The sequence below is a fragment of the Vulpes lagopus genome, chromosome 1 (genome assembly GCF_018345385.1).
Source record: "Vulpes lagopus strain Blue_001 chromosome 1, ASM1834538v1, whole genome shotgun sequence".
Taxonomy (NCBI): domain Eukaryota; kingdom Metazoa; phylum Chordata; class Mammalia; order Carnivora; family Canidae; genus Vulpes; species Vulpes lagopus.
Window position 1 is genome coordinate 127,928,486 of NC_054824.1, and position 62,727 is coordinate 127,991,212.

Below are 62,727 nucleotides of genomic sequence, written 5' to 3' on the forward strand. Positions count from 1 at the left end.
GAGATCTGCAGAAACTCAATCAGGGTTTTTATGTTGCAGTTTTGACAAGAATTCTTCTGCTTTAGGAAAACACTGTCTGCTCATAAGGCCTTCAGTTGATTGGATGAGGCCCACCCATATTATGAAGAACAATCTGTTTTACTTAAAGTCTACTGACTAAAAATAAATCTAAAAAGCATCTAAAAAATGCCTTCATAGCAACATCTAGACTGGCTTTTTAACCAAACAAATGACACCATAGCCTACCAAGTTGACGTAGAAGATTAGGCATCACAAATCTCAACATAGCCTTCTGGGGACATAAAATCTCTGTTCTGGAGAAAAATAGCTTATACACCAAAGGAACTGAAAGAGTTGGTCCATTTGGACTGGAATGAATTCTGAGATCACACATGGAAGTTTGCGTGGGACTACAGAAGACAGAATATAAAACTGGATAAGGAAGAAGTTTCTGATTTGAGAGCATTCTTCTTTGACCAAAGATTTAATGTCCAGGAAGTGTCCTTGGAGCTGATCCTAATATGCTGCTGAGAATATTCCTTGAAATTTGGACATGGAAATGGTCTATAGTAAATGAAGTGGAGATGTTGAAAGTTGGAGGCTGGAAGGTTGGGGAAGTGGGAATATTTTAATGAACTTATTACTTGAGATGTTAGAACCGATCATCTGATTATGTTTCTTGAGAAGCCCAAGAGTGTAGTACTTAAACTAAGGAAATGAGCTATGTCCTGGTGCAGGTACACTTGCACTTCAAGGAGATTTATAGCAATCATCCTCTATAGGTTGGAGTTAATAGTAAACAATGATGCCACAACTTCCTACAGGTGATGGGGATAATGAGATTTGGGGATGGCAGAGGCCAGATGTAAGTTTGACATAGTTATTATAATGAGTAGCAAGGCTGGAGTAGCAATTAAGGTGCCTGGACCCAGTAATATCTGCGGTGATAGATAATAGTTTATGGTGTTCTAAGAGTAGAGATATATGATCTCCCATCAGGGTACTATTTTATCAAAAGGTGACGAGAAAAAGGCTAATAGCCATCATAACAGAAGATTTATGGTTCCTTGTCCAGTTTCTAGATGCAAGTAAGCTTACAGATGCAGAATCCATTGATTGAAGGGTAAATTGGCTCTCCCTGAGGAAGGGCCCCATAATGCAGCAGTTTTTCCCTTATGTTCTGGATATTATAAAATATGCCAAGACATAAGATCTTTGTCTCACTTGTGAGAGCATGAAAAATTTCATTAGATGATAAATGTTGTATATTTGGAATTGGGTCCAAGAAGGCCCGGAAGATATAAGTAAACTATATCACCAGACGGTGCAGATTCCTGTGGCACTTATTTCTTTTGTATTCATGTCTCTTCCCCAACTAACCCATGTTACCTCACAGGGGCAATTATGATAGATTGATGAGGTAGGGAAGAACAAAATAGAAACTAAACCTGTCCCTGGCTCCCAAATGGGTCAACACAATATGTTGAGGTTAATTGTAAGTGGATTGCTGCCATATTATAGCCCCACTCAGTGGTGGTGCTGATAGAAAAGGGAAATTTCTCCCAATGGGAAAATCCAAGAACAATATATTGGTTTTTTAAATGTTGTACGAAGGAAGAAGTGGCCTGAATTATGGTGATTTATAACTCATGGCAGTGATGAATGGGGTTGACTGGTCAAAGTCCTCAAAAAAAAAAAAAAAAGAGTAAAAGATTGGGGAAATTCAAGATGGAAATTCAAGATATTGGGGAATATCACCATGGGGATGGTGATAGTTGTGGTAAAAATAAATAGTGTTACTTAGATACACTTGCTAATGTTAGTTCTGTCTTATTTTCTGAATAGTAACAATCTATTTGTAATAAATGCCTAGCCTTTCAGTTTTCTTCCCTCTTTCTTTATTGCATGTAAGAGCTCTCCACTGGGGGAGGACATGGGTGGCTCAGTTAGTTAAGTGTCTGAGTTTGCTCAGGTCATGATCTCGAGGTCCTGAGATCAGCCTGCGACCAGCACCCTGCTCAGCAGAAAGTCTGCTTCTCCCTCTCTGTCTGATCCTCCCTCTTTTTATGCTTTCTCTCTCTCAAATAAATAGATTAAAAATTTTTTAAACATAAATAAGATTTCTCCATCAGGGAGCCAGTGTTGTTTATACAAACTTGGAAAGCTGAAGAGGACATACATTTCTGTGGGGTTGTGGCACGTTCAGGAATGAGTTTTCTAAGAAACACCCCTGGATTCCCCACCTTGACTTTGCCACAGAACACAGTATTTTCCAAACACAAAAGTTTCCAAAGACTGTAAATATTTGTACAGATAGTTGATGTCTTTATAATATTCGATATTTACAAGCTATGACTCTTAATTATCTTGTATTTATCAGTAAATATTGGCAATTTTCTATGCATGTATCTTACTCAGGTCATTCATAACAGTACGATATGATATGATACAATATGATACGATATGATATTGTTGCTGCTAATAAGTTTTTTTCCAAAAATTTACCACATATGCTTATTTGAGTTGTGTCCTGAGTAAAGGCCGCTAGGGAAAGGTGAGCAAACAGTGAAAGCTGGGCATAGCCTACTCACATCAGCTGTGTGTGCCCTGGTACGAAGCTGTGTGTGGGTTAAAAGAAAGAGCTTCTTTTTCTATTTCATGGAAAGTTACCTCATAGTCTCTATGTCTTGTGTGTGCGTGTGTGTGTATGTGTGTGAGAGAGAGATAGAGAAAGAGAGAGGTGGGGGGGGGGGAAGAAGGGTTTTAATAAGGTCGTCTTTATATTTTAAAATATTGATTTTTACAGATTTCTTTACATTTTCACCACTTCGATAAGCAATATTTTACATTTTCTACCGAGACCTAGCACATTTGCTCTGAACAAAGGTCCACCAGGACAGAAATACTAGTTGGTGCTGCTTAGTTTCTGGGCATTGGTACTTTGACTTGTCCAGACCTTGTGTGTATAGTTAACAATACCTTAAGGGTTAAACTCAAAAACATCTAAAGATGGCAAAAGAATTCATAAGAGTGACTCAGGTGAGAGCTGACTAACAACACTATATTCTATAATGGGAACCGTAGTCAGCTTACCATAAATGTTTCTGTAAAATAAATTATAAGGATGTGTTTCACAAAGTTTCCTGGAAGCACCAATAAACAACCCTCTGTTAGTTGTTTACTAATTTCAAGCCCAGTAAGGCTTTGATTAAAATGTTATGTACAAACAGCAACCGTTCTTCTCTACTCTCTTCTAATCCTTTCCAATTTTCTTTTTCTATTATATCACACTTGTAAGCATAATGTTGAGTCATAGTGAGATACAGCGTTTTTCTTTCCTTTCTGAATTAAATGGAAAAGCCATGTTTCACTGTGAGGTATTTTCTACTCTATGAAAACATGCTTTAAATGGAACAGGGCTTTGAACACATCGTTCTACGTGGAGCAGCAAAATCCAAGTCGGGAGCCAAGGTTCTGTCTCTGGCACTCGCATAGTTGTTGTCTTAGCTTTCTCCCACTACCACCAGCTCTCAGTGCCCAGCGAGGCCCTCTTGTTTACAACTGTTACTTGGGTTTCCACTCGCAGGTCATCAAATTGAACTCTCGACTTTGCTGCTCTCAGGATAACCCAGCTATCAACCTTCCATCTCTAAAGTCAATCAAAGTGTTCCTGCATCATGGTTAAGAGGGCTCTGCTCTAGATCTGGCATTTTTTACAACCTGGCTCTGCTGGTGACTAGCTGAGGGATCTTGGGCAGGTAAACTAGCCTGTCTCTGCCTCAGTTTTCTTGTCTGCACAAAAGGCACAGTAGTCTCACCTGAGAGGTTCATGTGAGGTTTCTGCAATAATATGAGTTGAGTACATAATTAGTGCACAGCATGTAGTATATGCTCAATATATAATAACATTTAACAAATTGGGAAGGGAAAAGGTGACCCTGCCCTCCGCCCAGTCAGGACAAGGCATAAGCATACTGGGCTTCACTGGAGGTTTATAGAGATGAGCAAATGGGTGATAGAAACTAGGAAGCAAAAACAATAAAATAAAACAAAGCATTGTAATATTAGAAACACCTCCTCTTAAAACCGCACAGTAATCTACCCAACCAAGTGATGAGAATATTTTAGCAGCCTCTGATGCTCAGGCCCTGGCCCATGCTGTGCCGTCTGAGTTACCTCACTTCTCCCATTCTGTCCTGCCTTCTTCTCTCTTCTCCTCTAAATTCATCTTTATTTCTGGGATGCCTGGGTGGCTCAGTGGTTGAGCGTCTGCTTTCAGACCAGGGCATGATCCTGGGGTCCTGGGATCGAGTCCCACATCGGACCCCCATAGGGAGCCTGCTTCTCCCACTGCCTGTGTGTCTGCCTCTCTCTGTGTCTCTAATGAATAAATAAATAAAATATTTTTTTAAAATTCATCTTTATTTCTAATGTAATTTGATCTCTCCATTTCTCTGTTTCCTCATCTCCTTCCAGTCTTTGCTTCTAAGTCCTCAGGCTTTATCACCAACCATACCATGGTATTTCCCTAAACAATGACAGTTTTCTCTTTAAGCAAAGCTCTGGTGCCAGGTACTCAGGTAATATCATCACACCTGTCAAACACCTGTAGGGACCCTGATTAGGGCAATAAGACAGATAGGAGCTTGTTGGGTAGGCTGCAGAACTTGTTAATGTTAGCACAATGTGCTTCTCTGCCTAGATCAAAGAAAATAATAATGGCAATAATGTTATTAGGGAGAGATGCCAAATTGTCAACTGGCTTTTTGAGTATCTTCGAAAACAGTTTTTTATTACTGATGCATGCATCAATACGAGAGATTCAGTTTCATTCACGGAAGTCCCATTTCTGGTTTTCACAGTTCTCTCATGCTTAACTTGGCTATTATGACTGCTTATGTATTTATGTTTGTATGAAGAAGCCAATGGTTCCTGAAGACTAGTGAAAGAATGTTCTTGTTTCCTTTAAACCCGGGACTCGAGACTCCTGGGTGGCTCAGTGGTTGAGCATCTGCCTTTGGCTCAGGGTGTGATCCTGTGGTCCTGGGATTGAGTCCCGCACTGGGCTCACCGTGGGGAGCCTGCTTCTCCCTCTGCCTGTTTCTCTGCCTCTCTATGTGTCTCTCATGAATAAATGAATAAAATCTTAAAAAAAAACCCAAGACTCAAACCTTACTCAAGTTTTATAATATTTATATAGCTTTAACATTTTCCTCATGCTATTTTATATCTGTTAGTTTATTTACTCCTCACCAATCCTATGACCTAGATAGTATTATTCCCTTTTGAAGGTTAGCACAACCTAAAGCATTAAGTGACTGTCTAACAGCACATAGTGACTACATGATAGAGGTGAACTTTAATCCAGGTAGCCTGGCTGTAACCACTACATGAAATTTCTTCTCTCACAGAGAGAGGAGCAGTTAGTGAAAAATATATTTCACAAGTATACTATTGCAGGGAAACCATTCCTTTTGAAAAGCAACTCACTGTAAATTCATTATTAGTTATCCTCCAAGAAAGATTCAGAGAAATAAGGTCTAGTCTGAAGGATGGATGGGGTAGAGAGAGTAGATTTGGGGGAAAAATTGATAAGAAAGTGAAATGGTGGAAAATGCGATTTGATAGTTTGGCTTCTATCCATGCCTCACTATGTCCCCAGACCAGGCTACCAGAAACATTCTACGACTACCTTTACCACGCCTGTCTCCACTTTTCCAGCCGTTGTTCTGGTGCCCGATAATCTGGGTAAGTGTTCTTAAAGTGGCGTCTGGATTACCAGCATTGGGAAACAACCGCCCAAGTGTTTGGCAAACCTGAAATTCCTGATCTCGTTCCAGTCTAGATGAATCTGTCCCAGGATGGAGGAAGGAAAGAATCAAGGAAAATGCACGTTTAGCGAGAACTGCAGTTAATATTTGTTCACACCAAAATTTGCAAACTACTGCTTTATAACTTTTCTGCATGTGCAGTTTTGGTGTTGGTCTGCAGTACTGAAATGACTACAAACGATTCTCTTTACCTAGATTTTGCAGTCCTGAGGACCAGATACCAGGATGAGCTTGTTTACCTGATAGTTCCATTTTTCCTTTGATGTGGTTAACAGATTGCAAAATGAAAAATCTCTTTTCCTGGGAAAGAGAGCCAAAGTTAAACCTTAAAAAGATTGGTATAACTAACCTAACACTAATAAATCTATAAGCAGACATCTTTACAAAATAAAAAAATCATTAGTCTACTCTTACAATAGCTTCTGCTAGTATTTCTAGATGCCCTATGTGTATCCCTTCTTTCATTTGAGAAATGTTTGTGTACGTATCTCACTGTACATCCTTGTAATAAGTATTTTGTTTTTGAAATAGGCATTGTGGCTTAAAATATATTTTCATATGCCAAGCTATGAAAAATATTTGTAAGCATAATTATCTGTTGCTAAGCTAATATAATTCTACTACTTACAGTACCAGGACACTTCAGATCATCCAAAATATATTTGAACCAAAAACCTGATGTCCCAAATCTGTAAATTGATGCGAATTAAGAAAAAGAGGCAAACTGAGTAATCAAATCATTTTCCACCTTGAATTTTATGTCTTTAAACTGCATGGTAATTAATTTATGTAATAGAGTATAGTCAGCTTCAATTGCCTTGTTCTTTCTTTATTTTTTTTAGATGTTATTTATTTATTTGAGAGAGAGAAAGAGAAAGAATGTGTATGTGTGTGAGAGAGAGAGAGGGAGGGATGGAGAGCAGGAGCTGAGGGAGAAGCAGTCCCTCCTCTGAGCATTGAGCCCTATGTGGGGCTTGACCCCAGGACCCTGGGATCATGACCTGACCTAAAGGCAGATTCCCAACCAACTGAGCCACACAGGCACCTCTGATTTTTAGTTTAACATAAAGTGACAATTAGCATTCCTCTTACAAATTGCAGATTTTGAGAGAGTAAACTAAAACTGGACAGGATTCCATTAATTTGGCTTTATACAATCTTGAATCATTTTGGATAATGCTGACAAATTTATTTTCTTCTGTTTGGTAGTTGGCTCTTCCAAGGCATATAATTGAACAAGTTTCTACCTGTAGTGCTTATCCCAACTCAAAACATGAGTCAGTCTATCTGTGCATGTAGAACAAGTTTAAGTTTCTTGTTAAGTAACAACCACACACATTTCTCACCGTGTATTGAGAAGACATTTGCTGATTCAAAGTAATGGAAATTATTAAAAGATGCTACCAAGTGGATGTTTGAAGTTCATCTCTTCTCAGGTTCATGTTGAGAGAGTATCATTTCTAACCTCAAGGACACAATCCTGGGGTCCGTTTACCATAATAATATCTTATACTGTCAAAACATCTTTTTATCAAGGATCTCAAAAGGGATTCTACATCACTAATTTCACCTTCTCCTGTGATATGTAGGTATAGCAATCGCACAGTACTGAGCAAAGAGTTGAAAAGCAGCTCCAACCTGTTCAAGCCTTGAGAAATTACGTGGATGGGAGGCCCCAAGTGAGCCCATATCCTACCAGTAGCAGGCACAAGGCTATGCAAGACAGTGCACTGACTCAATTTTTGTCCTGGAAGAGTTAGAGTAAGTCCTCCTTTGTTTGGAATTTTGTCAAGAACTCAACTGAATTTAGCTGAAAATATAACCCTTATAAAAGCAGAAAACTTTTTGAGTGGATGTTGATATAGGAAGATACTTTCTCAATACTGTGCATAGATACAGGGTCCTAAAGATGCAATGACTATTATCAAGACCCTAAGCTAAGTTAGAGTGTTCCAAGCCAAGACCTCCTGGTGGCTGAGGAGTGATGTTAAGTTACAGTGACCAAAGGTCAAGATTTGCCCAGACAATCCCAGTTTATACTTTTGGTTGGAATGTAATTATAACATTGATCCCTGTCAATCTCAAAAGTGTTTTAGTTTGGATGAGAATCTATAGATGATCATTAAGATCACCTTAGGTGCATTGTTCTATAGTTAAAGACCTCTCCTGAAAAGAAAGAAATGGAAAAACCACAGTGTGTAAAGAGAGAATGCTCAGTTCTGCTCCTTCTCCCTAAACCTCAATTTCTCATACAGCATTTGGATAATAATACCCACTTCGCAGTGTTGTTCTGAGGACGACATGTAATTTAATAAAGTACCCCTTGCCCATTACACACACATCCTCGAAGAGCCATGGTAAATTCTCAAGAAGTTCAAGTCTCAGTCCATTCATTTCCCTTTGTCCTTTATCACACCAAGAGAGAAGTCTAGGGTAGATTCTAGTCAAAGACATGTGGGAAAGTGAGAGCATCTTTTTCACCTTATAGAGTCATCAGTGGCACAGAAATGTTAATGATTCTGGAAGCCTCAAGGTCTCTAACACTCCTCTTTTGGAGGAATATAAGATGAGAAGATAGGGGGTCAGTTCCTCCTGACATGGGATCAGAATGTGTGAGCAGTCTGCAGGTGGTTGCAAGCCAGCTACCATGTGAGGCCAAAGCTGTCAGATCAGATTAAACTCAAGTAAACATAAGAAACTTCTGATTAAACTGAAATGGGATTAGTATCCCCACAAGGTACAGTATGTCTTGCCAATAAGGAGGACAAATATAGGTGGGTTAATCATCTGATTGGGATGTTATGCAGGAGGCTTCCACCTCAGAAAGGGTTAGCTCAGTACTGGGAATGTCTCCTTTGTTTCTCTCTATGCACATCACTCATTTTAGTACTGTACAGTTCCTATATTTTCCAAGAGATATAGAATTTAGTCCTTGGCCTTTTCAAGTAAATTAATTCAAAGGGACCATGCCCTCCACTCATTTTGACTCTTCTACAATTTTTATCTCAAATGCCGAGCACTGAACGAGTCAACAAGTACTGGGCAACTAGTACTTCCTGACTAGAAATGCAGACACATTTCCACAAAGATTTCCCCATACTCACCATAAATAAAGATTGATACTATAGTCAGCACCACCTGTGGCCACACATTGTATTTTTCATGTCTTCACAGGAGGCAAGAAACATGGCATTCAGCAAACTCTAGAAATGCAATGACCCTTTGAAAATGACTCAAACATTTGACTCTGGAGACTGAAACTACTACGAAAGGCTGTGTCAACCGGCTGATGATGAATATAAACGAAATATACATTAACATTATGGTAATACTACAAGGGAAGCCTGACCAGCTAATAAAAAATATAAGTACGTGAAAAATAATTATAATTGTTATTCAGAACATACAACATCTTGGAATAGTTTGTTGTTTGAAAGCCTGAAAATGTTTATTTAATATGTTAGGCCAAAAAATAAAAATAAAAATAAATAAAAATAAAAAAATATGTTAGGCCAAATATAAACCACAACTACAATTATAGTTAAGGTGAGATGAACTTAACAGTTTCCCACAAGAACATTGATCATTTCAAGTCACCTAGATTTTGTTATAATAATATACTAGCCAATGGATAAAATCTATTAAAACTGGAGAAAAATATATCTAATATACTATCAGAACAAATGTTCATACAAATGTATGAACAGTAAATTTACCTTATTTGGGAAGCTTTTTCCAAAATCACTAGTATTTTGGGGCAGCTGGCTGGCTCAGTCCACAGCACATGTGACTCTCAATCTCAGGATTGTGAATTCGAGTTCCATGTTACACGTGGAACATACTTAAAAAATTAAAAAACAACACATAGACTCAAAATCACTGGTATTTTGAACTTAAAATACACTACTAAATTGAGCCTACACTAAAATACACTATAAATTGAGATGTGCAAGTATTTGCATTTATTTAAAATAATACATATAAAATATATTTAATAATAATTATTGAAATCTGCTCTCATATCTGTTTTTTTCCCTCTCTTGGCTTAATCCTAAGTTTTTCTAAGAAGCTATTGTTATTTTAGCTCTCTGTTTTCCAGAGAGTATCCAGCAATAAAGTTGCCTCTACTATCCCCTCTCCTCAATAAGTACATTATATAAGAGAGTCAAATAATGTATAGTTTTCCTAAATGGCATATGAAACCTAAGAGATCTTGAATTTTTATTGAATTAAAACTTTTGGTTGCAAGTTATAGAAACCCAGGTCAAACTGGGTTTTGAGGCCAAGAAGAAAAGCTTATTGATTCACAAAAACAAAGAATTAGATGCAGGGAGGAGGGGTCGGAGGCTCATGGGATTATAAGACAGGGACTCCAGCACTGCCAGGACTCTCCACCTTGCCCTGTGGTTTGTCCCTCCATTCACCTTCTCTCTCTTCTACAGAACATTGTCTTGTGCCTTTACCAGCAGAGATAAGAGGCTTTTTTTTTTTTGCCTTTTAACTGACACTTGAATTAATCCCAAGAAGACCCTGTATAGTTGTTCTTGAGTCATGTAGACACCTGTGAGGCCGGGTTCAAGGGATATCATGATTAAGATATCCCTCTGAAAATATAGGCACAAAAGGAAAGGGAGATGGATTCCCAAAGGAATGGGAGTGCTGCTCCCTGGAGAATGGGGAGTGCTAAGGAGAGCATGCTAGAGTTGTCCTCTATAACTAATAATTGCCTTAATATAAGTGAAGGTGTCTGACTTTGGCCTATTCGGAATATCAAAATATGACACCATCAGAAACATTTTTCTTGGTCCTTTCATTATATAGCTTGTTGAAGTGATGATCAGGGTACAATTAAAAAAAGAATGAATGAAAAGGTTTGGCAATATTGTGGTTTATAAAATCCTATATGAAATGTATACTCTGCATATGAAACTTGGCCTGATTTTGCCCAACACCCATAATGCCATTTGATCTATAACATGGCCTAAGATGCCATGGCTTCTGGTATTTTTTTTTCCTTTTTTTTATACTATTCTTGGATACCAATCAGCTACAGACATCTTTCTATAACAACTACTATTATATTTTTATTAATAATAAAAAGTATGTAGCCTTCATTAATTCTTATTGGGTATTTGTTCAGTATTTAATCAAGACACTGAGCTCTCATTTTTAAATCATCCAACACTTACTTTGATCATGGAGTCAATTGTTTCTAGATAAAAATTAAGTGGTCATGCCTTTTAATGAAACTCAGAGGTTCTCTTAAATATGCCATAAATGAAATAGTGACAACAAAATCTTGGAAAGAAACAGCTTGAAATTGAAAATTATTGGGATTTCCTCAAATTAAAATTTTACAGTTGCTTTCTTTCAAATGGCTGGATACTTAACTACTCTAGCTAAATATTATAGCCTACTCTCTATTGAACCCTACTGGAAAGGAACCACATTTAACATCCACTATTTCTCTAACATTGATCTACACTTACAACTTGAGAAACATCTATAAAGACTTTTTAAATATATTAATGCCAACCTTATCAGATTCTGAGCCAGTAGATCTGTTTTTTGGTCTCTTGAGTACTTTATGTTGTTGGTTTTTCTTTTTAATTATCCAAGTGATTCAGAAGCACTGTCATTTTTGGAAACCATGAATTTAAACACAAATGCCTAATCTTCCTGAAGATTCCATTAGCAATAATTTATAAAGTGTATTCATTTTATGTAACTCATGAAATAGATCTGTTTTTAAAAATCAGAGTACTAAAAAAAATTAAAAATAAATTTAAAAAAATCAGAGTACTTTGGGCAGGCCGCGTGGCTCAGAGGTTTAGCGCTGCCTTGAGCACAGGGCATGATCCTGGAAACCTGGGTCAAGTCCCACCTCAGCCTCCCTGCATGGAGCCTCTGCCTGTGTTTCTGCCTCTCTCTCTCTCTCTCTCTTTCTCTCTCTCTCTCTGTGAGTCTCTTGTGAATCAATAAATAAAATCTTTTTTAAAAAAATAAAAATCAGAGTATTTTTAAAAACATTTTATTTATTAAAAAAAAATTATTGATTGATTCAAGAGAGACACGGAGAAAGGCAGAAACATAAACAGAGGGAGAAGCCGGCTGAAGTAGGACTTAATCCCAGTACCTCAGGATCACAAACTGAGCCAAAGGCAGATGCTCAACCACTGAGCCACCCAGGCCAACCCAAAAATCAGAGTATTTCTTTCTTTTCTTTTCTTTTTAATCAGAGTATTTCTAATACTGCTTTAAAGACTAGATTTTTGTCCCCGCAAAAACCCAATCCTATGTGACAGTAGAAAAGGCCTCTGTTTTGCTCGTCTATAAAATGAGGATTTTAGATGAGAAAAAGAAACATGAATAGAAATACTTATTACAATTTTTCTCAAAAATATATGGGTTATGTAAAAATACTGGAAAGTGTAGAACAAATCAAAAAGCCATAAATAGATTAGTTCTTGAATCAAAAAAATATGCATACTCATAGCTGAGTCCAAGAGGCCGGAATTAGTCATATAATGATTTAATCTGCCTTGGTCAGTATTTTCATATAATTTCCTTGCTGATCCAGAATAAGCATAGTGACATGTCTAGAAAGTAGTTGTCAATACGCTAAGCTTTGGGCAAAGAAGTTTCCAAGGTGGGTGTGGTGGTGAGCCTTTTTTTCCTTTTCTTTTCTTTTCTTTTCTTTTTTTTTTTTTTTTTAGTGAGGTGTTACGCCTATCTGATTAGGACGCTGTGAGTCACTGTATTTGGCATACTCTCAACTGAAACATACATTTGCTTTTCTTTCTTTGGTCTCTCCCTCGGTTATCATCATGAGAAAAGATAAAACTCACAAACTATAAATTAAGGTATTCTCAAAAGAAAGATCTTATTTTGGAAACACATGTAATTTCCCAGAACCTTGTATTGGTTGGACTGTCTTCAACCTGAAAATATTATCTGTGATAAAAGGCACTAAACTTTTGTATTGCTCTCTGATGTCTTAAATTGTACCATATGTATATTTACTTTGTGTCCCATTGGGAAATGGCTTTAAATTAAATATCAAATTGTGATTGCTGTTTCAGGTGGTAATATTACAAATCATTTTTTAAACAACTTTTAGATTATTTTTGTGTTTACTCTTTCTTGCACCCTTAATAACACACAGCAGTACCATACTGTCATTTTATGCTAATTAATGTTATTGTACAGATATCAATCCCATAATGGGGAAGAAAGGAGAGAAATAGCATGTGTTTTATTTAGGGTAAATTAACTTTACCAAAGTAAATTCTACAAGATGTTGGTTATGTTGCCTTTAATTTTCATTTACTTTGAATGAGAGTCAAAGTCACATCTTTTGAAGCATGCAACAAGAATCACACTCCCCTCTGAAAATTAAACTTTGGACTTTGGCAATAAATTGCCTTCAATAAGATAATCACATAGGATTGTTCTTTCTTGCCTGTTGATCCTTCTGTACAGGTCTGATTCCCTCTGGTGACATCAGAGCAACTCTAATATCACTATCTCTCTTCTTCATCTCTTGGGTCTTTATTCTTCAAGTCCAAATATCCCTCTGTTCTGAAGAACTCAGAAATCTAACACTGACTTTTAGATTTATACAAGCAGATAAAACCTGATTTTCATCCAAGACTCCAGCTGACTTCTAGTGTTCCTTTCATCAATGATTAACTTCATTATGAGGCTTAAGAAGTGGTGACAAATCCAGGGTTGCCAGGTCAGCAAAATAGGTCACATCTCTCACCTAGCAAAAAAATATTCTGTTGGCACATTAAAACCCACTTTGAAGTTTAAAGCTAGTAGTCTGGTCAGAATCAAAATGCACTTTTACTAAATATACCCCACGTTGTAAAGATCCTTCCAGAAGCATAGCACTTAGATTCTACAAAAGTTAAAATATCTTACACATGCATATAGCACATGCATATGTGCAAGCTTTGGGCATGTGATTAATACTTAAGAAGAGAAACACAGGTTATATTTCTGGCTTGCTGCCAGTAGCCATTGTCTAAAGAGCAAAGCAACAATCACTTCTACTTGCACGTCTCTCCAGGTGTCCTGTTAGGGGTGGTTTCTGTGCAGCCGTCCATTGAAAATTCTCCACCCTTGTACCCAATCCACAGCTCCTCCCTGTTGAGGCTTGCCCCATTAGTCTTCTGAGGTCAGACTAAACCCAGGTGAAAGTTCTGATTGCTAGCTGAGATAATCTGGAATAACTGGATTAATCTGGAATAACTGGATTGCATTTTGCAAGCTCTCAGCTGGGTGGTGGTGGTTTAATCATTATTATTGAGGGATCCCAGAATGGCTTCCTAGAGATTGGTATCCATATCAAAAGCCTTGAAGTTTACCTTGACACTACTGGATTTGTCTTGAAAGTTTTAAACTCTGAGAACTTCCGGAAGTCTCTTATCATGAGACTTTGATAGTTCTATTTACACTAGCTTTCATCAACAGTGTAGCAGAGAAAATTTCCTTCTTTGTCTCCTGGAGGAAACAGACCCTATATGAGAATGCTTGATAGTGAAGTTGAAGATACACACAGCAAGCAAAGCTCACATGGAAGCGACCTCCATTTGTGACTCTTCCACCACCTGAAGAAACTTTGGACCTTTATGTTATGAGTACTCTGTGTGCTACAAGTCCATGGCCTATTGAAGGAGTACACATCTATAAACTTTTATCAGTTCAAAATGAAAATTAAAAGGAAAACCAGGCCTTTACATCATTTTTATTTCAGCTATTTTTGTTGCTGTTCTCAATTTAAATTCGTGGATTTGTCCTAGCTTATGAATATATCTGAGCTGCCTTCATTCAGATAGTTGTTATGAAATACGGTGAAAGCTTGAATGAAAACTCTAGCAGTGGCTAGACTTCCCCCAGGTGGAAAAGTGAGGCAAATGGACTAGGCATCAATACTCAGTGTCTTACTAGCATCAGATTCAAACCATTTTAGGATCTGAGAATAGGTTATAGAAAGAAAATTTAATTTATAAGTGAATAACAAGTTCACCCAGCCCTCTTTCTACCTTATTTGTGACAAAACGAGGTATTGAACTACAGAAGTTTACTTCTCTTAAAAATGAAACTAGATTATCTGGTTATTTAAAATCTCTGACTTTACATTTTCAGAATAAACTCAATTTTGCAGATGCCATTGGAAGAAGTATTTCTTAACTATGCTTATCTGCCTTCAGTTATGTGTTGAGCCATAAAATAAGATTTTTTTAAATTTATTTATTCATGAAAGACTCAGAGAGAAAGGCAGAGCTTCTCCTGCATGGAGCCTGACATGGGACTTGATCCCAGGTCTCCAGGATCACACCCTGGGCCAAAGGCAGTGCTAAACTGCTGAGCCACCCAGACTGCCGGTAAAATAAGATTTCTTTGAGTGGATCTAAGTCACCTGTTATGAGATTATATATAAAATTCAATAGAGAGGAATAAAAAAGTCCTTTTTTACTTTACCTCTCCTAATACACAGCATCTCATAGAAAGAGGTTCTTGATGAGTATGCAAACTCTGAGAAGTAGAACCATCCATAGGAATTACTATGATTTAGGCTTAAGTTAATAGCTGTGTATTGTGGTCACAGAATTAAAATTGTCAAAGCATGCACAGTTAAAAGAAAAAGTAGCTCAAGAAAGATAAGATAACATTTATTTTTGTTTGTTTCCATTAGAAAATAGGAAGGAAAGATGAAAGGTATACAAGAAAATACTATCGTGGCACCTCGGTGTCTCAGTTGGTTAAGCATCTGCCTTCTACTCAGGTCATGATCTCAAACTCCTGGGATGGAGCTACCTGCTCAGGGGAGAGTCAGCTTCTCCCTTTGTCCCTCCCTCTCTAGGCTCCCTCAAGTGCTCTCTCTCTCTTAAATAAATAAAATATTTAACAAAAGATATTATAAATAGAATATCATTGTCTTAAACAGTATATTAATCTTCCTATCCCTCACATGAATATTCTTCTAAACTGTAAAGATGCAAATGTATTTATATGCAATTTTGCAGCTTCTAAAGTATCAGTAACCAATCAATGATTCTGAATCAAGAGCCCACAGTTTCCATTTCATGCTATGTAACTTAATAAGTCAACTGCATGTACAAATCTGTTATTTTTTATTTCTTCAGTAAAATATTATTTGAATGCAATTATAATAAACTACAAATGATGGATAAATAAAACATGTGATCAAGCTTTACATGAAAAATACCTGATTTTGAGGTGCATTTACTATGTGCTCAATACAGGGTTTAACAATTTCCATACATTATGATGTTTAATCCCCAGAAGAACCCAATGAGTTAGTGAACACCTATATCATGGTGAAGAACGTGAAGTGCAGGGAGAGGTTATATCACTTGCTTGACTTACACAGTTAATAAAAGATGGAACCAGAATTTGGACAGAGAATTTTGCTTTTAGAAATATACCATTTTGAAAAAATGTTGCTGGTAGCCAAACTGTAGTTATGTGAATAAAGCAGACACAGTCTGTTGTGTTGAAAAATAAGGTGGGGCTCAGGAATCTGGGCTCAGCCCACAGAGAGGCAACTGCTATATCCTTGATGTGTTGGAAAGACTGAAAGTGCTTACACCAACCTGACTTTTGTAAACTCACACTGTGGTCTTGAGTATGCTGCTCATCTGTTCTGTGTGTCAGTGTTCTTTTCCATAAAATAAAAAATGGACATGGCACTCTCTGCAAGGTTGTCAAGAAGATAAATTAGATATGAAATTCCTCCAACATAGTCATTCTGTCAATGCATACTGGTATCCCTCCATCCTCTATTCTAAAGGACTCAGGTAGATGATTTGTGAGACAGATATGACACTTGCTTAACTGATTTTCATCTCAGACATTGCAAGAATGTAATATTTCAGCCACCTTGACTTAAAATACACTCTTCTGAAGCAAAATTATCTTAGAAGACAAATTATGAGCATTTTGGGAAAAAAAATCCGTTTTATAACCAGAAAACGTGCATTCCCTAAGTTTACCTAGCTGGCATTTTATCAATTTCTCAATAATATGTCTTACAATTATTTCTAAATGTAATCATCTATGACCCAAACAGAATGTTCATTAAATTTATACTTAGAAGATGAACCTAACTCTTTATTTTTAAGGTAAAATAATTCCTTGCTTGTTCCACATTATATTATTTTTAAAACAGAAGTCCCCACTTAAGCCCTCTAATTCTAGAATGTTACTGTCATAACTTTTAAACAGTAACCATCTACTATCATGCTTAAATTAATATTGCTCATTTCCACATATTGGAGCAAAAATAATTATCATTCAAAATCGAGAAATGTAGAGATAATAATATGCATGTTTGTAGTATTATGACTGAATACAATTTGCTGGAAAACTATGCCCATAAACCCCATTTTCTTCCTGAGAAGCTGGTCTCACAAACTGTAGAAATATACTTCTATGCATACTGTCATTCATTCAACGAATACCTAATGGAAAGCCTGCTCTGCCGTGTGCCAGAGTTCAATTCTGCAGATACAGTGATGAACAGGAGAGCTGTGAGCTCTGCTCTTGGGATTGGGGGTCTCATGGAAGTGGGCAGTTAAATAAACAACACCACTATAAGTGTGAAGGAGGCCAGGGCAGGGAAAGGGGAGTGGGCCCTGGGAGCACACACCAGGGACCCCAACACAGACTTCATGGAGAAGGTTGGGAAGGCTAGCTACTGGGAATGACTTTCAAGCTACTCTCTGGAGGATAAGAATTACCAACTAAAGGAGAAGAGTGGAGGAAACAGTGTGTGTGTGAAGGTCTCCAAGAGAGACATTGAGAGACATATAAGAACCTGGGAGAAGTTTGATCTGGCCTGAGCATAAAGTGTGAGGTGGAGAGTACCTAGAGCTGAGGATGAAAAGCTAAGGAAGAGTCAGGATTGCAGGGTTTTTTCTAGCAATATTAAAAAATTTGGACTTTCTTCTAAGGGCAAGATAACAACACATGGTAGAGGTGGAAGAGATATTTAGAAACCATCATCGCCCACTTTGATGTCCAACTTCTTAGGACAGATTATGCTTCCATATATGCAGAGGCCTCACAGAATTGCCTGGCACCCTTCTGGATGTCTTTGTTAGAATACACGGATTATGGTCAATGCTGTCATTTCATAGAGGAAAATGAAAAGCATACTTGTAGGCAGCCATCTGCTTTCAAACTAATTATTGACTGCCACCCCAACCCACCCATACTTCCTCCCACCATTGTTTGTCTTCAGCCATTTCTATTGTATGCCTGTCTGCTGAGGCACCCTTCTGTTTGTGTGTGAAGTGGGAGAATCATTCTGGACCTTCAGCGCTCCAGGGTTAAGAGGATCTATAAAAAGCTTCTCAAGCCAAAATGACCACTGCCTAACACAACTTCTATTGCTTCTTTTCATAGACATAGAATACGTGGGCACTTTTCACCATGCACTGTGAAATAAAGCACTGGGCTGAGCAAATGCTGACCACTGGCCTTAATTCTGACTTCATAGTGTCTATATGTCATTTTTGTAAAAGGCATTGAGCTTGAAGTTCAAAGACTTGAACTTTAATGCTAGCTTTGGTACCTAGTATTCTATGGTTCCAGCAAATAGCTTAACTGGTATAGCCTCATTCCCTTCCTCTGTGAAACTGGAATCTCACTCCTGCCTCGCAATGACTTTGGAAGTCTGTGTGTGAGATAACTATTAAAAAAAAAAAAACTAAACAAACAACAACCTGCCTAACATAAAACATAATAAGTAGTAACAGCTATCATTTGTTGAGTATGCACTATGTCTGGCTACACTGTACATTTAATTTAATCCCCATAACACCCCTTTGACTGGTATACTTTTCACTCTCTACAAGTAAGGAAAATAGAGCCTAAAGAGATTAGTTAAGCAATCTGTGGAAAGCCACACAGCTAAGTGGCAGAGCTGGGATTTGAACCAGTTCTAGCATATACCAAAGCCATGTTCTTCACTGCCAATAACCCTGTCTTCTCTTTCTTCCTATTTGCTATATCAACCACACAGTGTTAGAGATTACTATTTAAAATACTGAATAAAAAATATTTTAAATCCTAAAAAATCTAAATATATATTTAGGTATGTATCATGCGCATAATTTCATGAGCAACACATTTTTGCAATATAATTAATTCAAGTAATAATTCGGTCCCACCCTAATATTATGCTTATCCCATTTCTGATACCATCTTCCATGTTCCAGAGATGTGCAATCCTGCTTCTGCTTGCTCAAGTGAAACAGACTCTACTGCTTGGTGCCTCTCACTCCCCAGGTGGCATGAAGCCTTCAAGCTGTCCCGGGTGAGTAATGGAGTGACTAAAGCCAAAGCAGAAAGAGGAGCATTGCCCTTTTAGTAGAACTGCAATACAAAGGAAGACACCCAAGCCAGTTCCAACAACTGCAAATGATTTATTGGGAGACACCCACCCCAGTAGGCCCAGCAATTTCCCATTTGTCCCTTCCCAGTCCTGCCCCTCCCAGTGTCCACCCTCCTGCCCTTCCCAGGCACCTCCCTCTTTTTATGGTGATTGCACCTCTTCAGCCAACAGCTCACTTACCACACCCTGTCTAGTGTATTAGGTCTGGCATAAGCAATCCTCTCTCTTTCAACCCTGAACTCCCCAGCTTCTACCTTAATGAATCCTCTCATTCATGTGCCTTTCCTGACTCCTCCGCAGACAGCTCCCAACTAGGTTGCTGAACACGTCTTCCTGCATTTCCCTTCTCCTTTTATGGATCCTTTCCAAATTACTTCGAATCACAATCCAGATTGCCTGAGTAAACCTCCTGGAAGTCTCTTCCCAAAGACAGATCATCTTACATGAATGGATTGCTAGATTCTTAATTAGTTAGGTCAGCTCCTCTTAATTAGTCAGGCAATGTCTCATGTAAATGCTGTATGATGTCCATTCTAGTGCAGACAGAGGATCACTAACTACTGGCTAGCAATTAGGATGGCACTTATTTCCTTACAGTAATTACAATTATAATGAGAACAATAACTTCTATTTATTGGTCCAAAACTCATTGTGTGGCAGGTGACCTTCATGTAGTTGCTTGCTCAATCCTCATAAGCATCCTCTTTAGGTAGATATTTTTACACCAATGATGTATAATTGCTCAAACCAAGGCAGAAAGAAAGGAAGATACCTGTTTGCTATCATATGGGATTAAGTACCAGGAATCGATCCAAAGCCAATCTCTCTAAGTGTAAAGCCTGCTTCCTGATACCTCCAACATCCACTCTTTCCTCCATCTATTACCAGCTCTTCCATCCTCTTCATCACAAAGACTAGAAACCTCATAGTCATCGGTGGTCCCTCCTAATTCATCATTCCCCTTAAACAAGTCCTTGCTAGCATCTTGTAGATTTTTATCTATTTAACATTTTTTCAGTCTGCTGGGGGTTCCCCCCGCCCCTTTCCACTGTCACCACCCTAGTTCAGGGCTTCACTACCTTTTTCTTCAGCTATCATAATGTCCTTCTGATTGGTAATTCTCTCTCTTTCTGTCTCTGTCCAAATCCAGCCATCATCCTTCTGCATATCCTTCCTACTTAAAGCAAACAAAACACCAATATCCTTTTACTGCCACTTAAGTAAGGGAAACCTCTCACTCTAGCATTAAAATAAACTCTAGAAAATGAGATCCAGTTTTTATGTTGTCATATTTATCTGAAGTGGTCATAGAATAAAGTCAGTAAAGCCACTGAGGACTATGAGGTTTCTAGTCTTTGTCATGAAGAGGATGGAAGTGCCAGTAATAGATGGAGGAAAGAGTGGATGTTGGAGGCATCAGGAAGCAGGCTTTACATGTAGAGAGATTAGCTTTATGCTAATATTACAAGGGGAGGTTTGGAAACGGAGAGCAATCACACGAACAGATTTAAGATCAGAACTAAGATGAAGAACTAAGAACGAAGCAAGCCCTTGATTCCAGAAGAAGACACACTTGGTTTGCAAGAAACCAAGGCAAAGCTTAATGCAGAGAAGTGAGAAGCACTGTAAGCCAGATATTATAGTGTCAGGAGGAGCATCCAGAAGGAATGTGTTCATTGAGGAGATACTGCAGATACAGAAGTAGTACAAATTAATAACAAACAGGGGCAGTGGTGAAGGAACTAGGGAAAAGAGAGTCAAAGACAGGATGACTTTAAGCCTAAGTGAATTAGAAGGCAACTGTAACACAAAGAGAAAACAGTAAAGAGAACATTTGATCTAGAAAGATAGAAATTCTGCGTTGGACATACAGCTTTAACCTAATTTATCCTTACTGTTTATGTGACAAGTTTTTAGTACTACTGGTATGTCCGTTTATGCCTACTGAATGAGCTAAGCAACTATAAATTTGCTTTAATCATCCAAGAATCATCTCAATTTTTAAAAGTGTATGTCTATTATAAGTATTATACACTTTTTATACACTGTATTAAAAAGAGAACCATATTATGGTCCAATCAGTCAGAAACTCATTGGCACATTGGAAACCCTTTTCTAGTGATTTCTATGATTTCCTTTGGCTTCAAATATTAGCTAGAGGGGTTTTCTCTCAAAGCTTATTGGTAACAATAGTATGTTATGAATTGGGAAAGAAAGAGTCCCACCTCAGGTCCCTGTCATTAACTTCCTCCATACTTTGCCTTGAACACTTACATTAATGTCTTTGGTGAACTTAGGTTAGTGACTAAAATAATTTCAAGGCTATTGATCAGTGATAGTAGGGTAACTCTATTTATGAGTAGTGAATCCTAAAATGAGCACTTGTTGAAAAATAGGTCCCACAGTGCTTCAAGTTTTCATCACGTTATTAATTCTTTTGTCTGTATATACAATTATTATAGTAACTGAGGAAGCATTTCAAAAGATTTTTAGAACTGTAAGTAAAGCTGCTTATAATTACAAATTACCATCATTATTCCTTTGGAGAACATGACAATATAAATTGAATAGCTAAACCATGAGATTTATGCAAATTATTTAGCAGAAGATAGTCCTAACAACATACCTGTGTAAGGGCGATATGTCTCCAACATACCTCACAGTTTTTTAACACACCTACAAGCATTCTTTAGTGAATGAACAATCTGATGCCTCCTTAAGATGATGTGGAGAGAGTGAGATGGATATTTGTAAAGAAGAAAAAAAAATTAATCAAAATGTTAAGTAGCTAAGAAACAATTATTTTTTAAATTAGTAAACTTTAAAATGCACATTATGTTGAATCTGACTGAGTCACAGGCAAGAGAGAAGCTTATTTAAATTCTAATTCAATGTTCTTTGTAAGGGAGAACTGTTTGAGAAAAGTGCAATCTTGAGATTTCACCCTGAAATCATTCAGACATTTAAAGAAATAAGAATAGGGCAGCCCAGGTGGCTCAGCGGTTTAGCGTCGCCTTCAGCCCAGGGTGTCATCCTGGAGACCCGGAATCGAGTCCCAGGTCGGGCTCCCTGCATGGAGCCTGCTTCTCCCTCTGCCTGTGTCTCTGCCTCTCTCTGTGTTTCTCATGAATAAATAAATAAAATATTTTAAAAAATAAAGAAATAAGAACAAATTTGAATTATATTTATGTTTGATAAACATCGCTAGCTGTAAAAACTACTCCACCTGCAAAAGCTGGGTGCAGAAACAAATAATTCACCTCTTTTTAGAAATTTTAGTTTTAAACTTACACACAGTAAAATGTACTCTCTGTGGTGTTGAGTTCTGAGCATTTTGAACAAGACATTAAGTTCTATATCCATCATCAAAATTATCATAGAGAATAGTTCCATCACCCCCCAAAATTTGCTCATGTTGTCCTGATAAAGTCCTTCTCTCCTTTCCATCCCTTAGCAACCACTGATGAGTTCTCCAACTCTGTAGGTTTGCCTTTTTCAGAATGTCATATAAATGGAATCCTATGGTATGTAATTTTTTGGATTTGGCTTTTTTCACTTACCAAGTGCTTTCAAAATTCAATCATGTTTGTGTGTATCAGGTCTATGCCTTTTTATGGTGGAATATTATTGCATTGTATGGATGGATCATAGTTTGTTTATCCAATCATCCATGGAAAGACAGTTGAGTTTTGTCCAATTTTGAACAATAATAAACAAAGTCATTATAAATATTTAGGTGCAGATTTTTGTCTGAACATACATTTTTATTTCTCCTGGGTAAATGCTCAGAGTGGGATTCTTGGATCATATGGTAAGTATATGCTTAGTTAGCTTTGTAAGAAATGATCAAACTGTTTGCCAAAGTGTTTGTTCCATTTTGCGTTTTTCACTAGCAATAAATGAGAAGTACAGTTGGATCTCTTTGTGCTTCATTTTGGGTAATGCCTATTGACCTAATGCCAGTTAGCCTATTGACCATTTCCTCAGTGTATCAAATTCCCTAATGAGCCTTATAATGTAATTCTTCTTCTTTGTTACTATACTTTTCATTTCTAACAATTCTATTTTATTCCATTTATAGTTTCCATCTCTCTGCTTTAATTGCCTATCTGTTCTTATATGTTGTCAATCTTTTCCTTTAGAGCCTTCAATATATTAATCATAGTTATTTTAAATTCTTTTTCTGACAGTTCTATCATCTCTGTCATACTTGAATTTGGTTGTATTGATTGCCTTTCTCTTGGTAATTTGCTGTTTTTTCTTGCCTCTCTGTATGCCTTGCCTTTTTTCTTTTTTTTTTCTTGCCTCTCTGTATGCCTCTGTATGCCTTTTTTGTTCAAAGTTGTACATTTTTTATAGGAACATAAACTGAGGCAAACAGCTTCTTTGTCTGCATATGCCTTTCATTATGCTAGACATTTATTTTGGAGAATGAAGTCAGTCTAGGAAGGAACTGAGTTGGGTCTGGGTTTTTTTGTTGTTATTGCTATTATTAAAATCAGTATACCACAGCATTAAAATTCTTCTAGAGAGGGGCACCTGGGTGGCTCAGTCACCTGACTAAGATGGTACCTTTGGTTCAGGTCAGGATTCCAGGGTCCTGGGATCAAGCCTCATGTCAGGTTCTGCTTTGCAAAGAGCCTGCTTCTCCCTCTCCCTCTGCCTGCTGTTCCCCCTGTTGGTGCATACTCTCTCTCTCTTTCTCTCTCTCTCTGTCAAATAAAGAAATAAAATCTTAAAAAAATTCTTTTGGAGATATCTTGTATTTAGGTACCTTGTGTTTGCAAAGGGTTTTTTTTCCCTTAATATCTGCTTTACCTTTAGCTTGAGGTCATTCCTTTCTGCTATGCCTCAGAGAGGGTCTGTCTCTCCATACTCTCGCAGCTCTCCCAGCATGATCTCACAGTTATCCATAGCTCAATGCTATTAGCTTGGGGGAAAGTCTCTTTTATTCTGGTTAAATGCAAGCACTCAGTTGTATGCAAGTACTCTGTCCCTGGATCTTGAAGATGTGGCCTTCTTGGTGCTCGTGCCACAGTACAAGCTCTAGTTCCTGGGCTCCACACATATACCTGCCTATTCCCCAAGGCTGGAGAGTTTTTCTGTTCCCTATACAAAGCTAGAATAGTTTTTCCCAGTGCCATGAGTGCCATAGTGTTTGCTGTGTCTCAGCCTGCAGTTTCAAACTCTTATTCCACAAGCTAGATAAGCAAGAAGGATCTACACGTGGCTTCATATGTTCTCTGGAGACTGCTATTCCCCTCCCCACAGCCATCAGGCTGCTTTCTCAAGATTTCATCAATATTTTTTGTGAGAATTGAGTGAGGTTCCTGGAGAAAAACCTGCAAGAGGATGCAAAATTTCCTTATATCCATAGACCCTGGAAGCTCTACAATTTATCAGCTCACTGAGTTTCCATCAGTTGCTTAATTGAACTTCTTAGCTAGATTTTTCTCAATGTGAGGTTGCATCTGGCCCAAGTAAACAAATGCTCACATCCCTCTCTCCCTGAAGTTGTTGATCTTTACTTCTCTTATAAGTAATTTAGGTGCCCTAAGACGTTAGCCCTCTCATGGATTCACAGTAAAGTTATGAATTTATAGTTTGACTTTTTGTGTCACTGTTGTAAGAGTGAAAGTGATGCTCTTTCTCACTGTTGGCATCCCATGAGAAAACATGAAATTTTCATATCTTTTTTGAGCCATCACACGCATATTGGCCTTAAACATCTGCTTTATTCATTAACATGTCGACCAAACTTGATTTATACAATCAAAAGTTCTTCATTAGGTGCATCCATTTATCCCTATGGAACACTGATTACCTTGTACATATCTAAGTTGCTAGGTTGAAACAGTATTAAGTATTACTTTGTGTTAGTATTATCCTAATGAAACTACATTAGGATCAGGAGAACTGGCTTATCTAGTCTTGTACTAATAGTATGATTTTGAGCTTTATTTTAACACATCTTGATCTCAGCTTTCTCAAATTAGGAAGTTAGGGTAGATAGCCTTTCTAATCTTTTCTAGCATAATAATGTTTGAAATACTGTTTTTTTTTAATCTTTTTTGTTATTGTTTAGAGCCCAATTGTATCCCATTATGTTTAGTTATTACCATGAAGTTTCCCCAGACTAATGAGTCTATGGCACAGTGGTTAAGCCAGCAAGATGAAGGGTGAAATTAAGTCCAAATTCTTCATCACTCTGGTATTCTATAAACCTTGGGCAAATTACCTTTTTCTAAGTCTCAGTTTTTTCACATATAAAGTGAAAATGATAAAATAATATACAGTTATTTTAAAATAAAGATATAAATTATCTGGATCAGAGTCTATAGAAACTGAATAAACATTACTTAAGTTTTCCAAAACAGTGGCTGAAAATCAAACTGAGCAAGCCCATGACTACTCTCTAATATCGAGGATAGCAATGGAGAAAGAATGACTGACATTTACATATGTCCTAGTCTGAGCTTAACAGCTTAACTTCTTAAGAATTTACCTAAATTTAAAAACAAAAACAAAATAAAAGACTACATCCATGGTACCAGAGTTTTGTAAAAGGAGGATCCTCAGCAATAAAAAGTATGCCAACCCAAGTATTCTCCAATCAATAATTACTGATTCTCCAATCAATAATTTAAAGTTGCTGGCCTGAAGGAAATTGGCCACAAGTACTAAATGACAGTCTATATTGTCCTCTTTTCATGTTTCATTAAAAAAACAAAAAGTCTTGGGGGCCTGGGTGTCAGTTAAGTGTCCAACTCTTGATTTCATCTCAGGTCAGGATCTCAGATTTACAGGATCAAGTCCCAATTTAGGCTGGGACTGGAGTCTGGGTGTAGAGTCTGCTTGGGATTCTCTATCTCCCTCTCCTTCTACCCCTCCCCACCCCTCTCTCTTTGTCTCTTTATCTTTAAAATTTTAAAAAATAAATAAATAAAGTAAGTAAGTAAGTAAATAGGGGCACCTGGCTGGCTCAGTGGTTGAACATCTGTCTTTGGCTCAGGGCATGATCCTGGGGTCCTGGGATTGAATCCCATACCTGGCTCTCCGCAGAGAGCCTGCTTCTCCCTTTTCCTATGTCTCTGCCTCTCTGTGTGTCTCTCATGAATGAATGAATAAAATCTTTTTAAAAAAGTAAGTAAATAATTTTTTCTGAATAAAATATTTCATTCTGTTTGACAAAGTGTGCTTAATTCTGATTTTAAGAGAGTAATATAATTGAGAAAAGTAAAAAGGAATGACATTGGTAAATTTGGGCCAATTTAAGGAGAAAGAAAATGATTGGAGAACATTAACAACAGCAACAACAACAACAACAATGAAAGCCTTGATTAATTTATCATTTTTAATCACATTAGAATAACTGCTCTCAATTTTGTGGTTGTTTCATTCCTCTTGTGGAATCCATAAAAAATCCAGATTCCAGATTCCTACCTTATCAGATATATTTTCATTCATTTCATCAGCTAGGCCCAAGAAGTCTATTCTAGCACACTCCCTGTTACTCTGGTGTGTTTTCAAGTTTGGAAACTGCTGCTAGATTAAGGTCATTAAGGAAGCTTGAAAGACTAATTAAAGTGTAGTCTTGAAAATATCCATAGTCAAACATTAGTCAATTGAGCTTAACATGAGTAAGACATTCACAAAAGCCAGCAAAAATTCTCCAAAGGTCAGGATAAAGAAGTATGGACAAAGCTATAAAATTAATCTTAATGCAGCCTGAAGTTCCCTGTGTTGGGTGCTGGATGATTCCTAGGCTCTCCTACCTTCTCCACTTGAACGCTCATCAGTCTCCTAATTCTTATGCTTTACCCTGACAACTTCTAACCTAACTGACACTCCAAGGTTAAAAACACTTCCCTCAGCTGCAATTCTGGTCCTGATCTCAAATTGAGGTTCTGATAATAGCCTTTACCTTTCCTCTCATGACTAAGCCCCACTTTAATGCTATGGTCCCTTTAGAATTGATAATCCTATTGGATGCATGCCAATTCCTCTTATCCCCTATTAGGACCTCATATTAACCCCAAAGCCAGTGACAGGGTCTTGTTGCCAGAAGAGAGATTTCATGGATATTGGCAACCAACCTGCCTACATGCTGTCCATATTATCACCTGCTCTTGGATTCCATGACTTAGAGTTCCAATCCAACAACTTGATTCAAATTCCATTCTCCACATTTGCAAACTCCTAATTCTGGCCCAGCCATTTTATTCTTTCTAAGCTCTAGGTTCCTCATCTTTGAAATGTTACTAGCAACAATTTCCTCACACACAATAGAGACTAAATATGATTATGCATTAACTGAAATGCTAAGACTGGTGGCAGGTGCTCAATTGCTGGCAGTTCATTGTCTAATAGGATTCATGCATTGAGACATTCTGTTTCCTTAATTAATACTCCCCCTATTTTCCTGTGTTTCTTCTCTCCTCAAAACTACTTGATTAAAATATGATTATTTTTACCCTTTACTGCTGTGTTTCTCAATCTTTTTCACATCACAGCACACATCTAAAGTGGTTATATTTGAACAGAAAAATAGGGCTAGTGGCTAATGAAATGACTAATGAACAGATACACTCAGCCCAGAAGCTCCAGCCTCTTCGTGCTTGACCTGAAAGCTAGGTATGCTAAGTTAATCATCTATAGCTCATCACTTCTACCAATTAAGAAACTTGCTTCAGTGGACATGTTCTGCCACTAAACTAGACTCTCTTCCAGAACTTACAGCTGTGTCTGTTCCCTAATATCTACCACACCCAAGCAGGTGGCTCTTTCTCCAGACTCTGCTAATTCCAGGTAGCCCATTACAGATGAAGATGGTCTGAGATTTGGGAAGACATCAATTCACCACCACTCACCTATCTGTGTCACAGATAAAGAGCATTTTTAAAAACTTACCTTTAGAAAGGAAAATGACCGACAATATGGCTTGTAGGTTAGTACCCTATAGGAGTAAGCAAATAGAGGCAAAGGGGTTCGTTGTGTGTTTGTAATCTCTTTTAAGGAATATGTACACATCAGAATGGGTGACATTATGCTATAGTAAGAAGTAATCCCCAAATATCAGTAATTTAAAAAAATAGGATTTATTTCTTGCTCATGCTTCATATTGGTTGCAGATGAGCTGGGACTTTGTTCCATGATCGGTCTTAATCTAAGACCAAGGTTAACAGAGCAGCCCCTGACTATTGTCTAGTCGCTGAGGCAGAAGAAAAAGTGACATGACAAATCAGATGATGATTTTTAAACTTCTACCTGGAAGAGCCACACATCACTTCAGCCACCAGTCCCCCCATGATCTCTTTACTGTCCTATTTTCCCTCTATTTTTAAATAGATCTACTGAGGTATAATTTACATACTGTAACATTTGGCCATTGCAAGTATAGAATTCAATGGTTCTTTTAGTAAATTTCTGAGGTCATGCAACCATCACCCCAATCCAATTGTAAAGCATTTCCATCACTCTGAAAAATTCCCTCATTCCTATTTGCAGTCAACCCCCTTACAATCCCAGTTCCAGGCAGCTACTGCTTCTCTTTCTGTCCCTGGAGATATTAATTTTCTGGATGTTCATATAAATGGAATTACAGAGTACATTGTCTTTGTGTCTGGCTTTTCTCACTTGGCATACTTGTTAAGGTCCATCTTTGTTGTAGTGGGTTTCAGAAGTTTACTCCTTTTTATTGCTGAATAATAATCAATTGTATGGATATATCACATTTTGTTTAGACATTCACCAGTTGCTGGATAATTAGATTGCTTCCAGTTTTTTTTTTTTTTTTTTTTTTTTTTTGCCTAGTATAAAAAACATTCCCGAGGATATTTGCATAGTTTTCAACTCCAGATTTTCCATTCAGTTCTTTCTTCAGCAATTTCTATTCTTTTTCTTTATTCTCCATTTTTGAACCACTGTCAACATATTTTCCTTTCATTTTTAACTATATGCTCTGACACCTTCAATTCTTCAAACATATTTATAATAACTAATTTAAAAGTCTCTGCTAAACCCAACCTGTGAGCCAAGGCAGAGGAAGTTTCTTATTGATTACTTCTTACCTAAGCATGGTTCACACTTTCCTGGTTTTATTTTGTTTTGTTTGTAGAAAACTAAACATTTTAGATAATATATTCTAGCAACTCTGGTTTATGACTTTCTTTTCTTTATTTTCTCTGAAGGTTTTTTTCCTTGATATTTTTTGTTGTTAGACTGTTGATGTTGTTGTTGTTTTAAATAATTTACCTGGACTTAATCCAAGGAATTTATCACCTATGTGGTGTGAGACTGCTCACATCTGTTCATTTATATTTGAGAAGGTTCAGAACAAGCTCCCCCAAAATGTGTCATTTTGACATGTGGATTACTTTGAGATGAAGTCAATCAAGGCCTAAAAGACTCAGAAAAGGTTTTACCTCCCCCTTAACTGCTTGAGGAATTTAGAAGAAAACCTGGCCCAGGAAGAGAACTATCACCAGAGATAACTACAAAAAAAATACGAGCTAGTTGTGGTAAACTGGGGGGAAGCTCCGGTAGGGCATGGAGATAAAATTCCTGTGTCCCATTGTCTCTGCATGGCATGGCAAACATTTGTTTACCAAACATTTGCTCTTCCCATATTTCTGTAAATTGTGCTCCTTCCCTTTGAAGCTCCAGACACTGGTCCCTTCTCCTTAGCTCAAGATGACATATAAGCCTCAATTACCTGAATGCCTGTGGGTCTCATAGTCTAATAAGGCTCCCATATATGTGCAATTAAATTTGTTTTTTTCTCCTGTAAAACAGATTTGTCTTAAATCAATTTAATTAATAGACCAGCTAAAAAGGTAGAGGAAAAATTCTTCCTCCTATACACATTTTTTAAAACCAGACTTCCTTGAAGTGAACCCTACGTTTGCAAAACTTAATAGTCAGTCAATAATTAAACAAAGATGTGGTCAAACACCTCCGGCCCATAATGCTTCCCCTCCCCCTCTGCTGGTGAATCTGTTTGGTGTGAGGCACATAGCAAAGTTTGGGCAGTTTTTAGGTCAGCCTTGTTTTCACTTTTTGTGGGGCCTTCTCAGGTCCCAAACACACATGCACACAGGCCCCGGGACAGTTAGGGACGAGTTGAATGTTTATCAACTACTTCAATTACTGTCTCATTGTTAAATATCTTCTTTGTCTTCTGGTGCTACTTGTCCCTACAGGAATTGCAACCTTAGACCAGTAGAGCTGTAGGCTTTTCCTGTTTGCTAGCGGGTGAGATTTTTCCAGTCTCCACTTCAAATAAATTCCACCCTCTCCCCCAGTGAAAGTGCTGGTTTTCATGGCTAGCCAGCCCTGATAGCAGAACTACCGTATCATCTGAACTGGTACCAGGCAAGTGGATACCCAGGCAAGAATATTATAGACTCCCACTGTTTTTCCCAAAGTTCAGTACTTTTTTTTCCTCAATATATGTCAGTTGTGATTTGTATTTGGCAGATTTCCAGAGTCCTGAAATGACCTCCCCCACCCCCAGCCCCACCCCCACTTTTGTAGTTTTCTAGTTGTTTTGGGAAGACAGGATTTGTCAAATCCCTTCAGTCCTGTATAGCTGGAAGCCCTGCCTCATTTGCCTTTATCACGTGATCAATTCAACTTTCTACAACACTAGGATGCAAATATATATAGCCAAAGTCTTCAGGATACACAGCAGAATACAAGGTACTTTATGTAATAGGATCAAACCTTCATAAAAGGCATTTGGGGAATTATAATGAATATTATTTTTTTGATTTTCTAACAATACCCTAGAAATATTTCTGGCATGCACCTAGCTATGTGAGTCATATTTTTTTCTTTTTTCTTCTTACAAATAATAAAAGAGCAACAGGCATACAGCCATCCAGATAAACAATAGCACTTAATAAGTCTCTCCTATCATTCCAAAAATTCTTTCTTTACTTAATTTCTAGAATACTTCCTCTTTGTTACTTCACTAGTTTTTCTCTCCCTACTCCTGACCTCTGAATTTTGTGTGCCCCTGTATCAAGTTTTCAACTTTCTTCTGTCAACACACTGACGTACTTGGTGATCTCATTCAATCTTGCAGGCAGATGTACAGAAACTTATTCAGATATTGAGTAGATAGTTAAAATCGAACATACCTAAAGCAAAACTTGGTTTCTGACTACATCCCAAACCTACTCCTCCACAATTTCTTCAACCATCTAATTTTTCTGGCCCTAAAATTGGGACTCTCTCTCTCTCTAAAATAATAAATAAATAAATATTTTTAAAAAGCCAAAAAATATATATACAGCTATACAGAGCTTTTTGTCAATGTGGTATCATACTGTGCGCATATTATATCGTGTTTTTTGTCATATAATACATCTTGAACAAGCATTTAATATAAATATATTAAATCAGTATGCTAAATAGCTAGATTATATTCCATAATATATATATATATAATCTTTTCTTTTTTCATACTAGCAAAATGTTTTTATTAGTTTTTAATGATAAAAGAAGGAAAATAAGATTTCTTTTTGCTGTATACCAGAGTTAAGGGATAGAAGAATAAGGAGATTAATAGGAATTTTATGTACTTTGATGACAATAAAAAGTTAACAATATCAACTGTTTGCCATAAAATTTATCATACTTCCATCAAAACACACATATAAAAGATTATATATAAAAGTAAAAAATATACAATCAGAAACTCTAATGTTTATTTCCTCTTTAATATAAAATTATAAACATTTATTTAGACAAAGCAAATGTGTATAGCAAAGTCCAAGGACTCTCTTCTTTAGAGTCATGGCTCTCAGAAGAGGGGTTTTGCACTGAAGTGGAGACCTCCCCTCCCCTGACTACCCAAAAACTAGATTAATAAATAAAGCTCCCTGCGAGGACCCCAAACATCACATTTTATTGCTCCAACACTACAGTGAGTGAGACACCTGCTGTTTGGCTGGTTGCTCTAGGACTAAGGCAGGAGCAGCCTCTCCAGTAGGAGACAGGTAAGCAGCCAGAGGGAGACCAGGAAAGGAACAAGGACCCATCACTAGCCTTTACCCTGCTATTTTTGGTGGAAAACCTGCTGAAGAGACCTTCTTCCTTTTCAGATTGGGGAACTCACTTAGAGGATGGAGTCTTCACTAGCTTTATAAAATCATTTCTTTTTCAATGCATATTCAGATTGTTACTGGTTTTTTTGTGATTAAAAACAACATTGTGATACATTGTACTTACATCCTTATATATTGGCGCCTTTTCTTTCTATAGAATAGGTTTCTACAGTATTATCATAAATGTTCTCTTCTTCTAGGCACATAGTAGCATTGACCATTCTGAATCTTTTATGGGTAGGGATAGCCATGTGGAATGCTTTGGCTGATGAAATGTGAGTGGAAGTCATGGCGTCACTTCTTAGAGCTTTTTAAAGGTCTGATGCAGGACTTGCCACATCCTGTTCCCCCTTTATCGTGATTGTAGGAGATACTGTGTATATAGGTCCTTTTTCAGCCTGACTCCTTAAATAATTACAATGAGCTGTGTCCCCAGTGAGCCTGTGTTGTTATGTTCCACAAATATTGCCGTAAGCTATTGAAATTTCAGATTGCTTGTATATGCAATGTAACTTACTCTTTCCTAACAAATACACCTTTGAGAAGTTAGACTCCTGTGTCAAATGATGATGCGTTTCAGAAATTTTCATAGGTATTGCCAAGATATTTTCCAAAGAGAAGGCAGCATTCCATAAATCTACCAGTTTTCTAAAAAGCTGCCAAGACACGAAATTACTATTCTTTAAAATTTTTGCCCATCTGATAGATTGTTGCTTTAATATTTTTTCTCATTGCTTTTAAAAAAAAATTTAACTTAAATTTTTAATTTTTAGTTTCCTTAACTACTATGGAGGTTGAGATATTGCCCACATATTTATTGGTAATTTGTATTTCTTCTTTGATGAGTTTTTTATTCATATCATTTAATTTAAATTAATTGTGGATGAGCTTTCTTTATTCTATTAATAATTCATATCTTATATACATTGCAAATATCTCACTAGGTTTACTATTGACCTTTTTGTTGTATCTTTGCTAACTTTGTAAATTCTGTTTTGATTTTGTTTTTGATTCAGGGGGATTTTTAAAGAGAATGTCTTAAGAGATGTAATTAAGTGTTATGAGTTTTTAAATCTCAGTTATATTATTTTCAGTTATTGGATTGTGATTATATAATTTGGGAGAGAACTTTTAAAAGATTTTATTCATAGCCAAGTAAGTGACTGGTTTTTCTAAATGTTCCAGGGACATGAGAATTGAATGCACATTCTCTGTTTGTAAGTTACTGGACTGTTGGACTATTGACCTATTTGACTATTAAAACATGTTTGTTGTTCAACTGCAGATAGTCTTCCACTTATGATGGGGTTACATCTTAATAAACCCATCATAAATTGAAAATAACATTAATTCAAAAATGAATTTAATACACTAGCCTACTCAACACATATCTTAGTCTAGCCTACCTTAAATGTGCTCAGAACTGAAGGTTAGCCTACAACTGGGCAAAATCATCTAACACTAGACTTATTTTATGATAAAGTTTTGCATTATCTTGTATAATTTAGTAAGTACTGTCCTTTAAGTGAAAAATAGAATGGCTGTCTGGGTACAGAATAGTTGTGAGTGTATGGGTTATTTATTCTCTTGATCATGTGACTGCCTAGGGTCTGTAGCTTGATGTCACTGCCCACAATCCTACTACTTACCTTGGGAAGAATCAAAAGATTGAAGTAGAGTTTCTACTAAATGTGTATTGTTCTCACACCATTATAAAGCTGAAAAATCATAAGTTGAACCATTGTAAGTCAGGACTATCTGTAGTCATGGCTTCTATTTTTCCTTATTTTTTGTTTATTAATTCTGACAATTTTGAAGAATATGGAAATTTTATTTAGTATGCTAAACCCCTTTCCTAATTTTGGTTTTATCCTAATCTCCTAATGTCCATAAATTTTAGCTTGTTATGCTATATATGTTGCTGTATTTTTTCATGAGTTGTCTTTTTCCATTACATTTACTACCTTGGATCTTGAATTCTCCTTTGTCTAGTATTAATACTGCCATTCGTCCTCTTCAATTGCATTTGCCTGTATTGTTGGCTATCCTTCATGTTTCCACCCTTCTTTGTCCCCTTTTTAATACATGCTATTTTTGAGCAAGAAGTAATTAGATTTTGTTGTTTTTTTGTTACTGTTTTAGATTTTCTTGTTTAATTAATATCTGGCTACTTCTGCTTTTTTCCAGTTGAATCCAATACTTTCACATTTAGTGAAATAATTAATATCTTTGATTCTGTCCAAGAAATGTGATGTTATTACTTATTATGTTTTTTGTTATTACTGCTTCCTTCTTGTCCTTTAATTTACCTTTGCTACTTTGCCTTGAATATCCACTTATATTAGTTAGAGTAAAGGTTAAGCTGCCATCACAAAGAGACCTGAAAAATACAGTAGCTTAGAGATGGAAGTTTCTCTCTGTATTGCTTAATAGTACTGGGAAGAGAGATCCAGACTCATGTGGGTATCTCTGCTCTTTGTGGTCTTTGAGATAGACAAATTTCTTCTTCTACCCTCTAGTGCAATGTTTTCTCCTACACAGTTGAAACTGGGTCATGAGCACATCTGTATTCCAGCTCATGGGAGTAGAGAAAAAAGACAGGAAATCAGTGTAATTACTTATCTTTAGGCAGTGAGAAATTGTCCTTACTAATTTTACTCAGATGGCATTGGAAAGAATACAGTCGCATCACATTATTATCTGTGAAGACTCTGAAAAGCAGAATCTTGGCCAAAGAAACCATATGCTCAATTTTCAGTGCATTACTATAGGAAGGGAGAATGGAATTTGGTGGACAATTAATAGCCACTGACATAATACATATATCTCTAGCCACTTATTTAGATGTAAATTTCTTTCCACAAATACTGGTCCCCTTTCCAAGGGAGATAATCCAAAATTCAATTTAATCATTTCATCCAGCTCAAAGTTCAGAATCTCTGGTTGAAGCATAGTCTTCTTCATCAAATCAATATGCTGTTTCCTTCCCACATTACCTTTCTAAATAAATAACAGTGGGAGCTATGTAATATTGTGATTTATATCATACAACGACAATAGTTTATGTATTTGGTATTTGTCCATGGTTCCTGGCTCATAGCTCCCAAAGCCCTTGGAATTTCCTGAGCAATAAGAGCAATGGGAACATCCTTTGTCATAGCATTAAATCTCTTGTACTCAGTTCCTGGAATCATTTCAGAGCCATAAAGGTGAGATGAATATGTTGTTAATCATAACCAGCCCCTTTCCTGAGGAAGGTGGGTGGGGGATGGGTTAAGTGGGTGAGGGGTATTAAGGTGGGCACTTGTGATGAGTGCTGAGTGTTGTATGTAAGTGATGAATCACTGAATTCTACTCCAGAAACAAATATTGCACTGTATGTTAACTAATAAAATTCAAGTAAAATAAACAACAACAGCCCCTTCCACAACTGGGTTTATGTTAATAAGGTTAGTTTTGGAAAGCATCTAAGGACCTGGCTTATTGTCAGGGGAACCTTGTTTAGTTCCACCCCTGAACTTTGAGGAGCAAGGAGGGGCTGGAGGTTAAATTCATTGTCAGTGGTTAATGATTTAATCAATCCGCCTCTGGAAGATTGCCTAAGGAAGCCTCCGTAAAAACTCAAAAGGACAAGATCCAGAAAGCTTCTGGGATAATGAACACATGGAGATTTGGGGAGAGTGGCATGCTTGGATAGAATATGGTAGCTCAGTGTCTCTTTCCACATTGCTTGCCCTATGCATTTCTTCCATCTGGCTCTTCCGGACTTATATCCTTTTATAATAAATGGACGATTTAATAAGTAAAATATTTCTCTGAGTCCTGGGAGCCACTCTAACAAATTAATCAAACCCAAGGAATTGGATCATTGGAAAATCTGATCTCCAGCTGCTTGGTCAGAAGCACAGGTGATAACCTTGGCATGAGACTGGCATCTGAAGGGAGAGGAAGCATTCCTGTAGGACTGAGACCTTAACCTGTGGAATCTGATGGTATCCTCATGTAGTCTCAGAATTGGGTTGAATTGTAGGACATCCAGCTAGTGTCCTGAACATTGCTTGGTGGTGTGGAGAAAATCCCCATGCCCATGCACTGAAATTGGTTCCAGATCCTTTTAAGTAGGACCATTGTAACTGCAATAGAAACTCCAATTTGGGAAAGGAAAGCATGAGAAACATATTGAAGAGAATGATCTAGAGCAATTTCATTCTGCTAGGCAGGAGTTTTTATCAGTTTGTGCTAGTAGTAGAGTAGGTGCTTGGTTGGTCCATTTGGCTGTCTCTGGTTCAGTTCTTTGAGAGGAACTCCATTGTCCATGATCCTTGTGGCCTTCCAGGAACTCTTTCTTATCTTTTATACTCCATGACAACTCTTCAGTTTATATTAGTATGCATTCCTTGAGGACTGCTTTAGGTCACACAATTTTGCTATTGTAGACTATGCTGATGGCTAATTTGGTAACATGATCCCTTAAAAACATTAATCTACAGGTTTATTTGCTTATAGTCTGTTGACTATTTCAATAACTACACCCAAATATATATGCATACATATATATGTTAGTGTTGAGCATATCTCTCTTAAGACTTCTAACCATTCTTCTCACTTTATCTGTCTGAAAATTCCCAACTACCTCAGCTAAAGGCACAAGCTCAGTGGGAAAATTGTGTCTTGCAAATCATCACAACTAGTATTTTTACCAAATGTTTCCAACACATGAACAAGGGTAACCTTCTTTTGGTCTACTATATCTTCATCTTCACTGTATATTACTTGATCTTCAAGCCAACATCACATCTTTTCTGGTTTTGTGATGGCTGCATCCCACTTCCCATACTAATTTCTCTAATGTTATGGCAAAATCTAAGCTATTCATAACAGAGATCCAAAAATACAGCAACTTTATTAAAATATACATTTATTTCTTGCATACATAGTAGCCCCAAAATGAGCAATTCAGGTTTCCAAGGTAACTCTGCTCCACATAACTCCCCAGGACTCAGGTTCCTTCCATTTTGTTTTGCCAAAGCTGATTTTATTCACTTTATAGCCAAAGCTGGTAGGTTGAACATGTTTCTATTCAGCTTGTAGGAATAGGAAAATCAAGGCAGGCATTTTTTCTTTAAATTATGGCAGAAATTTTGCACATTGCTTCTATTCACAGTCTATTGGTGAAATCTTAGTCACATGACCACAACCAGGCAGTTTCTAATTTTATGTGTGCTGCCCATCTTAGGTTTCAGAAAAAGTTGAGAATGTTTATTCCTTTTTCCCCTTGATTTTAAATTGCAAAGTCTATGATACTTTTCTAATATCCTCTCTGGTTATCTATTTTTAAAAGGCGTACATAATAGGTCTCTATTATCATTTTAAATTAAATAATTCTTATACCTGCCCTAAAAATTAGTACATTTATCAATTACACCAAAAAGCAAACCTTTAAAATGTTTTTATTTCCCCCACTTTCTTTCCTAACCCATTCTGCACACAACTCCTAAATTAGCTCATAAAAAATTAGTTTGAAATTATTATTTTTTCCCTTGCATCATGTTTCTTCTGATTAAAAAACTTAATCTAAGGACAAGAATTGTGTTGGTCCTAGACCATTTCTTGGCATCCATTATACATTCAATATATTTTTGTAGGTTAAATGAAAAATTCCTTATTTTCCCCCTGATTTATTATGTCATATAAATTATGCATATATGTATATATATATGCGTGTGTGTACATATGTATTTAATTCTAAATATTACTAGGAGTGAGGCACAACACAGTGAAATTATATGGTATTTTATTGATATCAAAAAAATTAAAAATAATATATGTTATATCAGGTAATTACTAATACTTTACTAGTATATGGCCAAGTGTTTCTTTCTTGCATTAATTCCGAGTAACACTTTGTATGCTATTGAAAAAAGTTCCATAAATTGACTTCTTCTATGGTCTTTGATTATTGCTTTATTGTGATGATTTATTTTATTTTTTATTATTGACCACAATACATTTGAAGCTTGAACAATGAGAAGGTTAGGGGCACCAATGCAGTTGAAAAATCAGCATAATGGGATGCCTGGGTGCTCAGCAGTTGAGCATCTGTCTTTGGCTCAGGTCATGATCCCAAAGTTCTGGGATGGAGTCCTACATTGGACTCCTGCATGGAGCTTAGTTTTCCATCTGCCTATGTCTCTGCCTTTCTCTCTGTGTCTCTCATGAATAAATACATAAAATCTTTAAAAAAAAAAAATATGCATATGGCTTTTAAGTCTCCAAAACTTGACTATAATAGCCAATTGTTGACTAAAAGCCTAACCAATACTATAAAGGTCATTAACACACAGTTCAGATGTTATATGTATCATATGCTGTGTTCTCACAATAAAGTAAGCTAGAAAAAAGAAATTATTATTAATAAAATTATAAGGAAGAGAAAATATGTTTACAGCACTGTACTGTATTTATCAAAACAAAATCCACATAAAAATGGGCCTGTGGAATTCAAACCCATGTGATCTGTTCAACTGCAATACCGCAAGGCAGATCATGTTGCAGTTATAGAAATAAATATTTCTTATACATCAAATAACTAGACAAGTCAGTGGTAACTCTGCTATGACTTATCAGTTTCTTTGTTTTGTTTACAATAGAGTCTACCTATTGGTTTGTTTGGCTAGTCCCCACATATGAGGAATTTATGGTCCTCTTTCTAAGAATTTCCTGGAACAAGACAAACAAATATTACAGTATCTCCATCTGTTCAAAGAGAAAAGTAAAACATGGAGATGTATTAAAGCATAATGATAACAAAGATATTCTAAATTAAAATGCCTCGGGCAGCCCGGGTGGCTCAGCAGTTTAGTGCCCCCTCTGGCTCAGGGTGTGATCCTGGAGACCCAAGATTGAGTCCCATGTCGGGCTTCCTGCATGGAGCCTGCTTCTCCTTCTGTCTGTGTCTCTGCCTCTCTTTCTCTCTATGTCTCTCATGAATACATAAATAAAATCTTAAAAAATAAATAAATAAATAAATAAAAATAAATTCAAATACCTCAACGAAAATCTACAGTTTGATTATGAAACAAAACTACCTCCAAGACTCACTTAACTTACTTGCTGAACATTACAGAACACTGTACTGTTCATTTCATAAGCTTATGAGAATTAAAATACCTTTGCAGTACATCCCATAATGAATAATAATGGATTGCTTAAAATATTATATATTTTAACGTTATAAATTATTTCCCACTTCTATTTATTTATACATTATTGATTGTATAAGCATGAAAGCATAGCAAAAACAAAAAACAAAACAAAACAAAACAAAATAAAAAATAAGCATAAGAGTCATCCAGGTAGTCTCCTGTTTCAACCAAATATGATTAACAGTGCTCTGTTTAAACAAGTTTTGTTTTGTTTTTTTTTTTTAGTAGTGAATGATGGCCTTTTCTGTTTGTGAGTTAAATCCAACCAAAGACATGCCAGAACTACATGCAGGAATAATATAGGCTTTGTCTTCTCTGAGAAAGGAAAAGACAAGCTATATTTATTAGTTAAATGGGTTTTGGATTAAGTGAGACATTTAATTGCCAAATGATGGAAAGTTCTTCAAAATACATTTAGTAGGTTATTTTCTAACTACATAAATGGTCTCATTCTGGTGAGGCCAATTTAATACAATGTCAAATTTACAGTGATTCACAGATTTATAGTTATTATCTAATGTCAGTCTATAAGTAAAATTGTTTTGAAAATCAGGGAAAGACTTTTTTTTAAAGAATTGGGCACTATCTTCCAAAGAGATTCATTCATTATATTACCATTTAATATTTTTTTTCCTATCAGATTCCTTACTTAACAAGAATTGGTGAGAAGAAATAAGGAGGGTATTGAATGGATATCATAAAATCAATGAACTTACAGTTCATGCATTATATGCAGGGAAGATTCCCTTGAATCCTGTCAGAAATTGCTTATTTTTACTTTACACACTTATAAGTAAGCTTTATTAATTTGATTTTCAAATCTAGTGATGATTAGAAACAGCCAAGTAGAAGAGTCAAGTATATATAAATAGAACAATGGTTGTTCATAATATTGATTTTGAATCACTAACAAAAGGAGAAATAATGTTATGAAGAGAGGGAGAGTGCAATGTACCTTACCCAAGATTTTCATATAAATTCATTTAAGTTTGAATCTCTGATTTCTATAGGGAAATTGAATCTGACCAAAACATGTTTTTTTTTCATATATATCCTTGTTAAATAATTCTCGCTTGCAAATAATCAAATTGTCAAAATTATACAAAGAAAACATAAAATGCTTTCCCACTATATTCACACAATGATTTAAAAAGCTGAAACCTAAAATGTCAGCTGTGGATCTAAAGTTCTACAATTAAGCTGTCACCATAGAGAACAGAAATAGATGTACAAGTAAAGTATTTAACAATGAATGCTAGTGGTATATAACTGAAACCAGTCAGGTCATTCAATTTTCATTGCTGTTTTCACAAGATGTTGTTAGCTGATTTATCCTCATTCTTCTGTTTGTTTGTTTTTTTAATATATTTATTTATTTTAGAGAGAGAGTGCACAAGTTGGGGGGAGTGAGCAGTAGGAAGAAAGAATCCCAAGCAGGCTCCATGCTCAGCTTGGAGCCTGAGATCATGACTTGAACTAAAATCAAGAGTTGGACACTCAACCAATTGTGCCATCCAGGAGCCCTTAACTTATCCCCATCCTAGCTAGAAAAAGAAAATCACTGGAGGTTAAAAGATAGAACAATGGTCCTATACAAACTCCCTGCTTCCCAAGCCCCCTAATCCCTTAGGTTGAATTATAAAAGTAAAGGAAGTAGAGGAGATTCTTAATTACAGGAAACAGACTGAAGGTTCTTAGAGAGGAAGGGGTAGGGGGGTAACTGGGTGATGAACATTAAAGAAGGTACATGATGTAATGAGTACTGGGTATTATATAAAACTGATGATCACTGACCCCTACCACTGAAACTAATAATATATTATATCTTAATTAATTGAATTTAAATGAAAAAATATGTAAAAAAAGAACAAAATAAAAGCACTAGGATTTGTTTTAAAAAGAGAGAAAGAAACCACATAGAAAAAAATAGGCTTTAAACTACAAATGGTAACAAGAGACAAAGAAAGTCAGCATATAGTGGTAAAGGAGTAATTAATCTAGCAGAAATAACAGTAGTAAATATATATGCAACCCAACATTGGGGCATCTAAATTTATTAAGCAATGACTAACAGATTTGAAGGGAGAAATAGACAACAATACAGTAATAGTTGAGGATTTCAATATCCCATTTTCAACAATGGATAGATTGTGCAGAAAGAAAATCAATACATTATACATTATAATATATGGATTTAAATCACGTATCACACCAAATGAACCTAAAAATTATGTATAGAATGTTCTATCCAACAGAAGCAAAATACACAATTCTTCTTAAGTACATACATCATATTTCAGGATGGACCATATGATAGGGCACCAAACAAGTGCTACCAAATTTAAGAATATTGAAATCATACCAATAATTTTAACTGTCCATAATGATATGAAATTAGAAGTCAATAAGAGGAAAGCTGTAAAATATACAAATACATGAAAGTTAAACACACACTCCTGAACAACCAATAGATCAAAAGGGAAATTTTAAAAAATCTCAAAACAGGGACACCTGGGTGGTTCAGCAGTTGAGCATCTGCCTTTGGCTCAAGGTGTGATCCCTCCATCCTGGGATCGAAGCCCTAGTCTGACTCTCTGCATGGAGCCTGCTTCTCCTTCTGCTTATGTCTCTGCCTCTCTTATGAATAAATGAAAAAAAATTATAAATAAATGAATAAATCTAAAAACAGATGAAAATGGAAACACAACATACCAACAAACATAATACATCAATACCTATGAAATGCCACCAAAGCAGTTCTGAAAGGAAAATGTATAGTGGTAAATGCATATATTAAGAAAATAGAAGGGTCCCAAATAAACTAATTGTATACCTCAATAACTAAAAAAGAGCAAACTAAGCCCAGAGTTAGCAGAAGAAAAGAAATAACAACTATCAGAGCAGAAATAAATGAAATAAAATCAGAAAAGCAATAGAAACAGAGAGCCAGTTTTTCAGAAAGATAAATGAAATTAAAACTTTAGCTAGACTAAGAAAAAAGAGAAAAGATTCAAATGAAGTCAGAAATTAAAGAGAGGACATTATAACTGATAGAAAAATACAAAGGATCATGAGAGACTACTATGAACAGTAATATGTCAACAAATTGGATAACCTAGAAAAAGTGGATAAATTCCTAGAAACATACAGTCTTCCAAGATTGAGTCAGGGAGAAATAAATCTAAACAGATCAACAATGAGTGAGGAAATTGAATCAGTAATTAAAAACTTTTTTTTTAAAGATTTTATTTATTTATTCATGAGAAATACACAGAGAGAGAGAGAGAGAGGGAGAGACATAAGCAGAGGGAAAAGCAGGCTCTCCATGGGGAGCTCAAGGTAAGACTCCATCCCAGGACCATGGGATTACAACCTGAGGTGAAGACAGACTCTCAACCGCTGAGCCACCCAGGCATCCCTCAAACTTTTTAACACAGAAAACCCCAGGACCAGATGACTTCACTGGCAAATCTTATTAAACATTTAAAGAAGAATTAACAGCAAACCTTCTCAAACTCTTTCAAAAAATTGAAAAGGGAATTCTAAATTCATTTTATGAGGCCAGGATTACCTTGAACCCAATGCCAGATATATATACTATGAGAAAAGAAAACCCACCATAAGCTAAATCTCCTAGGCCTGTTCTCCTACCAGCCTGCTATCCCTCTGCCCTTTCTGTAGAGACCTTTTGTCATTGTCCTTGTGAAACTGGATTGGCCCAGGGTTCCGACAAGAAGCACTGTTTCCATGGAAATCAGTGTGCACAGACTGTGCTAGAAAACACAAACCACCCCATGTACCCCAAGACACTTCAAAGTTCTTCTCTCCATGCACACACCACCAAGGGAGAAGAGTGAGCATAAGCAGAGAGGTTTCATCTTTAATATTATGGAGTTTTAGTCCTGATTTAATTGAAAAATTGTGGAATTTGAATACTTTTATCTTAAAATGTCTAGATCAATTTTTTTTTCTTACTCTCAGGTGGTACTGACTTCAGACCACAATTATTAGAACCTACAGTTACATTTTTATAGATCTGTCTTTGTCTATTATATTTACTGTTTAGTCTGGATATGGTAGAAAAATAACCTGATGAACAGACTGTCTTGGCACAAGGCTGACAATATTTCCCAGGGGGGACTGAATTGGAGAGAAACTGGGGTAATAAGTAACATGTGATACAGCAGGGAAGCACGTTGAATTGTGGTGGTGGGAATAAAGAGGAAGAGCTTGACATTAAGAAAACACTTGATAAGGCTTGGAAATGAAGAAAAGATAAAAAGGGATAAAAAAAAAATTCTGCAGTTTCATGCAAGCAAAGGCTAGAAGAGCAGTGAGGTACTCTCTTTAACAGAGGCTAGCATGGTGTCTCAGGCCATCCCACCTGAATGTAATGCTGCTGTCTGTCAGCCACCAGAGGAGTGGGAGTACAAATGTGGCTTTTTCTTCTGAGTATGGTTGACCTTGGACTGGAACAAAGTGTGTTGGGGTGACAATGTCCCATTCAGTAGAAAGATGGAAACAAGAATAGCAGCAAGATAAGAGGATTGCAAGGGATGTCTTTGTGAACCTTTGGCATAGAAGTGACAGTTGACACCACAAGTTTGAATGATTATTCCAGCAGAAGTGAAGGGAGAGGTGAGCGCAAGGGCAGGGAAGGAGCCCAAGCAGTTGCCTATCAACATGACACATCTCATTTGGCTTTATTTTTCATTTGCTCTCTATTTCCATATGGATTTTTTTTAAAGATTTTATTTATTTATTCATGATAGAGAGAGAGAGAGAGAGAGAGAGGCAGAGACACAGGCAGAGGGAGAAGCAGGCTCCATGCAGGGAGCCTGACATGGGATTCGATCCCGGGTCTCCAGGATCGCGCCCTGGGCCAAAGGCAGGAGCTAAACCGCTGCGCCACCCAGGGATCCCATCCATATGGATTTTTTCTTTTTTTTTCCATATGGATTTTTTCTTTTTTTTTCCATATGGATTTTTAAAAAGAAGGATAAACTGTTGATCAGAGGTGAACTAGTGCAATTTGTAAATACAGGCTTATTGATGGAAAGAAAACTTGGTCTAGAACTGGCATTTTGTCTTTCAAATTTTTCGTTTTATGCATTCACAAATATTATTCAATGTCATTAAACTTTAAAAAAAAGATTTTATTTATTTATTCATGAGAGACACACAGAGAGGCAGAGACATAGACAGGGGGAGAAGCAGGCTCCCCGCAGGGAAAGACTTGATCTTGGCACTTGATCCCAGGACTCAATCTGGGAACCTTGGGATCACACCCTGAGCTGAAGGCAGATGCACAACCACTGAGCCACCCAGATATCCCATCATTAAACTTTTTAAAAAGAAATATTTGGAAAAATGTTCAGGCATTAAATTCCTTAAGTAATACAGTCTAAGGGCTCTTTTCTGAAAATAATAACTATTTCTCCAGGTTTTATTTAATTAAATTAAATGTAGTTTTGATCATTGAAACTTATAACATTTATATGTAATGTCATGGTTGACTCCAACTATCCCATGAATACAGTACCCTTTATTGGTAAATATTTGTATTTATTTCATCTATCACTAAAACAAACAGGAAAATATTCTTCTCCAGTTAACAAACCAGATATTTAGGAAAAAGAAGAAAAGGTCTTTTCTAAACTCTAGGGGTATGGTTACTGAAAAATGACATACTTTTGTAAATAGGGATGTGTGAAAATCTTATCTTAATTTGGGGAAAATGTTGAATTCATATTTTGAAAATAATTAAATAGTTTTAATTACACACATGTAATATAATACTTTAAATAATGAGCCTCATCTGGTTTACAGGAATATTCACAAAACGATTTTGGTCATCTGTCTTGCCTGAGTATCTGTTGATTTAAAATATCCAAAATAAAAATTTCTGTCTAAATATATTTCCAAGCAAGTATTATTAAAATAGGAATGATTACTAGGAGACGAGAAATGTTCTCAATAGCAATATAGGAAAAATATGAACCGTGCTAAAATCTCTGCTTGATTTCAATACTGTTTCTAGATCAAGTAAATCATGATCAATAATAAAAGAAAAGTGAAATATACAACACTTGTAATTCTAGTTTACTGTTAATTTTTTCATTGCTTCCCAAAACTGAGCTGTCTTTACTTGTGTAATTGGTACCTCATTGATTTACATATTCATTCAACAAATATTATTAAAGGGTGAAACATATGCCAGGCACTTATCAGGCAGTGCTTCTGGGAGCCTCCCTGGTTAGGGAGTACTTATGAGCAGACTTGTTAGGTAAACTCAGATTTATTTTTAAGTGTAGATTGATCAAGTTATGTAAATGACTATATTACTGAATAAAGTGAAGTATTTATTGTTGTTGCTTTCTTGAATCTTTCCTCACACTAATAAAGTACTCTAGAATTTAAATTAGATACTTCTCTGTATCCTTCATTAATGACAGCATCACAGGCTATGTGGATGGTGGATGTGTTAGAGCACTGTCCTGAAGTTCTTACATCTACTAAAATTCTGAAATTATTGTGAATATGCACTGCATCTCATTGTTACCAAAATAAGGTAAATCATCTCTCCCCAAAGAAGCTTGATGACCTAATAGCTATTCTACTTCAAATGTTTATGGTTATACTTTCATCGTAAGATCTCATCATGATTGTGTCTTTTTAGTAACTACAAAGTCCATTATTCATTGGGTTCCTTTTTCTTTTTTATCATTTTGAATGGTCAGTCTTTCCTTACTTTCAAACTATTTTACCTCAAACCACTTTGTGCTTACAATGCCTCAACTATTTTTGGCAATAAGAATGCTGAGGAAAGAAGGTTGATTAAAAACGTGAAAATATATAAATAAATTTTTTAATTTTATCATTTTTTTTCAAAACTTTAGTTTTTAGTAATTATTTTATATCAAATTGACTTCTATTTTCATTTTGCTTTTTAAAAAATAATACTTTGAGTTTGGCATTTTTTACATTTTTTGTTTTCTTTTTTTAAGATTTATTTATTTATTTTAGAGAGAGAGAGAGAGAGCTGGGGGAGGCAGAGGGAGAAAGCATCTCAAGCAGACTCCCCACTGAGCATGAAGCCTGACGCAGGGCTTGATCCCAGGATCCTGAGATCATGACCTGAGCCAAAATCAAGAGCTAGACATTTAACTGACTGAACCAACCAGGTGCACCTCTTTTTGCTTTTTAATAATTTGAGTTTTTATATTTTTATTTCATTATTACCCAAGGCTTGTGCAGTGAGCCAATTACTTTTCATTCCCAAATAGTAATTTAATTTCCATTTTTGAAAAAAATTGTTATGAAAACCTGGAAAGAAAAAGTAAAACTTGATAGATTTTAATTTTTCTAGGGTTTTTTGTATCAATTTCTAATTTTACAAGACTTTCTCTATTTTCCTAAGAAGAGTACTCAATGGTTATTGAATATTAAAAATTACCTGGAATCTCCTTTCTTAGTTTGTGAGAAAAAATAGGAAGTGGTGATATTTGATAATGGTATAACTCAGAATAGTCACATTATATTTAATGTGCATAAAATACTTACCATGGTGTCATTTTTCAACAAAATAGCACCATAAGGATTATTCTCAGTATTCAGACACACCGCCCCCACCCCCACCCCCACACACAGACTCATATATACATTTTACTCCTCTGCCAAACTCCTTATCTCTCTTTTTCTATTATTTTACCAAAGCCTGGTAGAAGACTATATAATAATTTAATATTGGCAGAAATAAGCTTTATTTAGAAAGTAAAATCCACCATAATATTGTGATCCAATTTTATTTAGTAAAGACCTTGGGATTTGCCATCTTCTTACTTATTTCCAATAGTGCACATAGTGATGTGCTGGCGTAAATGGCAGGAAGATCACCATGGCTTGGAGGTGTAAGCAAAGAAGCATGCATGAATAATATACATGACAATTAAAGAGAGGCAGCAAAAATAAATAAAACATTAAATTCCAATCTACCAACGGCACTTGAAATAATATACTTGGCATCATATGACAAAATTATTCTATTAGAAAAATAATAGTTGGCTAACACCTGTAAATACTCCACTTAAATGGCACAAGCAGTGGAGCATCAGGCCCATTTAGAGTTTGCCAGGACCATGAATGACACCTACAGATTTGACTGGAGATTATAAAATCTTCAGCTGAGCACATAGATGTGTCTATGGTTCCCCTCCTTTTGGGGGGAGGCCTTCTCATGCAAGGGGCACATGTACAGAAGGCTCCAGCCAATGAACTTCCTGACATATTTTAGAAGAGTAAATATGGGAGGGAGATTTTCATGTTTCCTGTGTATTCAAAAATTCATACACATTTTATTTAAGTCAACTATACTATGATCAACTGCAATATCTCTGGAGAATATTTTCCCCTCTTTATTAGAATTTTCCAATCTTCAATCATTTGGGATGAAGTAAATTTAAGCCTAACTCCATAAACAAAATTTGTCCTATTCTCTCTCTGTTCCTAAAGATCTATAGAGCAAGCAAGCACATTTCCAGAAGCATATAAGATTGGAAAGTAATTTCAATTTGCTAGACTTATTTATTTCCAAACTTAACTTTTCATGTTTTATTGTCAGATTGTCCTGGTTTATATCGGTTTTGGGTTAAACTCAGGATTATAGAAACAAATAGAAATACAAAGGACCTCTTACCTAGGAGAATTAACTCAAGTATAAGCTGAAGAGCAGTTGGAAGCTCAAAATTCATTTCCAGGGCAGAGCGGGATATTAATATTTACTGAGAGCTTACTACATATTAAGCACGGCACTGAGTGCATGTACACAGACCATCCTCTTTAATCTTCACCACAATCTCATGAGTTTGGTAAAATCATTACCCCATATTATAGGTGAGGTACTAGAAGCTTGGATGTACGGAGTAACCGACTCAAAGTCAAACAACCAGGAAATGTTAGAGCCTTATTTAAAGGTGAGCTCTTCTTCCAGGGTTTCTCAACCACTGATATTCTTATTGATTGAATTATAACTATTGATGCTTGTAACTATTGATGGGCTGTTTTCAAATAGTTCAATCTTTGGGGACATTGACACTTCAGCTTCTCAAGTAAAGGTTATAGGAAAAGAGCCTAATTTCTAATTCTTCTCTAATATCCTGGTTGACCCTTTCATCTTTTAGCAGGATGGTCCTTAACCCTCCACGTGTTTGAAATCCTTCCCAACTTCTTCTTGTGATTTAGTTCTATTTTCAAAGCATTATTTTCTGAAAATATGCAGGGGACGATCCCAATCTTTTGGTAAGAGCCTAATTTCTTATCATTTGGTATATACCTTTAGTTATTTTATTATGATTCATTCTGCAGAAGCAGAACAGAGCTTACTGAGTAAAAAGAGACACATGAACAGATGTGCACAAGAGAGATCTAGGCATTACACCCCTGGGAGCCTATGGAATGAGTGGATGAAATTGCCTTTCCAAACTCAGGTTCTAGGTTGAAGAGAGAGGGCTATAGTTTGCCCTTGGTCTCAGGCAGAGAAAATTCGAATTCTCTGTTGCAATTCTAATCCTCTGGGTTTTTTTAAGTTTATTTCTTTATTTGTTTAAGTAATCTATATACCCAACATGGGGCTCAAACTCACAACCCTGAGATCAAAAGTCACATGCTCTTCCAACTGAGCCAGCTAGGCATCCCACCACTTATAATATTCTTAATCATTATTTATTTAGGTAAGCCATACCTAAAGAAAAGACAGATGAAGTGAATTTTAAAGAAGAAACACTTCTCTAACCTATCAAAATTAGAATTTCCTCAATAAGGATGAATACAACCATCACTTCACCATTTAAAGATAGGCTGCTTCTTTCCTATCATTAAAACTAAATACGTTGGGACTCCTGGGTGGCTCAGTGGTTTGGCACCTGCCTTTCGGCCCAGGGTGTGACCCTGGAGACCCGGGATCGAGTCCCACATCGGGCTCCCTGCATAAACCCTGCTTCTCTCTCTCTGCCTATGTCTCTGCCTCTCTCTCTGTATCTCTCATTAATAAATAAATAAAATCTTTAAAAAAAAAACCCCTAAATGTGTCAAAATTCAAAGAGAAAGACTTTGCCATCCTTTGTTTCCCTTAGTGTTTCCTTTATTTCCCACAAGATGCCCTCCTCAACCTCCTCTCTCCTCAACAAACAGAGTAAACATCTTTGAACCTCATGCTCTGTTTATACAGCCTCACAGAACTACCCCAGATTCCTACTCTAATTTCCTTCTTTAAAATAGTCGATGCCTCTTCCTTTTCCTTAAACATCCCCCCTTTCTTGGGAATACTATATGTTATATTCAGCAGAAAATAAATCAGAATAAATATAATTCATACTAAGATATGAATAACTGCAAATCCTAATAGGTACGTATAAAGGGCACTGTGGGACAGATCTAAGCTTGAACCTGGTCTTTTCTCCCATTTACTTACTAGGGAGTTTCTCTGAATCTCAGTTTCTTCTCTCTATAAAATAGGCAGAATAACACCTGATAGGCTTGTTGTGACGATTAAATGTGATAATATTTATGCAAAGTGATGACCGGATATCCTGGATTACTAGTAAATGTTATTTACCCTCTTATTTGAGTCTATGACAATATTTAAACAGGTTAAATAAGAAAGTTTTTACATTCCTAAATCACAGGTTGGCAGTGTTTTAAAATGAAGTGTGGAAGTCCTTATTAGATTAGTCAAATCATTCTACTTCTAGCAATAGTCAGTGGAATGGGTTTTCATAAAACACATGTTATAAATAGAAACATATAGAGATAGTCATGCACTAAATCCCACTCAAGACGTGCTTCATTAAAATAGAGAATAGCTTTAGATGTATTTAGCAATATACTCAACAAACCATTTACTAGATGCGTGGTTTAGGCAAGAGGCTGCATTGTGTTCATACAGATAAAGAAGACAGGAGCTGTGGAAACATACAGAGAAAATATCCAATCCTGTTGAACAGGGGCTAAGCTCAGAGTCTTTAACTCATATCAAATTATTAACTTAGCTGCACTTTTTAAAAAATACGTTATCTCTCCCCTTAAAATTTGAGGAAGACTTGGGAGCACAGAATTTCTGCCAAAAGCTTCCAGAAACCATATGAAAATAGTGGTTGAAAAAAAAGAAAGAAGAAAGAAAGAAAGAAAGAAAGAAAGAAAGAAAGAAAGAAAGAAAGAAAGAAAGAAAGAAAGAAAGAAAGAAAAAATAGTGGTTGTAAAAAGATTTATTTCTTCTTTTTTACTTAAGGAAATTTCATTCAAAAATTAATAATAATTAAGAAACCAAGGATGCATATTCTTTGTTTTTTACAGTATAAGAAAGATTGTCTTTGGTGTGTGCACGTTGTTGTGGAGAGTCTCTAAGCCAATCTTATTGAGAAATATTTTATCATGATTTTCCCACAGAAAGATATGGCATATTTCCAACTCATCTCCATTCATTCATAGCCTACAAATGCTTTCTATAAATAAACTTTAAATCTGCCGTTTGAGTAGGATGTTTTATGAACAGCTGTCATGCTCTTCAGTTTTCTTTTAAATATGATGTTTTTAAGGACAGAAGTTAAGAAAAGTCCCATTTACTTTGTCATCAGTACTTGGTTTCTCACTGTTCTATGTGGGATCTTTATGTAAAACAGAATTCTCTATTGAAATGTGGCAATGTCTCTTTAAAAGTCTCCACCAAACAGCCAGCAAACCAGTTTAGCAACTTTCTTGGGTGGATTCTCATATGAATAATTAGCCCTGAGCAATGAAACTGTTCAGCAACATGTCCTCTTGAAATCTGTGATCTGCCTGAGACCGCAGGGATCACAACAGACAAGTTTGTTTCATGGTGCTTCTGAATATCGTCCAGGAAAAAAAATTCTTCCTTTGCATTAGAGCACCAGATGTAGGCACCCTGGTGGTGGTGGTCTCCGCACCTGCACTGTGTTTGTAGCCACTAGGCTGCTGCCACCTGACAGGCCCTGTCAGTCGGGAAAGCCTCTTTTCTGGTTTCTCAAACCCCACCTTCAAAAGCTGAAATTACATGACTCATTTATTTTGATACCATCAGAGTTTTGCTGACAACATGGGATTTTTGCCTGCCTTATGTTAATAAGTAAACTCCTCAGGTCTTTAGGCAGATAAATCCAAGCCTTGCTTAAAGCCTAAAAATGAAAACTTAACTCATTCCAAGTCCCCCTCTTACCTTTCCTTACACCATTAAAGGATCAGTAAACTGTCTGGCAAAAGATGGTATGTTGTCGAGACCCAGAAAAAAATCACATCCAATGATTCCATCCAAAGATCCATAGACTCACTAACCATATATCCACAGTGACTGAAACAATATCCTAAATCACAGAAACACAGGTAGATGAATTTGGCAAAGGATATTTATATGCTGTCCAATATACATGACTTCTTACCAAAAGGGGTTGTGCCAAATTGCTGTGTCATTGATGAATAAGCCAAAGTTTCAATGGTTTTATTCACATCCGAGGAGTAATCATTTGGGGAAGTAGTTTCAATGGATGTGTTTTACTGTTCTTTCTAGATAATGAATTCCTTTTGTCAAGAACAGTGTTATTATACTTTCCGTATTCATCACAACACCTGTTGAGGTGCCTGACACATTGGCAATTGACAAATATGATTTGGATGAATGTACTTGAGCAGGTGACCACTTGGAAGTAACCAACACACAGAGAAGAAGAGGTGCTAGGAGATCTGGATTCTTTCCTCATTTGTTCATTGCTGGTTTTGAAAATTTTTAAAGCACTTAAATATACTGAGTTTTAATGTTTTAATGTACAATGAGTAGAGTAGATAAAGGTACTCTCAGGAGTTGTTTGTATTCATTCAACAATCTTTATTTAGTTCACAGTAAAACGGGACGTTTTTGCTCTCGTGGAGTCTATAGGATGGATGAATGGGTAGGAATAAACAAGTAAATAATCAGTAATAGCTGCTATGCAGACAGTACCACAGGGAAAGGAGAGTTTTCCTTTTTGCTTTTAATTCCTCCTTTTTCCTCCAAATAAAATCAACAGGTCTTCTCGAAAGGACACCTTGATTATCAGAATCAAGTGCAAAGTGTTTTACAAGTACAGGTTATAAATGTTTCACAGGAGATTGTGGCAGATGCCAGGAATATGCAATAAGAGCTGGGGGCAGCAGACAATAATTTACACACATACTTTATATTTTAGTTGTCTCTAAGTGTTGAAAACTACTCAAATTTTTCCTGATAGTCTTAGCATCCTTAGCCAGTAAGCCAATGAACTGACTTGACTTCTAAAATATCTGGTTACCCTAATTTGAATTGTTGATAAGCCCAAATTATTAAAACTCATTGATTCAGATAATAAATTTCCAAGAGAATCCAGCAAATTGGGAGCTGGACCTGGTCTATGATCTCAGAGAGGTATGAATACTATACACTGGGCATTGTGGTTACCCAGATAAATCTTCCTTATTTAAACTTGGCACAGAAAGCATGGTCATGAATAGCCCATGGGATCATTTGTTATCTTTAAGACTGTGCACCCGTCCAAGTAAGGCAGGACAGGGGAAATCCCACAAAACACAGGCAGCTTTCAGGGCTAGGAACAGTTCTGAAATCACCTAACCACAGGGAAGAAATAGTTGAGATCATACTGTTCCCTCAATGGTGAGCTATAGCATGTTCCTTGAGCATACCCTCTCCCCACATCAGAGGTTGGCCATGAAAAGCAGGCATTTTCAGGTGCTGGAAAGCCTTCCAAGAACCCTTCCAAAAGGTATGATGAATCTATTTTTAGTTCAAATGTATTTTTACACTATTACTGCTCTAAACTTGCCATTTATCAGAAAACCCCTTTTTTCTCTCTTCCTCCATTTTTTCTTGACCTTTGAGGAATGCAGCAAGGTAAGTTTACCCCAGAAAACAGAAAAAAAGCAAAGCCCATTTGTACTGGGACAAAATCTGAAAATAGAAATTGAGACTGCCATATATCAGTCCTGAATCTGGCTAAGTCTCTGGGACATGGGGATGCTATCCAACTCAGAAGTTTTTGTGAGAGTTAAACAAGACATCTTTTGGATATGAAAATGCTCCATAAGGGTCAAAGAGCTGTACAATTTGAAGTCTTGAACACTTACTGGCATTTTCTAGCATATTGCACTTGGGACACTTATCAGAGTCTGAACATAGGACTCGCCTAAAAATAGCTTGTTGGAAGTCAGCACTCTGGCTTTCACGATACCAGCTCTAGAAAAGAACTGGAAACTGAAGTAATCAAGCTAACCTTCCTGAGAAAGCTATTGCAGTAAAGAAAGGCAGGGATATCCTGAGCTTCATGAGCCTCGTGTTCTCAACTAACTTTTGGCCAGTCTTGTGACTGAAGCAATATGACAGAACTGAGAGCAGAAGTGAACAGCAAGCAGACCCAGGAACCACACAAGAGCACAGGCAATGTGGTAGGTACAAGCAGCAGTATAATCTGTAAAGGCCTGGGATGCAGTAATATCTGATGTGAAACAAACACAGAAAAACACTGCATCTTGAGTAATGGTCTATCTCATGATAGACTCTTCAACAAATGACAAAAAGAGAGCTTCTTGGTCATGTCTCTAACGTGCATTTAATTTCTTACACAAATCTCTCTTTGCTCTTCTAGTCATGCTTTGACCTGTCTTTTACAATGCAGCTTTTTAAACTGGAAAGAAAACTGCTGAGTCTCTTATGGCCCAGGAGCTTGCAAACAATGACAGTCTTTACTGCCAACATCTCCAACACTCCCTTCCTTAATCGATTCTGCTTAATGAAGCATAGTATTTTCTGCAGACCTCTGTGTTGTTAAAAGGAATGTTGAAACTGTAAACACAAAAAAGAAATGTTAATGGGGTGTCTGATAGGCTCAATTGGTGGAGCTGAGACTCTTGATCTCAGGTTGTAGGTTTGAGCCCATGTTGGATGTAAAGATTACTTAAAAACAAAAGGAAGGAAGGAAGGAAGGAAGGAAGGAAGGAAGGAAGGAAGGAAGGAAGGAAGGAAATGAAGGAAGGGAAGGAAGGAAGGAAGGAAGGAAGGAAGGAAGGAAGGAAGGAAAAATTTTGGAGTGAAATGAGTTCAGAGCTAATTGGTAAGGGATTGGATGAAAACCAAAAACAGGAACTCACCTAAATCAACTTTTTAAAAAGAAATCTACGTTGAGAATAAAAACAAAAACCAAAGCAGACAAAACATGGCTTTAGTCTTTATCTTTACTGATAAAAGTTCCTAACGTTGCCAGAAAGCACTTTAAAAAACAAACACTATTTTATTTTACACTCAAGAGAAACTGTATACGCTGTGATAGAAATTTTGAAAAAAAAATTTTTTTTGAAAATACAGAGAAACAAAAACCAAAATCAAATAATTCGTAGTTGACTAACATTCAGTTATAAAGCAAGTTTACATTCTGTCCTCTGGGTCTAGAAAAGATTTTAATGGCTATAAATCAACTGTACTTTGCTCAGCAGTCTGAAAAATGTGTATTTGCATAAAGTAAGAAGGATTTTTTTTAACTATTAAGAGTAAACATTGATTAGCCTGGAATATAAGAATTAGGGCTTAAAAAGAGAATTATGGCTTAACATTTTAAAATCCAATACAGCAATTTTCCTCAGCAAACTAATGTCTCTGTTTTTTTAGGACTCAATCTGAAACAGCAATGCATTATTTTTTAAAATAAAAAAAAAATTTAATTAAAAAAAATTTTTTAGGGATCCCTGGGTGGCGCAGCGGTTTGGCGCCTGCCTTTGGCCCAGGGCGCGATCCTGCAGACCGGGATCGAATCCCACGTCAGGCTCCCGGTGCATGGAGCCTGCTTCTCCCTCCGCCTGTGTCTCTGCCTCTCTCTCTCTCTGTGACTATCATAAATAAATAAAAAATTAAAAAAATTAAAAAAAAAAAAAAAAAACTATTAAAAAAAATTTTTTAAACTTCTTAAAATAGTACCAGAAGACAGGGAAAATCAGATTTGGGGACCTCACTCCTCCCTGAGGAGCCAGTGGGAAGCTCCTTCTCTGAATTCACACATGCCCACACAGCCTGTGTGACGATATTTTCATTTTCTTCTTGTACACTTTGGCTGTGACACAACAGTATACCCTACTAACCAAAAAAAGAGGGTGCATGCTTCCTTTGGCCTTAGGAAACCATTAGCTTATGATTATTTTATTTATAAGTCTACTTAGTGTTTGTCCAATGCACCAAATACTAGTCAAGTTTACCAGGAAGTGGTAAAGCTAGGACCAAGAGTCAGAACTGATAACTACCACTTAAGCATTAAAACCACCTCCTTCTGTGAAGGGTTAATGGACTCAGTCCAGCTCCTTGCAGACATCTGTCTACATCACACATAAAATAAATTTAAATTGGCAGTGTCAGCAGAGAAAATGAGATTTCATGGGTGTGAAGACAAACCAACCCTTCAGGTGAGAAACGACTTCACATACTAGAGATAGTGTCTTCATAGTGAGCTCTGGGAAGCCAAACATTTTAAACACCTTGCTCACTGTTTCTTGCCCCATTAAGAGCAGGTGCAACAAATGATGCCATCAGACCTCCTTTAATGACAAACACATCGAATTCTATGAGCATTTGTATATATAGCCGGTGGTCATATACATTTCTAAGCTTACTTCCACTTCTGTTTTACTCAGTTAAACATTCACCTACTCTCATAATGGCATGTGATAAGGGGGAGTATAAATGTGTCAGCTATTATTGTTTTCTCACTTTTAAGACAGATATATTTGATACTCATTCCTGCTGAAGAAAACATGCAATATCAAAATGTTAACCTGGTTAGCTGTTGGGAGCCGCTTGCCAGGAAGGGGTTAATGGATGGAGCAATGGCTCTCTGTTGACTCTTCCAACTGCGGCCCACCTGTCTCACCCTTGTTGTTGAAGGCTTGTGGCTCAAGGACGCATACTATAGCTATCTATTCAAGGGCGCATACTGTTGCTGTCTACTGTGAAAGGACATGTCTGGAGAACTAAGCTTAAAATATCCTGCTTGTTAAACAACCCTGCTTTATAAAAGAGTGAATAATACAAATAAAGTTGGCATTGTGGCTGAGGCCGAATATGTCCCTCCTGCTCCCACTCTGTTTATGTCTCTTTTCTTTTCCTCATTCCCTTACCCTCATCCCTGGACGGTTGTCGCCTCCAGCGCGCGCGACAGTTAGCACTTCAATAACTCTAAACATTCTGTAGCAGTATGGATAATGCATTAAAAATGAGCACCAGCTCTTTCAAAATGTTAACTGATGCAGGTTGCAAAATTAATATACAGAAACCTGTTATGTTTCTAAACACTAATAGCAAAGTAGCAGAAAGAGAAAGTAAGAAAACAATTCCATTTACAATTGCAAAAAGAGTAAAGTACCTAGGAGTAAACTTAACCAAGAAGGTGAAAGACCTATACTTTTAAAACTCAAAATACTGATGAAAGAAATTGAAGACAGAATAAACAAATAGAAAGATATTCTATAAGCATGGGCTGTAAGAATTAATATTGTTAAAATGTTCAAACTACACAAAGCAATGTGCAAATTTAATGAAACTCCATCAAAATACCAGCAGTATTTTTCACAGAACTAGAACAAAGAATCCTAAAATTTGTATGGAACTACAAAAGACCCTGACTAGCCAATGCAATCTTGATGAAGAACAAACCTGGAGGTTTCACAATCCCAGATTTTCAGGTATACTACAAAGCTGTAGTAATCAAAACAGTATGGTACTGACACAAAAATAGACACAGAGATCAATGGAACAGAATACAGAACCCAGAAATAGGGATCCCTGTGTGGCGCAGCGGTTTGGCGCCTGCTTTTGGCCCAGGGCGCGATCCTGGAGACCCGGGATCGAATCCCACATCGGGCTCCCGGTGCATGGGGCCTGCTTCTCCCTCTGCCTGTGTCTCTGCCTCTGTCTCTCTCTCTCTCTCTCTCTCTCTGTCTCTCTCTCTCTCTCTGTATGACTATCATAAATAAAAAAAGAAAAAAAAGAAAGAAAAGAACCCAGAAATATCCCATACTTGTATTACCAATTAATCTATGACAAGGGAGGAAAGAATATGTAATGGAGAAAAACAATCTCTTTCACAAATGGCACTGGGAAAACCAGAAAGCAAAATGCAAAAGAATGAAACTGGACCACTTTCTTGCATGATAAACAAAAATAAACTCAAATGAATTTAAGACCTAATGTGAGACCTGAATCCGTAAAATCCTAGGAGAAAATACAAGCAGTAATCTCTTTGACACTGGACTTAGCAATATTTTTCTAGATACATCCTCTCAGGCAAGGGAAATAAAAGCAAAAATAAACTATTGCAACTACATCAAAACAAAAACCTTTTTCACAGCAGAGGAAGCCATCAACAAAATGAAACGGCAACCTACAAAATGGGCGAAAACATTTGCAAATGATACATCTGATAAAATGTTAATATCCAAAATATATAAAGAACTTATATAATTCAACACCAGAAAGACAATAATCCAATTTAAAAATGAGCAGAAGACCTGAATAGACATTTTTTCGAAGAAGACATCCAGATGGCCAACAATCACATGAAAAGATGTTCAATATCACTAATCATAAGGGAAATGGAAATCAAAACAACAATGAGATATCACCATATACCTGTCAGAATGGCTAGTATCAAAAAGAGAGGAAAGAACAAGTGTTGGCAAGGAAATGGAGAAGAAACCCCGAGCATTGTTGGTAGGAAAGTAAATTGGTATAGCCACTGTGGAAACAATGTAAATTTTCCTCAAAAAAAGTATAAATAAAAATATCATATGATCCAGTAATTCCACTACTGGATATTAACCCAGGGAAAAGGAAAATACTAATTCAAAAATATATATGCACCCCTATGTTTATTGCAGCATCACTTACAATAGATAAGAGATGTGACAACAATGTATAATAATTGATTCATCTGGTTTTCCAACATTAACACACTGAAGAAGCATCACCAGTTTTCCAGGTATAATAGTGTGTAAAACAAATAAACGGTATGAGCGATATCAAGGAAGGGAAGAATATTGAGTAGTGAGAATTTTTCTCCTGAATATTTCCTCTAGGAATGTCACACTATTAACATGAATCTTACAATAAATCTTTTTATTTTAGAGATCATTTCACTTTTTCATTTGAAATATATACGTATGACAATCTGGAAGTTAGATCAATAGAAATGTGACAGTATCTCATACTCTGCAACAACAGTACTGCAGTTAAAGAGTTACAGAGTGATTAAGATGGCCATTTAAGTACACGCTTTGAATGCTGCCATCCATCACTGTCATGTTCCTATCGCATATGTATAAAGTTTATTTTTTAAAACAAGATAAAAACACATGAATGCGCCAGAAAAATTGATAAATAGAACTGTGGCCAGAAATGGGGACATTATTTAATGGATAGCTAGAGAGTATGTCAGACAGAGAAAGACAAATATGATATAATTTCACTTATAGGTGGAATCTAAAAAAACAAAACAAACAAAAAAAGCTAACTACTAATCTAAAAAAACCTAACAACAACAAGAAAAAAAGGCAGAAGCAGTTCCATAAATACAGAGAACAAACTGATGGCTGTCAGAGAAGGCGGCTAGGAAGAGAGGCAAAAATGGGTGAAGGGGAATGAGCTTCCAGTTATGGAATGAATAAATCACAAGGATGAACAGTACAGCAAAAGGAATATAGTCAGTGGTAGTATAACAGCATTGTATGGTGACAAATGGTAGCTACACTTGTGGTAAGCATTAGAGTTGTCGAATTACTATGCGGTACACCTGACACTAATGCGACATGGTGTGTCTATTACACTTCAGTTAAAATGAAACTGTTTTAAGGGGAAAAAGTGTTTAATAACCTAATTGTTTTCATATATTCCTTCAACAAATATTTCTGAAACACGATGTGGCAGGCATTCTTCTGGACACTGGAGTTTACAATCTAACTGGAGAGACAATAAATTGGTATATTTGTTTTCTCTTGCTGTGTAAAAACTTACCATTAACTTAGCAACTCAAATTAGCAGACATTTATTATCTCTTAGTTTCTGTGAATCTAGAAATCCAAACAATGGGTCCTCTGATTAGGGTCTCCCAAGGCTACCATCAAAATATAAACCAAACCGGAGTTCTCGTCTTAGGCTCAGGGTTTTTCCAAGCTCAGTTGGCAGCATTTAGCTCTTGTACATGTAGAACTATGAGCCTCAATGTTTTGTTCCGCCTCTAAAAGCTGCCTGCAATTCCTTGTCTCCATGAGAGTCCCTTAAAACCTAACAGCTTGCATCTCCAAAGCCAGCAAAGGGAAAAGTCTCTAGAGCAAGTCTGCTAATGAAATGGAGTCCTTTGTAATGTACCCTGTCACAGAGGTAACATCCCGTCACCTCTACAAAAAAATGTAACCTAATTCTAGGAATGGCATCATATCACTTTTGCCATATTCCGTTGGCAAGTCAGAGGTCCTGCCGAAACCCAGGGCGAGGAGATTATACAAAGGTACAAATACCAGGAAATGGGGATGATGTGTGCTACCTTGAAGTCTGTCTGTCACACCTGTAAATAAGTATACAGGGCTAATACCAGACAGAAATGAGTATTCTACAGAGAATCAGTAAGGTTGAGTGTGACTCAGTGTTTCCTAAATGTATGGCCAGAGAAGGCCTGTTTGAGGAGGTGGCTTCTGAATTGAGATCTATCTCAGTGACGAGAGGAAGGCAGATAGTCTGACTTTGTCAACAGTGAGAGGAGCTGGAGAGCAGTGGATGACAGGGAAAGTGATACGAATGAAGTCAGACGGGTAAGCAGAGGCGGGATCACATAAGGATTTACAAATGTACATAATTCTTCTCCATGCTATTATTAGAAGTTTTTAAATAGTGTGGGGGTGTGATCTGACTATATATTTTATTTTGAGAGGCCACTCCAATTGCTGCAATGAAAATAAATCATTGAATTTTAACAGTAGAAGCAAGGAGACCAGCAGAAGGGTCCCATGGTAGTCCAGGCGTTAAGCAATGGGAGCTTGGCCTGGGGTGATAGTGGTAGAGATGGAGAGCGGTAGACAGGCCTGGGAAATGGTTAACACTAATCAGACTTAATGACATATTAGGTGTGTGATATGAGGAATAGAGAAATCCAAGGACACTTCCTTGTTCTTTGTTCTCGCTGCCCTGTTAAAGACAATTTTCTGCAACCCAGGTTTTCTTCAAGAATATATTTCACCATCTTCTTGTGTTAATGGTTGTAGCCCATAGTTCTTTTGTCTGTTTCTTGGGGCATTGTTTTATCAGGAAGCATCCTGATTCCACTGGCCCACATCAAGCCCAACTGTGTTAGATAGCTCTTGGACAAGAACAGATGTTACCCTCTGTCATGTCTAGGGACATTTTCTTATACATATTGCTTACAAATTTAGACACTGTAAAATACAAATTTCAAACAATTTTATCCAGTGTGGGAGACTGAATAACTTTTCTTAATGATGATTTCTTATTACACCAATTATTTTAGTTTACTGTAGTAAGGTGAGCCAAAGGACCATGTAAGGGAAAATGAATTAACGGTACAAAGAGTTTTATTTGTTTTGTGGTAAAATCAAAATATACCTTTAATTTTTGGTCTCCCACTATCCTTTCAAAATGTATTTATTGGCTATAATCTTGCCCTGGCTCTAGACGAAACTGGGGTAGTTCTCATGAACATTTTACTTATTCTTAGATGAGTGGAACCTTAATTCACAGTCACAAAATGCACAGTTTCAATTTAGAAATCAAAATATCAAGAAGAAAGGATATATACAGCAAATAGTAGAATCAACTCCTCAATATCCATTCAGAGGTCAGTTTTCTCCCCTTTCCCAGGTAAGGCCTTTATAGTTGGCCTCTGTGTACAGGGGATGCTATTGGCTTTTGCTCTAATATCCTGCATCCATCTCATTTTCTAAGTGATATTTTCACTTCCTTCAGGGATAAAGCAGAGGAAAAGAGGAGAGATGAGAATTTGGACTTGGTTGGGTAACTTCACTTTCTTGTCCTAAGAAGTTTCTCTTATATGTGATTCCAAGGGCTGTCCTAGGGGGTCCCTGGATGCCCCTTTCACTATGATACCCAGGACACTGGAGAAAGCCTGGCTTCATGAGGTGTCCACCCTCAACCCAAGCACACATTGCTGGTGTCCTCCTCTCACTTAAGGGCTTCAGCCCAGCTTCCACAACATGTGGACCACATGTTGTCCACAGAAAGCATGCAGCCAATCTCTGGCAGGACACACCTGAGCTGCTGCAGCTCTGCTGACCTGGCAGTTCAACCAAGCAGTTTGTTATTCTCTGCCCTCCAGTGTCCTGGGCTAAAGTCAGACCCCAAGAATGGCATTGAATAGCAAAACAAAGACATCCCTTAAGAAGTATAAGTTGCCCTTAATTATTAATTTGTCCAAAAGCTTTCTCCGTGCTGTTAGTAATCCAGAATGATAAATGTCTCAATATAAATAAGGATATATGCACCTAAATTAATTTAGAATTCTCTCCCTTTCTCTCTCACGGACCTCTCCACTTTATCAGAATCAGAGTTAGACTACATAGTTAAGGCTCACAGAAACAACAGGTAGGAACTTGTCTTTAGCCTAAGGGCCACCACATTCCTTGTTTTGTCAGCACTGCTCATTGAAAGTGGAACCCCCAAATGAAAGTCGGAACACACTCTCAGCTCTTAAAAACATCAAAATGAGCAATGAAGTGCTCTTTAAGTCATTTCTTTCTTAAATTTAAATGAGTTTGGGGTTTTTCTCTTCATGATTTCTAAAGAAAAAATATACACAAATATTTTTTATCAAGAAGGACAATGGAAATATGTAGCCAATAGAAATATAAAGCTAACTTACCATGGGCCATTTATAGACAGAGAAGTGAGAATGGCACCACCCACCCGCCACCCCCATCCCTTGCTCAGTATTTCACAACTGTCTACTCTCCAGAACTTGTCTATATTGTTGATTACATTCTCAGGGGATGGTCCATTTCTTACAATATTCACTTTTTGTCATATTTCTTTAAGAAGTCAATAAAATTCTAGT

General features: G+C 36.7%; 1 non-coding gene across 1 annotated transcript; it reads right to left on the bottom strand.

Annotated features, from left to right (window-relative positions):
- Positions 1–49,192: 49,192 nt before the first annotated feature.
- Positions 49,193–49,265, bottom strand: TRNAK-UUU. The gene has a single exon. It is a non-coding gene; the product is annotated as a tRNA-Lys (tRNA).
- Positions 49,266–62,727: the final 13,462 nt, after the last annotated feature.